Genomic DNA, 68311 nt, shown 5'->3' on the forward strand with positions numbered 1-68311 from the left:
AGGCAGGTACCTCGCAGGAGGGATGCATCCCACAAAGATGGACAGCCAGGACATCGTGTCACTGGCTTCCCCAGTCCCACACTTATCCTTTCTCTCTCCACCTGCCTCTGAGCAAGGATCAGAGAGCAGCCTTGAAGACGCTCAAAGCGTCAGAAGGCAAGGGCCTTTTCATCTCGAAAGATCAAGGGGTGGGAGGGGAAGGGGAGGGGAGGGAAGATGGGGAAAGCCGGAGCCAGGTTTCCCAGAGGTCTGCCCCAGCAAAGTCCATCTCATCCACTTTGAGTAATCTTTTAATCTCTTGGGTTTTAATCTCTCACATCAAGAACAAGACACAACATTATGAGGAGCAGAAATCCCAGTGGGAAGGGAGATGGGGGTGATGAAGGAGACAAAAAGGTCGCTTGTTTCTAGGTCTTCTGCACTGTTCCATTTCTCCATTTCTCTCTCCCCCTCTTCCTATTTTTTTTTTTCCTCTCTGCTTACAGCAATAATCTAAATAGTGACCTGGCCAGCACAGAAAAATGCAGGGAGCCTGGAGAAAGGGCAGTGCCATGGGCTCATGCAGGGCAGGTCAAACCCTCCCGTGGTGACCGCCTGCAGGGCATGGAGGCACGAGGCTCAGCACCCCACAAAAAGCTCTTTTAGAGCCAGAGATGAACGCTACCAGCTAGATCTGTCCTTGACACAGCCGGGGTGCCCCAAAGAAACCAGCTCACCCCTCGCTGGGAGAGGAGGGATGGCTTACAGGAGGACCAGGGGGGAACCGGTGGCACCGATCGCCTCGTCCTTGTCTCAGCTTCCCCATCTGTCCAATCCTGTGGATAATAATCCCCACCTCGGAGGGTGATGGTGCGAGGTTAATGAATTAATGTTCGCCAAGGCTTCAGATAAAAGGCGAAGGATTATTCCTGTTGTTCTGCATGGAAACTGCTCCTAACGAGCACTTCCCACCTCCTCCCTCCCGCGAGCCTGGGGGATCGTCTGACACAGATCCAGCCACACAGGAGTTCCCCCAGAGATGGGATTACAGGGAGAGGAGCAGAGAGGGCTGCCAGAGAGACAGTAAGAAGGGGAGGACAAATCGGGGGCACTCCAGCAGCCAGCAGCCCACGCCGGGCTGCGGGGCCGAGAGCACTCGCTCTCTGACCACCAGTGACAGCTCCATCCCACTCCCACCAAAATTCATCAGGAAACGGTCTGCTGACTTCTGACCACAGCAAGCCAGCCCCTCCTCTTGACTTTCCACGGCTATTGACTGACCCGAGATACTTGCACAAGATACATTTGCTTTAAGGGAAGCTCAGTCCCGAAAGGAGATTTCTGTGCTGCTGGCTTGAGGCAAGGGGAGAAAAAGCAACCCAGAAACACACTCCCTCCACAAGCAGGGGAAGAGGCTGGCTGGGAGAAGATTTCGGTGTCTTAAATCTTGTGCATGATGTTTTCCAGGCTGAAGACGGGAACTAAGTCCACGCAGGAGTCTTAACTTTATTGTGTATCTCTGCCTTATACACAAGCATAACCTCAAGAGAGCAAAGCCCTCCCTAACTCGCCTGCTATAAATACACTGAACCACTTAAAATGGCTACATTAAAAGAGAGCTGGTAATTTGATAGTGGTCTCCACTTAATTAGATTAGGCTCTTCTTGAACTCGAGGGCTGCAGGCTGCTGATCCGGCTTTCTTTTCCAGTATTACCCTGTCGTCTGCCATGCTGATGTGACCATCGATCCTCCCTCCGTGCTTGGTCCTCAAGGGATGCTGAAAGGGAAAGCCTGGGGGACCAAGAGCTGTTGTCAGGCAAGGACCAAGCAGAGCACTTAAATTTGTGTCCCTACCCCTGCATGAAGTGCCACCTTGATGGAGCAGGGCAAAGCTTTGGGGCAGCTGGGATCGGGAAATGCCACTGGGATGAGCTTTCCGCGGAGCCAACAGCTCCTGTTCACTGGTCAAGCAATGTTCTTGGCCTTCCTTGCCACGTTCAAACTCTTTCACCTTCACTTTCCACAATTTGTGTGTCTATAGCTCGAGGAAAAGCTGTGCTATCACGTCTGGGGTAATATACAGCCCCTTCACGCTGCAACGTGTGGGCATTTGTGCCTGAGCTAGGCAAATAGCCAACAACACAGTGAGTCTCCCTAGCAAGGAAGAGCGAGGGACCAGAAGACAGCACTACCTTGGTTTGTCCTCAGGAGACTAGAGCAGATGTTAACAAGACACAAACACAGCCAGAAGCTTTTTCAAGTTACCTTGTTTTCATGATTCCTCCCTTGGAGAGAAGTGACCTGTTTGTAGGTTATTGGGACTAGCTGTCAGAGGCTGTAGCTTGAGCATCGCTGGTAAGAAGTCACCTGGAAGGGAGAGGTGAGCTTGTTGTGGTCCTGGGGCAGGGGATGGACCTGGCGAGCTCTTGAGGGACATGTCAAGCCTCCCCAGAAACGCAGGGAGCCAGCCAGTACCTTTAGCAGGAGTCCCATGCTGCTCTCCCTGGAGCCTGATCCAGTTCTCACTCAAATCCAGGCTAATTGTGGCACTGCTCTCAACCTGCCCAGTTGGGTTGACACCTTTCCCACACAGCTCCTTCGGTCCCTGCTCAGTGACCTTTATTCTGACCCTGTTCTGCACGAGATGCCCCCTCCACCCAGTCTGGAGAACTACAACCCCCAGACCTTTTCCTCTCCACCAACAATGGAGGAAGTTGGCTTTAATGACAGACAATTTGCCATTCAATATGTTTTTAATTAATATTAAAATCTATGTCAGGTTGTTTTGTTGTTGTTTTTGGTTTACAAAAAAAAAAAATCCTCTCTCTCTTTGTTATTTATTCGTTTCGATTTTTTATTTTACCTCGTTAATGTAGTGGTGATTTAGATGCAGTTTCCTCTCTCTGCTGCACTTAATGAGTCGTCAGCTTTATTCACTCTCACCCGCATCCTCATGGGAGCATGCTTTGATTTTCTAGTGGGTGCATGAAAACACAGATTAAAGCAATTAGACAGAAATAATCTTAGGGAAAGGGGAGAGAGATCCAGAGCGCCTAATTATACCATTTTAATCAAGACACAATTATGCAGAGACTTTTATAGATTATAAATTAACCAAACTCCAAAGGCAGAAAAAATATCATTTTAAATATGGTTCATTATGCTTGTTGTTTCTGCCTTGTGATCTCTCCCAAACTGGACTTCAGGGTTCATTTAGAAAAAGTTCTGGACGGAGTTTGGCAGAAATGGAAGAGAAACAGGCACGGGAGACCCTACCTGCTAGGACCGGGATCTGGCAGTGGCGTCTGGGAGAGAGCAGGGAGCCACGTCTGAGTTTCACACTCACTGATCTCACCTGTCTTTTTCCAAAAAAAGCACATCTGCCCGTGGCAGGCTTGGCAGATCTCCAGCTGCCTGCGTGGCCAGGTAAGGGGACCCCATGGAGGCATCTGGGTTTCGCTTTGCCCTAATGGACTGTGCCAAACTGGCGGTGAAGGACTGTGGGTACTGTAGTCTGAGAAGCAATTTCCCGAGCTGCAAACATCCCAATTAAAAACACAGTGAGTGGGCAAACAGAGCACATCAGGCTGGATGTGTTTTCTTCTGAACCCTGGAGGAACTTCAGCCAGCTGCTCCCGATTTATCGCTGCTCCAGATTTATTGCAGCACAGCAGCAAGGCGCTCAGGCTCTCCGAGCACGTAGGAAGGTGCTCAGCTCCTGTCGCCTCTGCAGAGGAGCCAGGAGACCACCCCCCACCCTCACCATCCCCCAAAATCTCCAGGGAATCCCGGGTTCCCAAGTAGCTTCTGCCAGGCACCTCACCTCCCTCGCAAGGAGGCTTGGGCTTCACCAGACCCCTCTCTTCAGTGCTGTGGCTGCCCCACACCACGAGCAAAAGTGCCGAAATGGCAGTGATGCTCTCCAGTAAGGGGGTTCCTCACAGCTGCCCAGGGATCAGCCTCGACCATCTTCCACCTGAAAGTCTGTCCTGGCAGGCAAGGTGGGGATGGCTGGGATGTGCCCAGAGCCAGTCCTGCTGAGGAAACCACCAGGACAGCAGGGGAAGGAGGGGCAGTGTCAGCATGAGCCCCTGGGGACTGGTGTGTACGCATTTGTTATTAAACCTGAGGCTCAGCAGTCCTTCCAAGGGTGCTGCCTCCCCTCAGCTGCCCTGTACCAGAGTCACATCGCACCCATGGTCTCCGAGGGAGTGGAAAACCCATGGGGCAGATAATGGGAGCAGGAGAGTCCCTGGGACATGTCCCCTTTGCAGCCTCCTCACCCATTTCCCCTTCCCCTTCCAGTAATGATGGACACAGGGCTGCAGGCTTGCACCTTGATCCCATTTGCTTCTTACATCCAGAGCAAAGCCGAGGTGGGCTACAGGGCTTTGGGGCTGGCCCCACTCCCCAGCCCAAGGGCTGTGTCCAGTGGGCGAGCGGCAGTATCGGAGTGCCCTCTGCTGGTCCCATTTCTGGACTGGCTGGACTGTCCAAGCCTTCCACATCCCCAACCTCACTTATGTACATCCTCGCTGCTTCAGATGACTCTCCCCAGTGCTGGAGCAAAGCATCCCGGCCATTCGCCCGCTGCAACGTGCACGCCTTCATTCTTCACCCTGAATTCTCCTCCAGAGCTCCCCTGGAGATCTCCCCGTGTTTTGATGACCCCAATCTGCCGCACGAAACGGGCAGGGGAGGCTGGGCTCATCCCACAGGATGGCCACACGCAGACCTGCCTGTGGGGTCCCAGGTTGTGCTAAAAAACCTCCTAGGACTACGCAGGCAGAGCAGGGGTCTGAAGTGCCTGTGGGTCTGTGCTGATTTACACCAGCAGAAAACCTGGCACGCTCTCTCTCTGGTCTCCAGAGCTACAGAGGTGACCTTCTATTGCTATCAGCATAGAGGAGAAGGAGGGAGAGATTACAATCCGAGGAGTTCAGGGCCCTCTGTGGAGCTGGTCACTTTGTGCCTTGGTATCTAAGCCATTCAAGCAGGATAACACTGACCTGACAGACGAGACGGGAGCTAATTAGCAGTTCTCTCTCCAAATTCCTTCCCAGCTCCAGTGCTGCAGAAATGCTGAGTACCGGGTCTGGTTACCCCCTAGAGAGATGGGTAGCTGGGAACGGGTGGTGGAAACTGGGTTACCCAGGGAGGTGGCGTGGGTTTGAGGCTGGGGTGCCGTGCTGAGGTTTAGGGGAACAAAAGAGGGAGAGGTGCAGCGGGGTCGCAGGCGTAGAGAGTGCCAGGGGGTCTGGAGGAGCTGAGGGGATCTCCAGGTAAGTCCTGGAGGAGGGTCCCTGAGAAGAAAATTATTCTCATGTGTCACGGGTAGGCAGCTGAGCCTGGTGAGGCTAGTTGTAAATATTATGAAATAGCAATAACAGCAACAAAAACACACACACAAAACAAACAAGCAAAAAGAAAAGGGAAAGAAAAAGTCACACACACACACACATAGGCAGGGGAAGGAATTTGTTTTTAAAAGAGCAAACAAAGGTGTTCTGCAGCCTCAGCAAGCGGAACCATGCTGTGAACTGCCCTGGAAGAAGATACTGAAATTGCTTAGGCATGCAGTCCAACAAAAAAAGCTTCCACATGGGCCTAGCACATGGTGTAGCCACCCTCACTGGGGCTGCTTCTGGTCCTGAAATTCAGCTGTCTGCCAGGGAAGAAGCTAGGAAATAGCATTCTTCCCTGGCCTTGCTGAGAGTAACGCATGAAAGTAAACTGATGGCATCAAAGGTGGAGCGAGAAGTGGGCTTTCCATCCCCTCAGCTTTTCCCCAGATCCTGCTGAAACCACTGCTCTCTCTCCCCTTCCCCCAGCCATCTAAATGTTGAACCCCAGACAGTGTTGAGCCATCCTCTGCTCTTATTAACCCAAAACGTTGGAAGAATCACAGGCCAGAAAAGGCTTTGTCTGGTTAAAAACGAAATGTCACTTTACAGAGGACAACTCCAGCCTGACAGAAAGCCCCTTGCCCCTTCCAAACAGTCTGTGAACTCTTCTGGATGATGTAGTACAGCTTGGAGAGGGACCAAGGTGGAACACAGCTGCTGTTCTTCCAGACCCTTCTACAAAATCCCAACTTGCTGTAGTCCTTTTACCCTGTCCAGTTTTAAAAGGCAACAAAACAAGTGAAAGATGATCAAAAACTCCTTCCTTTCTCCTCCCTACTGGAATCCAGATGCTTACAGTGCTGGCTTGGATCCCATCCTCCATGCTACCCTGGCTAAATCCCAAGCAAAGCGGTGTCAGGCTGGGAGTTCCCTGAGATCCTGTAAATTAAAATGGCTTTCTGCAGTTGAAATTGATATCCCTTTATCCCAGATTGGATCACTTCCAAGTATCACAGAAGTCCTCGGCAGGTTTCTTCCCCTTTAGATACCAGCTCCTACCAAAAAACATCAGTGCACGTTATCGGTGTCCTGCAGCAAAGTGTTGGGGACCTTCACTGGGGAGATCTCAGGGTCACACCAGCCTGCAAAGCTGCCAGGGAGAAGACACCCGGACTAGACTCTTAGGACAAGAGCAGAGAGATGGAAATCTGCCCTGGGTTAGTGGACTACATCTCTCTGCAAGCTCCCTCTTCCCTCCAGGCCTTCTGCCCCGTTCCCATGTTGGTGGGCACAGACCGTGATGGAAATGAAGACCAGAGTTCTTCTGAGACATGGGAACTGCTTTTATGAGAGCCCTACACCATCCAACCACCCACCAGCCAGTGATTCCAGCTGCCTGTGTATTTAATTCCTTCACTGCGATGGTTGTTTGCCTCCACCACCCTAAAAGTTCCTCCTTACATCAGCTGGAAGGCAAGGGGAAGGCTGTGAAACAGTTACGTGCCCTGCAGAGGATCCCAAGTTTTCCCTCAGCTGTAACAGGGTTCCCCAAAAATAAGCACCTCGCAGGTATTCTGAGCTTAATCTCAACATGCAGAACTCCATGGCACAGCCAGCTCTCTGATACACTCACAGCGTTGTGGAAATGAGCACAGAGAAACCAACAGGAGAGGGAGTGGAAAAATAATCACAGCAAAAGAGAGGAAATCAGTTGAATACATACATTCGAGGGCAGCGGAGACATGAAGAGTACTGTGGAGATGCAGAGCAGGGAAAAAGAGAGCAGATGAAATGGTATTCACTGAAAGCTGGCTATGGGAAAGGAAAGGGAAGGGAGAAATACAGAGGGAAGGGCACAGATGCAAGGAAAGAGAACACAGGGCAGAAAGAGAAGGGGGAAGTCAGAGAGGGAGAAGGGGAGGGATCTGGAGGGATTGCTTGATGTCAAATCTGATAGAAAAGAGGATTTATCTGCAAAAAATAACCCAGATCTAAGCTACAGTTTCAGAGCAGCTGCACACAGAGCTGTAGCACTGTGCGCTTGTTCTGAAGCGAGGAGCAAAAAAAAATAAAACCAAGGGGGCTGGTGCAGGTTGCGAGCCAAGGCAGAGCCGTGCCACACCAGGAGGCTGCCCGCCAGCCTGGGCCAAAATCAGAAGAAGGAGAGGGAAGGGAAGGCAGGGGAAGGGAAGATGAGGTGAGGTAGGGGAAGACAAGGCAAGGCAGGACCAGGCAAGGTGGATCAGACCCGACCCTGTCCATGGTGCTGAGCTGGGGGCTGGCTCCATCCCAGGGGCCACGGAATCCCAGGGAATGAGCCGAGCAGAGAGGAAAGAAACACACCATCACAAAAAATGTAAAAAGTATTTTTCCTCTTCCTCGCTCTGGCCAATAATTTTGGGGCTGGGCTCGCTAAGGGCAGGGCTGGGTGAGTGGGGGTGAGGCGTAAGGACCAGACATCCTATTGTCCATTTGGTGAGGAGGTTTCTCTCCATGGCCTTGAGGCTTACAAAAGGTTTAGCCTGAAAAGTGATCATGAAACCTGTTTATTCCAAAATCAACCCGGTAACAACATGGTTTTCCAATGCGACACCAATAGTCTGTACCAGAACAGCATGTTTTTGGTTGGAAGAGCATCTGTCAGAAGGGTTGTAAGGTAGATGGCCCTGCTGCAGCCCCTTGTGTCACCAGACTAATAACAACAAAACCATTTCTTTTCTCGTGGTTTTGGCCGGATAGAGTTAATTTTCTTCGTAGAGGCTCACACAATGCCGTGTTTTGGATTTTTAATGAAAACAGTGCTGATAACACACCAATATTTTTAGTTATTGTGGAGCAGTGATTGCACAGAGACAAGAGCTTTGCTGCTGCTTCCACTGCCCTGCAAGTGAGGAGGCTGGGGGTGCACGAAGAGCTGGGAGGGGACACGACCAGGAGAGCTGACCCAGCCTGGCCAAAGGGTTATTCCGGACCGTATGGCATCGTGCTCAGCAATAAAAGCTGGGGCAAAGAAGGAAGAATGGGAGGGATGTTGGGAATGATGGTGTTTGTCTTCCCAAGAAACCATTACATGTGCTGAGTCCTGCTTTCCTGGAAGTGGCTGAGCACTGCCCAACACTTGCCTTGTAGTGGGAGGATGTGTTTCTTCCTGCCACAACTATATGACAGCAAGCACAGTGCCATAATCCCCCTTCTCCTGCACCGTGGAAGGCAAAATGCCCTTCAGGGGTGCAGATGCAGGGCACCAGCTGGGTCCAACTCCTGTCATCAAAGGCCCACATTTCACAGGGATGTGCAAGCTATCCCCATTCAGGGAGATGCTTAAAGCAAGGGAAACGCACCAGGAGGAGTCAGATAATCTCAGCAAGGTCCCAGGCCAGCCAGGATGAGCCACCAGCCTCGTGGCATCCCCCCAGGCTCAGGTCTGCTTGGCTGTGCAGTGCCCAGCAGCTGGCTGGCTGAGCAGCCGCCCCTCTCCTGTGGGCCAGCACCGCGGATCTAAGTCGGAACATTATTTTCCAGTTCTAGGAAATTGGATTAAGGGTCAGAGAATCCCGACTGTTATTTACCTTTGATTAAAACCAGCCCTCCTCCTCCCTCCTGGGCTGGAGAGGCCAGCGTTGCTGTTATTTACTCTGCTGCCAAACCTGGAGTTCAATCCCTGCCCTGCGGCACTCAATAAAAGCCAAGGCGGAGGCAGGGGGGTGTGCAGCAGGCGGGCAGGGGGGGCTGTGTGGGTGGAAGGGGAGCGATTATCCAGGCCACTAAGTTCAGGTTGTTTCTTTGGCAGTCAGCCTCTGCCTCAGCATCACCCAGGGCCAGGGGTGCTGGCGGTGCCTGCCCTTCTTGCCCCCGTGCATCTCTCCTGGTCCTCTCCCCTCACCGCCCTCCTGCTCTCACTCAGCTCCTCATTTTCCTTTACCTCCTTCTCTCCCTCATCCTCCACCTTCATTTTCCTCTCCCCACTCCCCAGAGCTCTGCCTCACCTCCCTGCCTCCGTTTTCCTCTCCCCCTTCCCACCCTCTCCCCCCCACCCCCAATTTTCATTCCCCTCCTTTCCCTCTCCCCCCCCCACCCTCCGAGCCCGCTATTCCAGGACAATAGAGCAGATGGCAGGCTGTTTGTTTTAGATGTCCCTTTGGAAAAGCAGCTCAGCTGTTGAATCTGCCACTTTTGCTAAAAACAGACACCGGCCAACATTAGCTGGATGCTGGGGGAAAAAAAGAAAAAAAAAAAAAAAAAAAAGGAGGGGGGTGTATGAAGGGGCCCTGCTCCCCCTACCAACTGCTCCGAGACCTTGTCTGCCTGCACTCCACTGCAGGTATTTGGGACGCTGGTCTCTGAGAGCTCGGGGAGGAGTTTTCTCTGCCCAGCACACAAAGAAAAACCACCACAAATGGAGAGAGTTTGGCCAGCCTCCGCAGTCAGCCTCGCTGCAGCCAAAGCTCGTTGCAATGTGGGAGAGGTGGGGTGGTGACTAAGGGCCAGGGTCTTTTTTTGCCTTTTTCTTTCCAGTTTTCCCCATTTTTCATTGAACCCCTAGCTCTCAAGGGACCAATCCTCAGGCCAGCATTCAACACTTGCCATGGAGAGGACATAGATTTCCTCCCCATGTGCTTATCTTCAGCTCCTTCATGGCATTTTTGGATGGAGAGGGACCTTTGTTCACATTCCCTGCTCCTCCCTATCCCAAACACCATTTCGTCACCCCTGCTCTGCTGTGGCAATACTGTCCCATCGGTCCCCTAAGCCTTCCCCACCACATCTCTGCTTGTACGGGCTTAGGGCATCCCTGTTTCTCTCTCTGTCCACCACCAAGAACAAGCTGGCCTTGGCTCATGACCAGGGCTGTTGGATTCTCTGCAAAACAACAGAGATTTTGTGGCATTTTTTCCACGGGATGCACTGCGGCCAAAGGCACCAGCTGCAGGTTCTCCCTTTGCCCCGCTCCTGGGGGTGGCATGGGGAAAGCAAGGTTTCAGCACAACAGCATCCTCTCCCCATCCAATTTCCCTCTGCAGTTCCACTTCTTTTTCTTGTGTTGGAGAAAATCAACACTGTCTTCTCTTCAAGCAGCGGCGGAAGGGTCAGGGCCATCAAATCCACACACAAAGCGCTCTTTTTAATTTGTTCTCCAAGTTCACCGTGAATCAGATGCAGCTACCAGCAAAAAACCAAGGGAGGCTTGACCGAGGAGCAGTCAGACACAACATCTGAAGAGGCTCCTTAGCCTTGCAAAATCCTGGCAGGCAATTTGAACACGAGAGATAGGCAAGCAGCCCGTTCTCGGGGTCTGTAATTAATCGCATGCAGTTCAAACCAGGAGACAGATGAGTTCTCGGCTTTTTGGAGTCCAAGCTGGATCAAAGAAGAGCGACAAAAAGCCCAGGCTGTCAAGGAACAGCCTCCAGGAGGCAACGCCAGCTGAGCGACAGCGGCTCGGCCCTCCTTGTGCAAGCAGCACCCTAGGAAACAGAGATTGTCCCCGCCGTGCTCCCTTCTGGAGACTTCAATCTCTGACTCACAGGTACTTTTGGGCAGAGGGATTTTACCAGCTCAGACAGAGCCTACCTCTCCTCACCATGAGTCTCGGTGCCTCTAAGCAATGCAAAGCAGTTACTGACACCTCGCCCTGCAGCAGCGAGTCCCGGGGTTGAGTTGCACGTGGAGCCCACTGTTCATGGAGGACAATAAAGGAAAGAGTGAGCCGTAGAGCACAGACATGGGAGTTTTGTCACTATGGATACAGAAACGGGAGATTAAAGCATTTTTTTTCAGGTTCAGCTGAGAAACGGGACCCAATCACCTTGCTGTAAACACGAAATTAAGGCCCAGGAGTCAAAAACAGGTGTGCAGAGCCCTGGTGGCCAGCGGTGCGACAGGACAAGGCAGCTGTCTTGTGGGGTTGTTTGGGGAAAACAAAAGACATAAATGAGTGAAAAATGCTGTTGATCCCACCCCGGGACTGCCTGAAGAGCCTTCATTGTAAGTACGGGCACAGGGAGACTCAAAATTAAAAGGCCAAATCCTCTGCGAGGAATTGAGTATAAATGGCAGATGAAAGCACGTCAGCTTCTCATAAATAAACAAAGAAAAAGAAGAAAGAGAAGAGGTTTGGGGCCAACTAAACCAACTGGGGGGCCAGGTCTCCCTTTTCCCACTCTTGCTGGGCAGCCCCCAGATCAGCACTCTCAACGCACAGCTTTCATTCCCATGTCCACCTCCAAGGCTCCTCTTGGTGGCTCCATCCCTTCCAGTCTTTCCCCATGCCCATTTCTCACCTTTTGGCTTCTGTTTAATGAACTGTTAGTCTTTTGGAGGCTGCATCTTCAGCAAAAGAGGCCTGGGGAGAGAGCTGCGGCTGCAGCCTGGGTACAAGCCTGGTACATCTCGGAGAGGCACAGAAATGTGTTTTCCTTCGGAAGCAGAGCTGTTAAGAGGAGTTGGCACCAGCGAGAGAAGCATTGTCTAGCATTGCTATTCTTCTCTCTCTCCCCTTCAAGCCTTTAACAACAACTGCAGTTTCCCACCTATTTCAACTAACTTCTCTTTTTCCCCTGAAGAAAGGAGAGTCATTAGCATTTTTTACACTGTCAAATAGGGGTTCCCTTATAAAAATTATTCACAGCTAAGGGGAAAGCATTAGAAAAAAAAAGGGCATTGTTAACATGAAAGCCTCACTTAATACTTTACATTTCAAATACTGTAACTAGCTTTTTTTTCCCCTCCTTCCCCTTTCTCTGAATCTTCCGTACACAGCTTAAACATCATTAATAGCATTCGTTGCTATGGTGTTGGGCAGGCTGAGGTCTCTCCACTTGAAATCCTGAACTACACTTAATGCTGTACAACAGCTGGGTCAAGCCAACACCTTTGACTTTGACCCCCTTTTTTTTTTCCCCAGTAAAATCAAAAGACCACTTCTCCATCCCTGTTGGTTCTTGGGATATATATATATATTGTACTGCAACGAGAAATGGGAATGTGAGAGAGGGAAAGAAAAAAAAAAGGAAAGACAAAAAGAAAAACACAACATTTTAATTGGCTCAATGGAGCCTTTCCAAAAACTTTGACTGTTACATCAGAAAATCATGAAGGAGAATAAAAAAAGACCGTCCCCTGAAAAGTTTCACAGAAGATTGTTTCTCATTTTCCCAAGCAGCTAAACATTTTAATAAACTAGGAAAATGAGACTGTAAAACCACAACATCTGACAGCAAGCCCCAGGGGCAGGAACCATTCCTGAAACTAATTTTAACTCAGGTTTTAACGTTGATCAGATTTCAAGAGGAGAATGTCCCCTTAAGCTGTCTCTCTGTTCTTAGAGAAACCCTGGGTGGGTTGTGTTTTTTTTTCGCCAACTCTGAGAAACAATTTTCTTTGCAGCATGTTGTCGTCACAGGCATAGCAGGACTTTTCTGTCAGTTGTTACTCTACAGCCCAAGAGATGCCCTGCCCCAGACAGATTCTCGTCTCTTCTCAGTTTCGTTCTGAGACCTTTCCCATAGAAGTGGCACGGCTCCAGCAGCAAAGCCTGGTCTTAAACCCATCCCCATGTGGCTGCTCAAGGACCCAACACGTTTAACATCTGATCTTCAGCCATGAAGAAGGCACCAGGCCAATTCAGACCAGCTGAGGCCGGGATCCAATGCAAGCTTCCAGTTTCTGGAGAAGCGAGTGTACTGGACCAGCTTTTTCTTCCCCAGGCACCCGAATCTCATTGTGTTTTAACCACCATCAGGGCATCTACAGATAGGGCTGGCATTTTAACGCCACAACTCAGTTAACAACACAGCTGTGAACTTGAATGGGCAAAAAACATAACATCCAAGTAGTGTAGGTTTCTCTTGAAGACTCCCATTTCTTCTCATGGAAACATTTTTTGTCTTCTGGATAAGCTCAAACAAAATCATTCGCCCTTTGGGCGGGACTTCTTTATGCTGCAGCTACCTTCTAAAACCCGGCTTGTCTCTATTTTGAGCTCCATTTCACGTAGCTGTGTGAGCCCAGTGCTTTGCAGTTTTCCAGGAATGGTCAATGGCATCAAGTAGCCCCTGCCCCTGCTCAGCATGATTCTCCAGTTCAAAGGCACGTTGTGCAGGAGCAGAAAGCAGAGCTCTCTGCTGCTTCACAAGCTGCCTAATGCCCACAAGAATGACCGGGCTGGAAAACAGCTCCGCAAACGCCTGCTTTCTTCTTTGCCAGTAATTAAAGTGCTCATTTATTTCTAGGTCCCTCCTTGCTGAGGTAGAAGGTATTTCTGATGCCTTACCTTTAAGCTTTGTGCATGCTGTGTAGGGGATGCTGTTGTTTGGGGGGTGAGGGTGGGACGGGGTGACAGGGTGACCTGTTTTTTACATGGTAGAGGCACAGCGAGAATCCCCCTTGGCTCCTCCAGCCCACCAGCAGGCTTAGTCAGATCAGCAGCATCAAAGCCAAGCAGCTCTTTGGAGAAAGGGCATTTGTTCTTTCATCCAGAGATTACAGGAATCTCTCACAGATCCCAGCAGCCTGTTTTGAAACACTCTTTAAAGAGAAATACCTGTTTGTGGTGCCACCTGCCATCTAAAGCAGTCTCTTTGCCTTCCAGCTTTCCTTGCAACACTCTCCCCCAGACATTTATCCGTATGTCCAAGGACAAAATGGTGCCAAAGTTCATTCCCCATCGAGCAGAATTGCCCAGCTTTTGTGGCAGAGACGAGGGCTCCCCGTAAATGTGCCAGAGAGCTTGTAACCTATTTGGGCCGGCTCCTTCTCCCTGTTGCGCTCAGCAGGGACAGCAGGAAGGCAAAAAGCAGCTCTTAGCATCTGGAGGAAAGAAATGCAGAGATAAAAAGCTCTTTGCCCTGCTGTTTCCATTCCTTCATGACTTAATTTTTTTCGGTCGGGGCACAGAGAAGATTATAAAGCTGTAACCTCTAATCCGCTCCTGAGCACTCCTTCTCCATCTCTTCCTTTCTCCTCTCTTTCAGCCAGTTCTAATCCTCTGTGTCTCCTCTCTCACAGGTAGGAATTGGAGTCTAATCTCAGACGACAGGTTGGTAATTAGAGCAAAAGATTATCCTGACCCCATATCAGGAAGGTAAAAAGAGAGGAATAATGCAGGGCCATCCAAGATCAAGCCTTCAATGTTCAGTAAAGAAACCATCCTCATCTCTGTCTGTCCTACTGTCTTCCCCATTCTGCATCCTCTCCCTTGTCCTAGCCAAGGGGGATTCCTGATTTCTTGTATTTCCTGCCCGTCTCCCCTCAGCCAGACAGGAACTCTGTTTTTCCAGCACTCATTCAGCACAGAAATGGCCACATTTTCCATTTCTGAAGGGAGGGCAGAGTCAGAGTTTAACTAGGCAGAGACTCGGCCAAGGGGCTGTGGCTGGGAAAAGTGGGAAATGGGGAAAGCACAAGCAGGTACGGAGGAAGGAAGCCTGCTCAGAGAGGCTGGAGCCAACGTATGCTGTCAGCGAACCCCAGCCTGGCACTGGGTACCCTGACCCAGGGCTTTTATGGTCCAGCAAGATGAATCCACAGCAGCCGTGCCCATCTCCACCCAGTCTTTTTTCTGCTTTGGCACTGATCTCTCTTGTCCCATATCACCGGTACTCAGCAAGGACCCAAGACTGCCACAGCAAAGGGGAAGTTGGGAGCGCTGAGCTTCTTCCGTGTCTCACCCCCTACAAGCACAAGGTTGGCAGGACCCACTGTAGCTGGGGCTTGGGCATCACCAGCCAGCAGCCTGCAGGCACCAGGAGGTGTCGGGGTAGAGGTGGCAGTGGAGCGATCGAAACCTGCTGGGGAAAGAGTGAAGGAGGATCAGGAGGCAGTTTTTACTGCAGGGCAAAGCTAGAGAATGGAGGACTTCTCCCTCGTGCCATATCCCACCCACACCAGATGTTGTTCCTGCATTACAGTGCCCTAGGACTGGCTGTTCATCTTATGGTGTCTCGTCTTGGCACAGCGGGGCAGCCAAGCCTCCCTCCAACACCTCAATCCTGCCCTGGACCATGTATCCCAAGCCCATGGATCACCAGCCCCTACTACATGGTTCTTTGGATGGTCTTTTCATTGCCTGGTGGCTTCCTACCCCTGCTATCTCCAGCCACAAACTTCTTACCCATGCTCTGCAAATAGCAGCTTTAGGTTTATTCACTCAAACCAGAGAAAGTAAATCAAAGAACGCTTTTGTTTGCGGTCATCCTGAAGTAAACCTTTTTCTTTTCTCCCTTCAATTTCCTCAGCAAAGCAAAGTAAAATAAAGCACAATTTCCTCTCCTGAGTTTAGAAGAACATTTCAGTTCCTGTCCCAGAGGTAAAAGGTTAGCTTGTTCATTCTCAGTGTGAAATAAATGGTAAAACTTTTGGCTCGGTAACTGTCCAAATAAAATGTTACGATACTTCTTTTCTTTCTGTTCATCCGATAGGGTTTTCAAAGTTTGTAAGTGTTCACAAACATCTTAATGCTGGTGTGCTCCTCACCCGATAAGCCATGCGACTGCAAGGTTTCTGTCCCTCACTCTAGACCTCCCACACCCCATTTAGCTGCCTCCTCTTCCCAGCCTATTGTCCGACAGCTCAAACCACGGAGTGGCCCAGATCACTCATGCCCCGTACCTTGAGGGATCTTCCTGCAGTGAGAAGGGACCACTGAGTTCGATAACGTTGAGCTTGTTCTCAAAGACACCATAGCTGAGTGTGACCTGCAAAGAGGGGTGGGGAGAAAGGAGCAGGGAGGGTGAGGAGGTGAGCTCAGGAGCAAGGAGCTTGCTTTGGGTAACAAAAGCTCGTGTTCTTTTTCCTTCTCTGCTGGCTTGGCCTCTGCCTTCTACCTCTCCTCTCCTTCTGCCCATAATGGTCCATCACTTGAGTCCTTGGCCCTCTCCAAGCCCCCTACACCCCTTGTTATCTCCCCATGCAAGGAGGATGTGGTGTAAAGCCCCCTCCCCCCAAAATCAGCATTTCTCCATGTCCTTTTGCCATGTTCCCCCAGTCCTCCCATCACTCCCTGTACCCGTGTTCCCCACCACTGACCCTGGGCCACTGTGACTGTCACCTGTGCTGCAGGCAACCTCTGCTCCTTATTGCTTCTCCCCTTCCTCGCACACCTCTCTCTTGTTCCGTTTCCCCTGCTCACCTGCTGCGTGAGGCGGGAGGTGGGGATGAGCTGCAGGTTCTCCAGGTGGGAGTGGAAGAGCGCGTTGGGCAGCAGCTGCCCACCAACTTTGCACTCGATGATGTACCCCATGGTGCAGTCATCCGGCAGGCGGATGAGCTCTGAAGTGATCAGGAAGTTCCTGCCGCTGGAAGAGAGCAGAGCTGGGTGGGTTAGGAGAAGGAGGTGGGGAGATACAGGCAACCACTTCACTGAAAACCAGAATAAACCTTGGAACAAGGCAAGAAATCCCCCAGTCCCACCTGTAGATGTAGGAGTGTGTTTGCTCTTCAACCACACCCAGCCATGCAGTCCCACCAAGTATTTGATGCTGTCCCTGATATATATCCTCAGCGAGCTGATTCAGAGAGCTTGCAGAGGCTGTGCCGAGTTAGTTCTCCAGCTGTTTGGTGAGCTGCACTGAGTCATTCAGGGGTCAGACAAGCCAGCACAAGAGAAATGGCAGGACTGCATGGACAGGACCAGGAGGAAGAGGGAACGGGACAATCTTTCAGCTGAAATGAGCCGCTCATTGGCTTCACCCTATTGCAGCACCACAGACTTGCTTTGATGACAGGGTAAACCTCGCTTCAGGGCTCTTGTAACTGGAAGCAGCCACATGACACAAAGCGCCGTCTACTCTAACACACCCCTCAGCTAGTTCAAATGGGTTTAAAGCCTTTTAACACAGTAGTGGCAGCCTTTATGACAGATTAGGTGTTTTCTGTCCATGCCACTTTAATTTTACCCTGGATCACAGACCATTTTCCTGTCTGGGTCTAGCACAGCACATGTATCATGGCCTTCAGCTAAACCAGCAAAAACAGGACCACCTGGTGTACATCAGATCTGTCTTTCTGGCTATGCAAAGATCTGGTTAAGGCTGGCACAGATGTTTCCTGTTGATATATGCACATATAGCCTGTTACACAACCTAGGGCATCCTGGAAAACATCTTCTTGTAGGCTGGGCTAACACAAGACCCCGGGACCTGTTCTCTGTGCATCAAGATGAGGAAATGACAGTGGCCACTGTAAGAGGGTTTGGGGTGTGGAAACGGAAAATTAGTTCAGGAGGGAGGCAGAGGAGATTGGAAAGAGGAAGAGCGAGGGGAGATACACAGACAGGGAAAACACTTAGGAAAAGAATCAGAAGAAACTGAAATAAAAGGGAAGGAGGGTGGGGGAATAACCAAGAGCTGAAAGGAGTTGGGGAGGAGGGAGTGCGTCATCCTATGATCACGTCTGCTGACGTGCCTGCTGTTGTCTCTTTTTAATCAGGTGGGAGACCCACCCACTACATCCTTCCTCCAGTCCCACATGCTTACAGATTTGAAGCGTGTGGCACTCTGCACCCTTGCAAACATCCTTGCAAGCATCACAGACACAAATCCAGATTTGACGCTGCCAGGAATCACTGTGTGTCTGTGTTCCTAATCCCCAAAGGCTCATATACCCACCGGCTACACGGCTCACCTGGCCCAAGGCATCATCTTCCTTGCCAGCTTGTGGCTGATGCAGAACCCGGCCCCTCCTGTGGCAAACCAGAAGTGCACGGATTTCTGGAGAGAAACGGCAGAACAAATCAATGGCAGAGGCTCAGAGGAACATCATGCTCCTGGAGATGGGAATGCTGGAAACCCAGCTTTGACACAGAGATAAACAGAGCCCTATTGTCACCCCAAAACTGCTGCCCAGAGGGACGTGGTAGTAGTACAGCACCAATTTTGATCTCACATGGCTGGGAAGCCAGGATGAGCAAGGCTGCTCTCATGGCACTCTGAGCTCAAAGAGAAAAATGAGCAAGCAGAGGCGGAGAGACCACTGGCCAAATCACATCGTGCATGCTAAGGAAGGCTAGCTGGAAATCCAGGCTGAGTTCTGCCAGCCTGATAGAGCAGGGCTGATCCATCCCAAGGCAGGCTGATCTCCTTGCAGGTGGGCACCCAACGCAGCAGCAGCACCATGAGACATCACTTTCCCTTCCTCTAGGTAGACTGGAGTGAGTCAATGCATGTTACTGCGTTCAGACAGGACCGGCGTGCTCTCAGCTGATGTCTCTTGCTCTTGGGACCTTTCTCTCATCAGGGTCCAGCTGATGAGCCACAGTATTAAATAAAACATACCGTCTGGTTGTTGGGCAGCGTTTCGGAGGCCCGGATGGGTCGGTTCAGGCTGGGTTTCCCCAGGTAGACTTCCCGCGTCGGGGAGTAGGAGGACAGCAGCTGCAGGAGGGCCTGAGGGTTCAGATAGTTGTCGTCATCCAAATGGCAGAACCAGCTGGAGGGAGACGGGAGCGAAGACACAAGAGGATGGCAGTAAGGAGGTGCCGGCAGCCCCGTGGGGTTTCCCTCAGGCAGCAGCCCCAGCTCACCTCCGGCCACTGGCCAGGAACGCGTCAAACTCTGCGGCCATCTTGCAGGAGAGGGCCGGGTGGCTGTGCTCGGTGGAGCAGTTGGTGAACACCACATGGTCACCTGCGGGGAAAAAAAAAAAGGCTGGGGCTCAGGGCTGGCCCACATGGCCACGGAGAGGACCTCTGGGCAGGAGGGAAGAGGTTTGCTCACGCCCAGCTTCCTCTTACCCCCCCTGATCCAAGCCTGCCATGATGTGGGCATCTCCCACCTGCTTGCCTCTTCCCCCATCAACCCCAAGCAGTTCACTACACACAACCCTTCTCTGAGCTCTAACCCAAACCATTTTGTGATTCTTATAGCTAGACTCCACCCCACAAATGGTACAATAAGACAAGAGCTTAGTCATCAGCTCAGCACTCTACTTTCCCCTTGCCACCACTGCACCTCGCAGAGAGCAGCTCCCTTATCACCACCTCACTGTGTCCCACAGCCACAGAAGTCCCATCCTTCCCCCGACCTAGGAAAAGAAGCCAGAAGAAAGCAAAGCATCTTGCCCAAGGCTAGGTCCCCTGCTAGCTGCACTTCCACCCTGCCCATGGCCAGACAAGGTACAGGGTGAGGTTTTCTCCCTGGGTGCTTGTGCTGCATGCCTGGAGCCAGCCGTCTGGCCAGCCAAAGGCCACGCAAGCTTAGAAACTGAAGGCAAGAAGAGTGAGGTGGTGATGTGGGAAAGGTGGTTACCCATTCTCCTCTTCAGGGCATCGTCTTCTTCATCGGTGAAGACGTACGTCTGGGGAGATGAGAAAACGAGGTTACTGCCAGGCCTGGAGCTGGTGCTGCTCCTGGCCACCCACCCCAAGGCAGGCCTTGCTGCCATGCTCCCATGCCAGGCACCAGGCAGCAGAGGAACAGAGGGACAGGAGCTGCCTCACTGCTCCCCCTTCCCAATTAAACCTCTCCAAACCCTCAAAGGAGATGCACACAGACCCCAACACTGCATGTCTTGCCCTGCTGTTGCTTTGTGCTGCTTCCTCCCCATGCACAGGATGGGCTTTGCAGGGGCTGCTCATTGCCCTGAGCAGGATCAGCGCTTCCTTTGCCACCCAACATCCCCCCGCCAGCACCTTCCCTGCTCGTGTTGCTTTATTTTTCCCCCTGAAGCCTTGGGAAGAGGGACAAGAGGACCTGCAACACCAAGCAAGGGGTTGAGGGAGGCCTGGCTTTGGTGTCAGTTGCAGAAAAAATGCATGCATTGTGGTTGAACGATGCTCGAGTTGAAAGGAGAACATCTGTTTGTGTGATAAGTGTGCACAGCCCCCTGCTGCTTGCCTGCCTCCTCCTCCTCTTCCTCCACCCCCAGGCTCTCTAATCCCCCTCTCTGCCATTATGTGGCATGTCACCCCCTCCTCAGGGCCAGCCAGGGATCAGGGCTCAGGGAGAAAAGCTTTCCTCAGGCAGAAAATGAGCTTTCATGAAATTAAAAAGGAGGCACACGCCTTAAACAGTCTCTCCACCAGCTGCCTGCAGGCTGGTTAAACAGCACCTGGGCAGGGACAAAAGGCACAAGGCAGATGGACACCAGCTCGTAGGAGCTGTCATTGCTCTGATGAGCTGAGTTTCTTTCCCTCTACATCTCCCTGCATCCCATGCATTTGGGTTGGGTGATGTGCCCCCACCAGCGAGGTGTGGGAAGAGAAATGATCTAAACATGCAAGGAAGGCAGTGAAGGACCCTCGGAGATCACCCAGCCGAGCAGAGATGGCAGGATGGGCTCACAGTCTCAAATGTCTGAGCTGCAGTGACTCGGTGAATTCCCCTCCCACAGCTGATTGCAATAACTGACCGTGCACACAGTCCTACCTGACCCCAGTGACAGACCCGCTTGGTTTAAGAAATTTCCAAGGTAATCAGAGGACAGGAAGCAATTAGCAAAGTCTCAAGTGAAGGAGTTGCACTAGGTCAGGCAACTGTACCCTAAGGTTCAGGCACAGCAGGCATTCACAGTGACACGGGATTTCCCTTGCCAGCACATTTAAAGGCAGAAATTTCCACCATGACAAATAATTCATCTTAAGAAAACAGTTCCGAAACCCTTGAAACTTCCTGATGTTTTCAAAAAACAGAAATATTGTTGCTAGAAATGACTTGCTTACAGGTATAAAACCATCCAGAAATCATGTGCCTAACCAACGTCATGTCTGACTGACTTAAAATGGGGATGTGTACCTTCTTCTAGGTTTTCTATTTGTGAAAACACCCCAAGGCTCCCACTTTCCTCTTGATGCGAGGTGGAGAATGCTGTTTTACAGACACCTGATATGCTCCTGCAGGAACCCAAGGCTGAAGGAGCATCATCACCATGGGAAACATCAAACCCTCCAACAGAACTGGAAGAAAGAGGCTACAAGTGTGGATGCTGGGTTGGAGAGAAGCAGCCCCTCTACCATATCCACCCTCCTGTGCTCCACCAGACCATCTATGGGGCCGTGCAGGAGCAGAGAAGGTGGCTGGGTGGGAAAGGGTGTCTGATGGACAGAGGTGTTAGCAGTGATACAGAGGTGCTGGTGCCAAGGGGCTTGGACTGGCAGCTCTCCATGAATGTAGGTGCCCACGTCATGGATAAACGCTAGATTTTGAGGTTTCCTCAGCCCAAAATTTAGAAACAAAGAAATAAAAACTAGAAAAAGGGAATACACATGTGGAACCTGACAGTCCAGGGTCACATTAATCTCCGAGGCTATCCCTTTTCCAGGAAGAAACGGCCTCCAAAATGCAAATGCATCAACAGGGTTAATGGTGTGTCTGGGCAGAGAAGAGATTCAAAATCTACACTGCGTTCACAACACTGAAAATGTGAAAAACTTTTGAGGATGGGTCACTCAAAGTTTTCATTTCTATCAGCTGGATGTTTGGCTTGCTGTAAGGAGGGGAGGTTGCTAGAATTCATTTGTGTTACTGAACGAAATGCCATTTCAGACCTGAAATCGAGACTTATTTTCATCCAAACCACGGGGGCTAAGAGTTCCAGCCACTTCAAGATGCTGTCCAGCCTTAACAGCCATCAAAACTGACACTTCTGCTTAGATGAAGCCTTTTCTCAGTAATGGGCTTGAAATGATTTCTACAGCAAGTTCCAGCGAAAAGTTTGCACTGGATTAGTTCTCAAGAGAGAGATCGTGATCTGGCTCCTGGAAGAGCACCCACCCTGTACTTCCCTTTCCCCACCTCCCACCAGCTGAACATCTTCTGCTTAAACAGTGCAATTTCAAGGGAAATCCTCTCTCTCTCATTATACCCGAACAGAGTCCAACACAGAAGACTTTTAATTTGGCTCCTGTGCAATCTCTCCTAATCATAAAAGGCCACAGCTGGTCCTGCCTCCTGGCGCAGTCACCTAAGCCTGGCCTTTGAGGTCTGGGTTACTTCCTTCGGGAGGACACCGTGCAGGTAACCAGCTCTGAAGCCAGGCTTGGCATCAGGAGCACAGCCAGCTGCCAAAATTTCCCCACTGGCTACCTGCAGAGAGGGACGCGCTGAATCAGTCTCCAGCGATGAGTTAGAGCCAGCGAGAGAGCAAGGTGGCAGGTCAGCCCTAGAAGACAGTTCCTGCACATCGGTGCTTCTAAGACCTGGGTTTTAAAGCCTATAAAAATTCATTAGTAGGAGCTCTAGCAACCTGTCCATGGCCACATGACAATTAAATAACCTGTGCAAACTGAGAGCTCTCTCTCTCTCTTTTTTTCTTCCTGCTAAGCAAGGGTTTCTATGTTGTCAATTTTTCAGAACTAACCCTTTCCCCTACCTCCAGGTACAACCCAATAGTTTTTTTATTTGTTTGTTTGCTTGCTTGCTTTTTAAATAAAGGGAAAAAAAAAAAAAAACTTTTAGCTTTCATGTATTTCTCTTTGCCTCGCTCCCCCTCTCCTGCCCTTAAGCCCAGTTAGTAAAAAAACAGAAGAAACAAACGGAAAATTTGGGGTGAGGCGGGGAGGGGAAGCAGACAGGAGGGAAGGAAAGCCCTGAGCTTCCAACAGCATCTGATAGCAATGGAAAAGCACTTTAAAAATGACTGACCCTCCCATTCAACCCCTCGCTTCCCATTCTCCTGTTCAGTTCGTGGAGCATTTCCTACTGGGCTGGCAGCAGCACAGAAAATTCACCACCTCATCCCAGGCTGGGACTTCATTTGTCTGTCAAAAAGAGACGGCCAGGTGAACATGGGGGAGCTGCCGTCTGATTCCTGCCATCTGCAGGACGGCCAGACGTCTGTCTGTTGATCACACGAGGAGGGCAAGGTCAGGGGCTCCTTGCAAACCTGCTCCAAAAGCCTTTTTGGTGGTCTTTGATGCCGGCGTGGGCACATGGCGTGGTTTGGCTTCTCCAAAGAGCTGTTGGGCTGAGGGCAGGAATGGGTGGGTGGGGAGGAGAAGTGCGTCTGGAGGAGGAAGCAGGGTATTTCAGATGCTAAGATGGACGCGCAGACAGGAGAGGAAGTGTGCCCGAAATAGGACACGGCTTCCTGTGACAACCGCAGCAGACCAGACGGTTGCAGCACCAGAAAGTGGAAAACCACCCTTACCCAGAAAACCCTGCCTTGCTTCGAGCGCTCTCCTACCCAAAAACCTCCACCCCCGTCTGCCTTCTTTGCTGAGGCCTGAATTCACCTTGTTAAACCAGGGGGAGCCTCAGCGCCAAGCCTCGCAAACCCATGGCACGAGGAGGCAGAAGGCCACCATTTCAGACGGCTCCTGGAAGACCTGCGCTCCCCCTCTGGTGCGGCTGGGGCCGTCTGCGGTGTCAGTGGTTAAAGAAAATGAAAGCAAATCCCCGACACCTCAAGCCAAAAGAGTCAGGATTAGGTTAGGGGATGGCGACGCTTGCTGAGAGCGCTCGTCCTCACAGCCTGCATGTGAAGAGCCCACTCTTCAACCTCTCTGACCACCACAATCTGGCCACCAGTGGAAGCTCTTCAGCTTCTCTGGCCACCCTCCCCATCAACCAGGTACCAAAGCAACATTTTGCTGGGTAGCACCCACCATTCGGTATGAACACAGGGGAGAGTTAGGGAAAACGAGGCAAAGGGTGGGACCACAGTGCCCGATTTCCCCTTCCATTGGCTTTGTCCCTCCCTACGGACACCCCGTCCCCAATCACACCGCCACGCACCCCCTCTGCAGCCCAAATCCACACGCTCACCTGCTCTCTTGCCCGGGTTATCCACGTGTCCAGGAGCAGCTCCATCCTGCTCTGGTGAAATCTCTTGGTGGTCTTCACCGCTATGAAGACGTCTCCAAGGGTCAGGCTTCCTTGGGTCCTGTATTCCTCCGGAGGCTGGATCTGCAGGTTCTGCCCCCTGCCTCCACCTCTCACGGCATCTTCTGAACTTTTTTGTGTCCATCGCTCCGGGTTCTCCAGCATCCCGTCTCTGAGCCCCGGGGATGTTTCTCCAGATGTTTCCTGAGCCCCACGGTGCCGTACGGAGAGGAGGGCCACGCTGACCAGGAAAACTGCTGCTCCAGACAGACCACGGAGGAGCCGGCGGCCCATGGCTGACGTACCTCCACCAGAACCTGCCCACGCTTCTCTAAACCTTCTGCAGGGCAGGATGAGCCGAGAGCGAGGAACAAATAGGCTGAGGCCAAGGACTGGGGTGGGTGAAGATCCGAAATCCAAAGCGACAGCAGTCCCCGAGGAGAGAGATGAAGCGAGGGGAATTTCCACAGACTGAGGGGGGCTTGATCACCCAGCGAGGCAGGGACGTGTGGCAGGAAAACACTCCGGGGCGACTGGCGGGTGGCTGGTACAGCTCGCCAGGAGGAAAGCGAGCATCCCTGCTCCTGGTGGAGAAGACGAGGGTCCTGGGCTGGGGGTGGAGAGGGTGCCAGAGGAGATCAGAGCCATCGAGGGGGAGCCCGGACCGAAGACATCAGTTCCCCAGAAGACCCCAGCCTGCGCACCCAAGCCAGGGGCTCCGTGGCGGACGCATGGGGCCGGAGCAGGGCTGTGGGAAGGAGCTGGGTGCCATGCGAGCAGCTGGTCTGTCTGTCCGTCCACCTGCTCCCTCAGTGCAGCTCAGTCTTGCTCCCTGCCAGCCCCGGTCCCGCCTCCGGGCATGGGGCGGAGCACCAGCCCCGGGGGAGGAAGAGGATGGAGGGTGGAGGATGAAGGGGGGCAGCCCCCAGCCTGATAGCGAGGTTTGCTTCGCCTCACCCGCTGTGCCAAGACCCCAGGCTGGGCCCTCTTGCAGGTGGCGAGCAGCTGATGTGGGGGAACAAACCTGTTGCTGTGAAAGCCCAGCTCCCCGAGGGGCTCCCAGTCCTATTTGGGGGGCCCCAAGCCCTGTTTAATGTTACGGGAAGAGGGAAGGGGGAACAGGTGCAGGTTTAGGTGAGCTGTTGTTGGGAAGAAACATGTTTTTGCACAAAGTCCTCCTGCTCCAGAGTTTTCACCACTCTGAATCGCTGCCTTTTTACCCCACACTGCCTCCCAAAACAGGACTCTGGGTCTCCTGCTACCCCCATACACCCTCTAAAAAGAACCCCGGACAAGTCCTGTAGGAAACTGGCACATCCAGCTCCTTCCCCATCTGTCCCATGGGGGTATGGAGAGGCAACCAGGATGGGGGGGCTGGTGCCTGCACCCCCACCCCAGCTTCGGAGGCGTGGGGACAGCAGGAGGACAGTGCTCTACATAAGCTGCTGAAATCAGGGCGCCTCCTGAGGGAGCTGCAAGCTGTGGGCATAGCCAAAAAATAAAAATAAAAGGGAATAAGATGAGGGGGGCACGGCTCGCAGGGTGTGCTGTGTGACAAAGCCTCCCCCCAGCCATGCACATGCCAGATCATGGGATCCTATAATATAGGGACAGGGCGGGGATCAGGGTTCCTCTGTTCCACACTCCCACCATGTGGCGGGGACACAGGGAAGACCTCCCCACCTTACCAAAACCCAGTTTCCCCAGGCCTTGTACATACACTTCGATCCCAGCCCTGTCCCTGGTTCCAGCCTTTTCTTTTGTAAGGCAGAAATCACCGAATCTGCTTCTATCCCCTCTTCTCATGTGTTTCTCCTATTCTATAAGCCCCCTGGACTTCTCCTGGAGCAAGAACATCTTCAGAGCATCTCCCATACCCCTTCAGAGGGTCCCTGCAGGCTTTATTTTTAGACACATTTGACTGCTGAGGCTTTCTTACACCTATTTGGGGCAGGGGGTTGTCATTCACCTTCAGGCTTCAATTTACCACAGGGACATGAAGCTGGCACGACCGAACCGCTGCCACCCCACCAAATACTGGGGTTGCTCCCGTGGCTAGCCATTGCTCCAGAGCCAGAAATGACCCTCTCTGAGGATTTTGGCCACCCAGATGAAGCTCCAGGCAGCTTCCATGGCTCCTAAACATCCTGCAGCACCTCCCATCCCTGCCCCAGGTCTTCTGCAAGAGAAAGGGGGACACAGGTAGAAGAACCCCAAAAGAGCCTTTTGGGGGCTGCAAGGCTGACCCCAAATCAACCTTGGTGGTTTTGGGCAGCAGAGCAGGTCAGACCTGACCACATACAAACCAAAACACTCCTAAAACTAGAGGTGACCCCATGCTGCTGCAGCTCCCTGGGGACAGCGTGGAGAGGGCTGGTGACCTCCCTCGGGGACACACCTGCCACTAGGCCTCTGCCCTCCCCAGAGGGAGAAAATTTGCTCTCGGTGACTTTACAAGGGGGTTGTACAAGGCTCTTACAGCTGGTAATTGATGCCCGGGGCTGCTAATTGCATTCTGCCCGTTTACCTAACCCGTGACTCATTCCTCAGAGCATGCAGCTGCCCCCCCCCCCCGGGGACAAAAATGAGGTGGGCTGGGGTGTGCAGGGCAGGGGGGCGTAATGTTTGCCTTGGAGCCCTCTGCCCTGTTTCTCACCCGTGTCCAGGACTAGTTGGAGCTGGATTTTGAAAGCCTCGGGGGAGACGAGCCGGATAAAAAGAGGACCTGAAGAAGGCTGGGAGCAGGCAAGGCAGTGCCGCCTAGCGCTCGGAGAGCCAGACAGTGCCAACCTGCCTCCCAACACCACCTTTCTGTGCCTCAGTTTCCCTCCTGGCACCAACACCGATGGCCCAGCAAGGTGTGTGGAAAGGTCTGGTTTATTTTTTGGGGGGTAGCAGCTACCCAAAGTGGGGGGGCTTGCTCTTAATCCCCTCCCAACCCTTTATGGCCAGGGTCATAAGGCTGGTGGTGGCTCCAGTGCCAGCAGGGGTAGGAGAAGCTGTCAAGCTCTGAATCAGTGTCTCCCGGGGAGTGTTTCCCCTGGGTACTCGAGCACTACTTTTTCCATGCTAAGATGCAGGCTCCAGCCTCCTTCCCCTGCAATCCCATTGCCTGGGTGGAGGGGGGGCTCGCTTTGGGACCTGCCTTCTCATCAGCTCAACAAGAGCACCGCTTTGTTTGCCTGCAGGGCACCCACCCTCCCCAGGCAGCTGTGCTGGGATGCTTCCACTCAGGAGCTCTCAGCTGGAGGGAGCTCTGTTACACCCGTCCCCTCCATCGCTGCATTGCTCCAGGGCAGATCTGGGACTTTGCTCTACATTTCAGTGACTGCAGGTTAAAGTCTTTTCTTTTTCCTTTCCTTCCCCCCCCCCACCTTCCCTCTCGTCCTCGTAAAAGACACAGGCAACTGGTTTAGAGCCTGAAATAACACCTCACAGGGGACCCCTGAAGTTAATCTTTGCTTGGAGCTTCAGAAGTGCATGGCAGTAGCAGTCCCCTAATTGCAGGGGTGAGGAGGACGCAGGAGACCTCAGCCTTTGGATACTGGTGGCCCATCTTCTCCCATTGACCTACCCCATTGAGTCCTCCACTGCCACAGCCCCCATTTTCCTTTGCATCTTCCAGGAAAGATCATCTACCCCCCCGAACACTTGTCCCCCAGGAGGACAAGTAGCTGCCTTGTTGCTTCATGATAACTGGGGTATGGAGGGATATGAAGCTCGAGGAACCTTGGCCAGGTCATCAAGGGAGCTTTTCCCCAGCTTTCCCAGCATGACCTGCCTACCATCAGCACTGCAGAGAAGGAAGGGGCTGAAAAACAGAGGGCAAGTAGAAACGGGAGGGAATTTGATCTGTGGCATGCTCAGCCTGTCCTCTCCCAACACACCTCTTGCTGCCCTGCAGATGGCCCCCAGCTAAAGGAGGAGAGAAACACCCCCGTGCATCACCCGACCGTCCCCATTAACACACGAGTCCACAGCCTGCCACCCGTCACCGTTATGAATGGCATTTAATTCTCCTTTACACGCGGGTTGCCAGTGAAACGGCCCATTAATAATTTACAAGCCATAAAAAGTACAGCTCCCATAAAACGAGGGTTGGTTGCGTCTTAGTGTCAGTGCGGCCGTGCCTCCTGCTCCGCGGGGCAGGAGGTGAGGTAGAGGAGGACCCGGAGCACACGGTGCCACGGGGCAGGGAAGGCGGAGGTGATGGGCAAAGGGTTTCAATGCATACGTGTGAGAGAGATGCTCCTGCACGGCCTGATCTCACACGGTTCCCCCATGCTCCCCATCTGACCACGTACCAGAGCCCAGGGGCCAAGGTGATGGGGAACAGCCCAGGAGGCATCCAGAGGAAAGGTGGAAGGAAGACTTCTCTCCAGTAAAACATGGAAAGCTCAGGCTGGTGGGTCAACACGTGTTGTGCCCCCAACTCTTCATGTCCTCAAGGGGCCCCACAAGGCCACCTGGTGCCTTTGCTGCAGCGGAAGGTGGACACGCTACCTGGAGGAGCCCGAGGACAGCTCTTGGGGAAGGCTCTGCTACTCCGAGCTCAGCCATCGCCATCCTCAACCCAGAGCGGGCGCGTTTGCTCCTGGAAGATGCAGCCCCGCACCACCTTGGGCAGCTCCTCGGCGTGGCTCCAGGCGTGGGGCTCCACACGGGCCCAGGAGCAGGGGAGAGTGTGGAGAGCCTGCTCAGCACCGCGACACATCTTCAGCACCTCCGTGTCCCGCTGGCCCGGCTTCCCCAGCAAGCTCCTGGGAAGACACAGAGACGAATGTCACCTTCACACGGGGAGATGGGGTTGCAAAAACACCAACAAGAGCTCGCTCACACGTGCACAAAGCTGATTTTTTTTTGCCCTTTTTTTCCCCATCCTCAAACACAGCCACCTCCTCTCCCTCTGAACAAGGTGTTCTCCATCCTGCCGCGATGCCCTCCATCCGTACCACACGGTCTTGTCTTACCTGAGTCCCCTGACGTTCTTCTCAGTGACCTCAATGTGGATCACAATGGGGTATATCTCACGTTTAATTAGATCCCTCACACTCTGAACTCCCAGCTCGAGCAGGCAGTGTTTATTCTGGAAGGAAATTGAATAGATTTACTGATTTAAATGGAGAAGAAATAGCCCCAGCCCCTGACAGCCGCATTAAATCAAACTCCATACTGTGAAATATCATTGCTTTTCCGATAGTAATTCCATTAAATGTGGGATTTACAAGCAGGGCCAAGAGGGAAGGGGAGAATTAAGGAGCAGGGTCACCCACTCCATCACAGCCAGCCCGACCCAAGAGCAGCCCCGCTCAGCCATCCCATCCTTTCCTCCCACCCGAACAGGGTGCCCCGTTCCCGGCCCTCTTTCCCCAAATCGTTCAGCACCTTCTCCATCGCCTCCCGGATCATGCGGATTTGGCCACTCTCCTTCCACTCCTGGGGGCCACTTTTGGACACAGGGGGCTCCTGAGCATGGGCAGCGCTGGGATGCTCTTCTGCCAGCTTCTCTGCAAGCCAAGAGGACCAGGAGGGATGAAGAGGGAGGCATCATCCCTTCATCCCTCTTACACCTACTTCCCAGCTCAGCTCTAGCACGCTTGCTGCGGTGCTGATACTTGAGTCCAGTGCTTATGGATTCTGGAGAGCGAGTCTAATTACACAACATTACACGTTGGCATGGGCCTCCTGCCACTTTCTGCTCGCAGAAAAAGCAAGATATCGCAGCTGAAGACCTTGCAGGGCAAGAGCAGCTCTTGTGTTGTGTTACAGCAGCAGCCAAAGCCAGCTCCCAGCCCTGATTCCCCCCATTCCCCGCTGCTCCAGCCCCTCCTTGATGAAGCACGGCAGAAAACGAATCATTTTATTTCACCAGGTTAAGTTTCACAAGTTTCTTTTAAGGGCATCAAGATCCTGTGGAAGATTATCTGGCTTGCGAGAGAAGAGCAAGAGAAAATACAGGCAATAAAGAAAAAGAGAAACATCTCAGGGCTCTCAGATCACCTTCTTTCCTCACAACAGCCAAAACTAGCGGGAGAGAATTGAGTTGTTTTTGGTTTTACGTCCCCTGCTGCAGTAAATGACTTCAAAGCATGTTCCCGTGCAATGTGAGGGGGACCCTGCAGAGGGCTCAGTAGGATAGGATATATGGCCAAGTCACTCAGCTAAGAAGCCCGGAGGCCAGAATTGGCAGAGCCATCCTTTTTCTGCAAAACAGATTTTTTCACCACCTCCATCCCCACCCCCAAAAAGCGTACCGACTCATTTTTCAGTCCCGCAGCTGGCAAAGACTGAACTGTAAACACGGGCGAGGAGAGAGATGGAAAAAGGAGAAGAGGGAGAGGGATTTGTCCTCTGTGAAAATCCCCTCTGGGAAAAAAAAGCCCCATTCCCCAGCTGCCTACGCAGCGGTGTGTCAGCCTCGCGTTGGTGGTGGAAGGAAGGGGACGGCTGGATGCTGCCATTCCCAGGGAGAAAAGGCAGGTAGGGAGTCAAGCTGCAGATCCCACCTCAGGCAAGGGCTTCACCCCTGGGAAAAGCCACCCAGAGCTGCAAGACAACGCCACATCACTCGAGGAAAGAATGAGGATCCTCATGTCCCAGAAGACCAGAAGGGAGGGCTGGCTTCCCTCATAGCCAAAGGGACAGGGTACAGTTAAGAACAGGAGGGAACACCTTGCAATTTGCCCAAAAAACGTTGACCCCTACCTGCTGGGCACACGTGGAAGTCCAGGCGGGAGGTGGGCAGGTCCAGCAGGTTCCTGATGAGGCGCGGGGCGATGCAGTTGGGTGACAGCACCACGGGGCGCGGTGTCTGCACCACCACCGGGCGCACCAGGCTGTAAGGCTTCAGGCTCCTGTCCGGGTCTGGAAGGTGGAAATGGAGAAGAGAAAGCCAAAAAGGTGAAAATATGGCAAGGTCCCCAAGGGTGACGGGGCAGGTGTGGAGGGAACAGCTCACCTGAGCAAGGGTCCAGCCATAGCTGCTGAGGGGGCTGGCCTGAGCTCTTCTGTGGTTTGGATTTCACCAGGCGCAGTTGGTCCAAGGCCCGTTTCTTTAGCTGAAGAGGAAGGGAAGGCAACAGAGCTGAGAGCACAGCCCAACAAAAATGTGTTAAAAAAAGAAAAAAAAGCTCTCCCTGCTGGCTTCTCCGGCTTACGTTATTTCTGTGGCTCTTCTGCTGCCCGGGCAGGTTGCTCTTCTCCTGGATCTTCAACAGCTGGTGGGCCCTGAAAAGACAAAGAGGTGGCCCTCAAGCAACTCTGGAGACCTCAGCGACCACAGCCAGCTGTAACCCTCTTCCCCAAAGCCCACAGAGCCCCTCCTGAAGCACAGGCATATCAAAGCCTTCACTCAACCTCCCAGTCTCTCAAGGACACCAAAACCCTACAGCTCTGGTTCCCAACACCAGGCTTGGGCATCTTACGCTATCAAGAGGCCAATCCACGTACCCCAAGGACTCCTTGGGGATGCTCACCACAGAGAAAAGGGACAGAAAAGTAGCCCTCTGCTCTCCTCCTCCCCCCCGTTACCTGCTGTAGTTGGGCACCGTCCCCTTGTCCAGGTCCCGCATGGTCAGGGGGTCGACGCGGGAGCAGTACCACTCCAGCCGCCCTTTGTGCATGGTGTCCGTGACGTGCAGGATCTCCCGGCACTTGACGCAGAGGGCGTAGGGGTCTGACGACTCCAGAAGGGGCAGGTTGGTGCGGACGTAGAAAGAGTCTCCGGAAAACTTCTTCCCTTCCTCCAGGGCTTCCCGCAGAGGCTGGTATCCTGGAGGAAGAGATGCAGGTCACCGCGGGTGGGGGCACGGTAGACCAGCGTCAGCAACGCGATCGCCAAGTTCCCAGCACAGCTTTTGAGGTGATGGGGTGGGGTGGGGGGTGCAGAGGAGGCAGCCAGACAGAAGGTCTGTACCTCCATCCCGTAACTCAGAGGATGTCACACCGGACAGGGCAAGTAACCGGAGCTACGGCCAACCCCGGTGTCACACCTCGTGGCCTAGGACCAAACGGGAGAAGAGAGAGAGAAGAGCTGAGAGGTCAGGAAGGGAAGCAGAGAGCTGAGGCTGGAAGGAGAGCCCGGCTGCCGGGGCCTCACCCTGCAGGTCCAGCTGAAAGACCAGGCTCGAGGGCTCATCCCAGTGCAGCAGGCTCAGGTAGGCGACCTCCCGCGTGCAGTTCTCCAGCGACAGCACCTCCTCCTTCAGCGACGGGACCCTCAGCTGGCAAGGAGCAGAGGCCATTAGACCCAGGGGCTGGAAGAGGAGGCTCACCCCCAGCTCCTCACCCACTGGGGCTCACCAAGAGATGGCACAGCCCCAGGGCAAGCCCTGCAGCATCCTCGTCAGCCTCCGATTCCCTCCTCTGCCTCTGATTTAGCTGCTGCCAGCCACCACCCCCCCCTCTCTGGTTTGGATGCTGGGCTGCCTTGAAAGCAAACGCGTGTGCACAAACATGTGCGGGAGCGGAGGCAGGGAGGCTGGTTTCTTTCCAGTTACAGGTGGGCTATCAATGCGAGTGCCGTGGCAGTATTTCAAGAGGTGTCGTTCCTGCCAAAACAAATGCCCTTCCCTCCTTCCAGGAGCTTTCTTCAGAGCAATTATTCTCTGAGAGGGTCACGGAGGCCTGCGAGATCTCGCTCCAGAATTGATTGTTTTGCAACAGGCATGCGCGGGGTGCGAGAAGCGAGCTGCTCTGCAATACTACAAGGTGACAGGCAGCTCCGGGGACACGCAGCCATATTGCTGGCTTAATCCTCGTGACTCCTTTTTGTTTTTTCTCCTCCCGTAGCTGAAGGAAGCCTTTCAGAGAGTCTTGGCACCGTTGCATGCACAGGTAGGTCTGAGTGCAGAGACCTGCGTGCCTGTTATTGCTGCACAGAGCTCAAGGCAAGGAGCAGGATTGGGAAACGAGAGAGATGGAGGTGGACTTGAAGCTGGCCAGAAGCCAGTTTGTACCGGGGCTCGCTCCACACTCCTTGCGTCCCACCTGCACTGCAAATCCCCAGCGTGAGCCCGTTCCCAGACCCACCTCAATGAGCCGGCAGCCTTCCTTGAGCCCTGCTTTCTCAACCTGTGAGCCTGGCTTGACCCACTGGACGAAAATCCCTGTCCTGTTCCCTCCGAGGATGGAGATGTCCGCTCCCAGACTCTTCTCCTGGGCCGACAGGTTGCTGGTGGGACCCATGCTGGTGAGCTGCACCACCAGGGACCTGGCAAGGAGAAACACCTCCAAGTGAAGCTTGCTGCTTTTTCTAAGGATCACGTCCCCATGCCTTGTGCCCAGCTCCAGCATTTTTATTGTATTGAACTTTATGTCATGCAGGGCTCGTGGTCCATCCCCAGGGCACCTGCATGGAGCTTGTGAACCCCTCCATCCCACTCCACCCCGCCAGCCCCACAGAAGCTAAGCTGGGCTCCACCAGTCCAGTCCCAGAGTACAGAGATTCGTGCCCAGCTCAGAGAGCAGCAGTCACCTCCTGGTGACCTCCTGGCGGCTGGGGAGTGTGGACAAGCAGATCTCCGACTTCACCCTGGCGTAGGTGCTGCTGGAAGAGGAGGAGAAGGCCCCAAGCGAGATGCTAGCGAAACCACTGCCTAGGAGAGAGAGCAGGAGAGAGAGGGGGCACATCGCCTCTTGGAGCACTGCGGGGAGACCGTGTCCACAGGATGGCGTGGGGATCAGCCACCAGCATCCACCACAGGCCACGCCAGCACCAGGAGGTCTGCAGCCCATCACCCAGAACTGATAAAACCCCAGGGCAAAGGCATTGCTCTCTTCCATTTCCTACTCCCCAGCTCCAAAAGGAGTTGTCTACCAGCAAAGCTCTCCGTAAATCAAACAGAGCAGATAGAAGCTCTGCGGGGCGACAAGCTGCACCAAGTGAAGGTGTGAGGGAGGGTCAGCTCTCCCACCCCTCTCCCTCCAGACACCACTTCATCCTAGATAAGCCCTTTGGGGAAAATCCCCACCCTGGTACCTGTTGCATCTTCCATGCTGCTGAAGGAGCCACAGGACAAGCTGCAGAGGAGACACAAAGGCGAGATGAGAGGAAGCAGCTTCTCCACAGCCTGTTTTCATCCCATTTTCACCCCCATCCCCTCAGCTTTCCCACACAGAAGTTCCCACCCTCAGCCCCACTCCAGGCTCCCAGAGCCATCCTGCTTGGCCCCCCCAGAGGAGACCCAGGCTCCAGCAGCCCCCAGCAGTCACCTTTTGTAGGGCATGCACCTCTCCTCCCGCTGCCGCCGGAGGATGGAGCCGATGCAGGGAGGGAAGGGGAAGGTGGAGAGGCGGTTGATGTCCTTCTCGCTGTCGGGGGTCACCTCCTTGGGCAGAGAGAGAGAAACTCCTTGAGAGAGAAACTCCTGATTACACCAGCACCCTTGTCCTTAAATCTCACTCTTAGCATGTCCAGGGGCACAAGCAGCCTGTGGGACTTCCTGCTTTAGGGGGCTCAGGGGATGAGGGTTTGAAGATTTGAAGGATCAGAGGGAAATGGGCAAGAACCTGACCCCATTAAAAACAGTAGGATATTTGCTATGGGGTATGAAATAGGATTGCTTCCCCGGGGTATGATTACAGAGCTTACTGGAGAGAATAACACCTTACACGGGGCTGCTGATTTTTAGGGCACCCCACGGTGACCCTGCTCCAACACCTCTGTGCCCTTGCAGGGCTGTGGGTTCCCATTACTCCCAGTGGGAACAGCTTCCCACTGCTCCCAACGGGAGCAGCTTCTCAAGGCCAAGCTCTCACCATGCTCTGAATGGCAGAGTCCCCCAGCGCGTCCACGAGCCCGCTCGCGAAGCCAGCGGGGTTGTCGGCGAGGCTCCAGGTGCTGCTGAGGTTGGAGCAGAGGGAGTAGGAAGAGCTGCACATCTGGGAGAGAAGCGAGCCGTCATCCCCTTGCGTCCCCTCAAAAAATTTAGCCCTGCCCTCCTCGCTGTGCTTTCCCATCCCACCGCCCTCACCTTGCCCAGGCTGCGGTTGCCCCTGCAGCGCTGCAGCTGCGCCTCCAGCGTGCTGTTCAGCCCCTCCGCCTGGCTCAGCTTGCTCAGGAGCTCGTCCCTCTCCTCCTCCAGGGTTCGCACGCGCTTGCGGTACTGGTCCTTCTCGATCAGGCTCTGGGAGTACTGCAGCTGCACCCCGTCCCGGCTCTGGATCGCCTGCAAGGAGCCAGGCTGAGAGTGAGACGAGGAGGCGTGCGACAAACCCCCCTCTCCCACCCTGGCACTGCTGGAGAAGACCCACGGGGGAAGGAGAGGGTGCCCCGAGCAGACACGAGAGCCCTGCTCCTGCCGGCGGGTGGAGAGCACTTCACCTGGTCGCGCTCCTTCTCGATCTCCTCCAGCTGCAGCAGCACGGTGTTCATGCGATGCTTGTAGAGGTCGCAGTCCTTCTGCAGGGTCCGGTACTTCAGCTGCAGGTCTTCCACCTCCTGCAGGTACTGGCAGCAGCAAGCAGCGAGCGTTAAACACTCTCAGAAGCGACTGCACAGCGGGGAAGGGGTTGGTGATGGATGCTTTACCTTATCCCTCAGCTCCTCGGCCCACTGCAGCTCGCTCTGCAGGGAGTTGAGCTTCTGGCAGAGGTCCTGCCGGTCGTCTTGGGCTTCCTTCCAGTCGTGCTCCAGGATGTCCAGCAGGATCTGCTCAGAGCCCGGCACTGGGACCTCGCCTGGAGCCTGGGAGGGGAGGAGGCAGCGTCACCACACTGCAGGCACCAAGGGACCTCTGGACAAGTGCCCATCTTGGTGGCTCGGTGGTGGCAGCACGATTCCCCTCATCATTTCTCTGTGAACCTTCTGTGCCTTCAAAGGCACGGAGCGATGCTTGTGAGCACACCCAAGGGTCACAGAGCTGGGAAGAGCGACCCATCGCTGCCCAGACCTTCCCAGAGAGCCCTGCCAGCCTCGAGCTGTCTGTGACTCCGAGGCAGCTCTGCCCTGGGGGGTACCTGCAAGGTGCCCTGCAGCTCCTGCAGCGATGCCATCAGCCGCTGGTTCTCAGCCCACAGCTCGGACACGGTGTCGGGGTGGCCCCGCTCCTCCGCCTCCCGCTGGGGCACCACGGCTGCCTGCTTCCTCAGCAGGCTGCACTCCTCCTCCAGGCTGGTGACTTTACATTTCAGCTGGTCCACCTGAGGAACACAGGGGAACAAACATAGGCTGGCACACGTGCCCGCACCACCGGCACCTCTGCCTCAGCGGGAGAGTGGAAACTGGGCAGAAAAACGCCCTGGAGGCCAGGAAAACAAGGGCTGGCAACCACGTGAAGGAGCATCCTTGAGCAGGGGCAAGGTTTGCACAGCTGTGCCCAAAAGCATTTCCCTGCAGGACGGAGGAGGAGGATGCACGTGAATCGAATTTTTGCATAAACACTTTCAGTCTCCAGCTCCTCTCTTTGCACGACTACTTTCTGGCTGCCTCGGGGCATCCACAGTGCAGCTGGCCTTAACCCTGGGGGCCTCTTGCGTGGTGCCAGGGCCAGCAGCTGAGAGTCCCCTCAAAGGCTTCCCAGCTCCTGGAGCAGCTGAGAAACTAATTCATGGCAGAAAAACCCACTGAAGGCAATGTAGGGCAGGAGGGTGAGCTCAAGGGAAAGTGGGCTGGCACCTCGTGGTCCACCCAGCTCCTAGAGGGGTTTCTCCACCCCACAGTCACCCGCAAGCAATTAATTCACCTCTCTGCTCTGAGAGGGTCTGGGAGAGCTGGCACAGGCAGGCACGCCAGACAGAAAGCAGGGGAGGATCCTGGCACGGGCAGAGCGGGATGAGGATCGAGAGGCACCCACGGGGCTGCACGAGGAGCGCAGAGCAGCAGGGAAATGCCAGGAGGCACCTAAGTAGCTGGGTTATTAATAGGTTCGAGGCATTTTGGTCCTTGCCCAGACAGGAAACAGGCGCGTGTTTGCTGGAGGTGAGAGCTTGGCAGCCGGAGTGCAGCGTCACGAATCCCTTCAGGTATGCAGCGTGAGTCTCAGGAACGTCAGCGGAGGATGAGGAGGCGGCAGGGAGTGTCGGAGGGGGGGGAAAAATGGGCTGACTCTCGGCCAAAGTGCCAAGGCATGCCGAGCAGCTCCACGCCGTACGTGCCCAGGGCAGAAACCACGTGCAAGGGCATCTCAAGGTGCCAACAGCCAAGCTGAGCAAGGCACCACCCCACGCACGGACATCCACGTGCGCCCCTCTGAGCCGTGCCACCCCGCTCAGCCCCCCAGAGGCTGTAGGAACCGTCACCCACCCCACTAAAAAGTCACCTCCTGGCCCCCTACCGCCAGCTGCAGGTCCCGGCTGCGCAGCACGGCCATGTTCTTCTCCTCGCAGAGCTGGGCGTAGCGCATGGCCATCATGTAGTTCTCGTCCTTCAGCCTCAGCAGCTCCACGCTGTTGGAGTCCCACTCCTCCCGCAGCCGCTGGCACCGCTCCTGCACCTTCAGCAGCTCCTGCAGCCGCTGCTCCAGCCGGGCTTGCTCCTGCTCCATGGCTTGGTTTTTCGCCTGGAGCTGGTGCTCCTTCAGCAGGTGCTCTTTCCTCTGAGCCCTCATCTTCTTCACCTCCACCAGCAGGAACTGAGTGAGCCCCTCGGGGCCTTCTTCGTCTGGAGGAGACAAAGAGGAATTAAGTCCCGATTTCCAAGACACGGGTAACCCCCAAAAAAGCAGCCTGAAAATTTGTAGTGCACCAAGGCCCATCACACGCTTTTCGGTCCCCTCAGCCTGTTACACACCCATTTGGTTCCCTTCCTGCCGGATCTTTAGCAGGGCCGTCAGGGTTCACTGCTCGCAGGTAGCGTGAACCTGGGTTTTACGCATGCACGCACCCATGCCCACACTGCTGGCCCTTCCCATGCCGCCAAAGGGAGGACGGAGAGCCTGCCCCTACCCAGGATCATGGAGCAGCGCTGGGCTGGCTCCCTCCCCGTGAGCCGGGTGTAGTGCTCGGGGTAGTAAAACTCCAAGGACTCCAGGAAGGCTTCGTAGCCTCGCTTCCCGCGCCGCCGAAGGATGTCCATCAGGTAACCTGGGTAAGGGATAAGGAGTTAGCATGTGACAGAGAAAAAAAAAAAGGCATAGCCCAGCTCCATGACACAAAATAGCCTCTCCAATTCTACTTCCACCACAGAGGAGGAGAGGGAAATCTGGCTGCAGAGCATCTCGTGGACCAAAAAAAAGCCAGGGCAGCGCTGCCGTGTGAGGGACCAGGAGGTCAGAACACCCCAAGCCTGTGAGCATCCGCTGTGTGTCACGTACAGGTGTCCCCCCACAAACCAGACCCGTCTGTGTTTTCTCCCACCTGTCTGGTTGCTCTTGCAAGGGAACCGGCACGAATTCAGCACCTCCTCTTCATCCTGCTCGTCTATCACGCGGCACTGGCGCAGGTAGGGGGTGAGCTTGGCCGGGTTCAGGGAGCGGGTCAGCTGGTGCCGTGCGCTCTCGATCTTCTCCCAGATGGCATCTTCTTCCTCCTCCTGCTCCGAGAGGCTGCAGGCTTGGAGAGAGGCATTCTCCAGGGCTGGCGGGATAAAAGAAGGGAAAGTCTGAGTGATGGAGGAGCACGGGGTGAAAGGTACAGGGGAATGAGTCAAGGTATGATCCTGCAAATGATTCAGTCTTGCGCCCAGACTCAGGTACTTCAGAAGTCAGCTTATAGACAAATGGGTCCAGCAGGGCATTGATGTGCTCCCCTGCCACCTTAGACACGTAGGAGGCAGAAGGAAGCGGTGCATGGGGTAATTAAGAGTGCATTTTAGTGGGAAGCCTAGGGAGGATGTCACCTTCAGCCCCGCAGCACGGAGCAGCTTGGCTGCAGGTAGCGGAGCCAAACGGGAATGTCAAAAATGTGTTTTCCACGAGTCTCCCACACATGGGTGTGGAAGCGGAAACATTCGGCAACACGGGAAGCTTGCTCTCAGCCAAAGCAAGATGCATCCCCTCCACTTAACGGCCCCGAAGCCCTTACAGCAGCAGTGAGCCTGCCCCATTAAGCCCTGCAGGCTGTGATGGAGCAGCAACCCGCAAGGAGCTCTCTTCCCACCTGGGCATCAGCTCAACCAGCCCATCCATCTTAATTTGACAAAGAAAGCCCGTTTCCCCAGCCAGCACAGATCCCTTCAGCTGGCAAGACAAAGCCAACTCCTCGCCAGCGTGCGCCATCACCTCCCCTCCAGTGCTGGCACCACGTCCAGCTTCCTACCCCAGCCACACAAACCAAACGTCCCCAGCGGCGGTGCAAAGGTTCACGCTGCGTGAAAGCAGAGGGAAGAATATCTCCCGCTCTTTTTTTTTTTTTTCTTTTTTTTTTTTTTTCCCCTGTGGCGAGGCTGATATCACGCTATTTCAGCCGGCCAACTCGCACAGCGAGGAGGACGGCCCGGAGAGCCGCGCTGAAGTCAATCCTCCCAGCAGAATTACGGGGGCTCGGGGTCTGCTGGGTGCAGGGTAACAGGGGGAGAGGACCGTCGGACACACTAAAGGCACTCAAGTGTCTGATTTCAGGCACCAAAGGGCTTAGGAGCCTAAATACCGACACAGATCTGGATCGCTCCAGTTCCATTCAAAGGGAGCTGAATAGGGAAAACGATCCGCGTTTCTTACAGGGTCAAGAGACGAGTAGGTGGGGAGACCGAGAGCAGGTAACAGCAGCCGTGCTGTTTCGAGCCCTGCCGCCTCTCAGACCTTCAGACCAAAGCAGGGGGCTCCGGGGGGGGGGGTCCCGAGAGCTGGGGGCGCACGGGGGGGTCCCCTTACCTTCCATCCCGGCTCCGCGCCGCTCCTGCAGGTGTGCCTGGAGCGCTCTCCCCACCCCGCTGCACCTTTCCTCCTCCTCCTCCTCTTCCTCCTCCTTCCCTCCCTCCCTCTCTCCGTTCTCCGCCCGGCTGGGAGGGCAGGCAGCCGGCTCCCCTCCCCTTTTCCCTTTCCCCAAGCAGCCTCCCCCCCGGCTCCGAGCCCCTGGGGCTGCTCCTCACCTGGGCGAGGCGGGGACGGGTCCTCCTGTGCCTGCGCTCCCGTCTCCTCTCCGCCGACAGCCCCGGGGCTGGAGCCGCTCTCCGGAAGGATGTGGCTCGCCAGCAACTTCTCTTCCGAAACGCAGCCGGCTTCAGCTCCCCGCAGCCTGCCGGGGAAAGGAAAGGAAAAGGGGTGCCCGGCTCGGCGTCCCCCGGCCGGGGAGGAGAGCTCCAGATCAGCGCCGGGGCGCTCCCGTGGTTGGGGCGCTCCCAGGAATTACAGCCCGGCCACCCCTTGTGCTGGGTGGAGAGGGTTAGGAGCAAGGGGAGAAAATAGGAGCGGCTGGAAAAAAGCTCGATCCAGGCCGAGGAGAGGTGCCCCAGCCGAAATTTTGGCCCCCGAGCAGCGGCTGTGGGTGGAGCTGGGCGTGGAGGCACCCCCGGGGCAGGGTGACTGAGCCCTACCCACGGCATGTGGGGGCCTGCACTGCCAGCCTGACCCTGCACGGGGCTGCCCGGATGGGGGAAGATGCCAGGAGCCTTCCTCATTCCCTCTCCGAGCTGCCACAGCCGTCCAGGAGCGGGGCTGGAGCATCCCAGCAGGCACACGAGGCTTAGCCCCTGCCACCAACCCCGCTGCCCAAACCCGTGCCGTGCCACTGGGACCAGGAGGGGTCTGGCAGAGGTGGAAACCACAGAAGCCAAAGTGTGAAACAAGCTTCAATGAGGAGCCAGACCACCCATCCTAAAGGAGCTGTGGGGTTCCCACTGGACCCCAAATGAATATCTCGCATCGTTGCCCCTCCAGGGGCTGATGCGTCCCCTCCGGACCCCATGGGGATCCTGCAAAGCGGTCACTGGGGGAGGGAGGCTGTCGCAAGCCCACTTCCCCATGCTGCCGTGCTCTTCGCAAGCACAACCACTGCCTGAGACCAGCTTTTGAGATTTGCTCCCCAAATTTTCCTCCGCGCACTGCACGGCTTCGCGGCCCTCGTGTGCAAACACCGTGCGCTCGCAGTCGGTTTTGGCAAACACCCCCTCTGCTTGCACGGCCCCCGTCCCACCCGCTGCCACCCCGAGCGTATGAATTCGCTGCTGACTCATCCTCCCTGCCAGGCATCCCAGCAGCTGCCTTCCTCCCCCATTTTGCCCAGCTCTCCCCCAAAAAATGAGACGCAAAGACCACCACGGGCTCTCCGGGCAGGACGCGGCTCCGTCTCCAGCCCTTACCTCCAGCTGTCAGTGGGCTGAAAACGAGCAGGAGCGAGGCTGCCCGCAGGGAACGACTTCTGACTCAAGCCATGTCAGTGTCTTCCTGCTAGTTATTCTCTTGCAAACAGCCCGGGTCTAGAGAAAAAGATTTCCTGAGCAGGATACCACACGGTGATGGGAGGCGAGATCTTCGCCGTCGCGATAAAAGCCCCAAATGGGCTTGGTTTCTCTCATTCACCCAGACAGGGACAGACTCAAGGCTGGTGTCAAGGAAACCTCTTCCTCCACCCTCCCTGACCTCACGGGCAGTAGCTCTGCTGCTTCGTGACTCAGAGCAAGCCCAAAGCAGACACAGCACTTCCCACATCAAGCTTTAGCTGCCGCTTTTGCTCCTGGAGGGGCTCGGAGCTGGGCAGATGCCCCAGGACCACAAAACCACCCCTGAAAGCCAGCAGATCAGGCAGACAGCTCCTGAAAGGAAGATGTCCTATCCCATTTTATTTATTTTTTTGCCCAGGAAACGTGGGCACAGCAGTGAAGAGCTCTCCTTTTGGGGGAGAACCGTCGTGGTACCAGACACCCCCAGTTTGTCACAGTGCCACCACAGCCAGGTCTCACGTTTCCGAATTACCCCAACTTCTGTGCTGCCACAGCCGAGCTCCCACCAGGAATGTCATCGTGGCGTGCTCGGGTGGGTAGGTGGTTTTTCGTTGTTGGCTTTTTTTGTCGTGTTTTTGTTTTTTTTTTTTCAACTCCTGACCAAAATAGTCGCACTGGTAAGACTTTCCAAACACCGCTGGCTCACACAGGAAGCCTATGACAGGCCAGCGAGCGGTGAGCCATGCGATGTTTCCACCGAGGGAGGAAGGGCTTAGCACATGGAGCCCACAAAGCCATGGGTTTTCAGCAGTGGCTTGTGGTGTGGGGCTGACTGGTGGGCACCCTTGGAGGTAGGCGAGCTCCTGAAACCGCCTTAGAGAGGCCTGAGGTGGTGAAGGGATTAAATTCCTGATCGTGTGGATGAAATGCCGTCGGTGTAAAGCTCAGCAGACGGTGAGCTCAGATGCGTTGTAAAATGCTGCCTATGTTCTGCCTGCGTTACAAACCTGCCCTGAAACACCTTACCTACACGGTAACATGAGGTGGTCACAATGTTTTCAAAAAAATACCTCTTTTTGTGCTTTTTGCCCCATCAAACTATGCCATTTTCCTCACAGCCAAGTGATTTGCCAAGACTTGTATCTTCTGATGAAGTTTTCAGGGGGAGGTTCGCCAAGGTCCCTGGTGCTCTCTCTGGTCAAGCCTAGAAAGAAAGCCCAAAACACCTCCCCTTGAACTTTCCCTCTCTTCATTAGCTGTCCCAACGCATAGCTCTGTGTCACAAAACCTCTCCACAGCTTGGTTCCCACGTGGAACAAAAACACACGCAGAAAGCTCGGAGGATGTGAAACAGATTTCTCAACCCCAGCCTGCTCTGAGCAGCTCGCGCACTCGCACCAGGTTAGATGGCACACACAAAAAGACACTTTTATTTTTCCTCTCACCTATTTTTTTTCCTCTCTTCCTATTTTTGACTCTCACCAAGCTCAGGGTTTATATGAACAGCCTTTGCAAGGGCTCTGAGCGCCTGCTCGTCCCCCTGCTGCCTTTCAGAGCCACGGCAGGCCAACAGCTTCACGGTGGTGTAGGTGACTGCAGAAGGGGAGGAATGAGCCCCCCGGAAAGGATGAGCGGCCCTCCTGGCAGGAAGGAAATGCACATAAATGCCTGTGGAGATAGGAAAACGAGTGAATGTTTCCTTCAGTATTCCTCCCCCTCACGCACACGCCCATTGCCTGGAGCTAAAGGAGGCAGAAGCGTCGGGGAGCTTCTCGGGATGGTCTCGGCAGCGCATCTCCGTCCTCATCGGGGCATATCCAGCTGTGGGGGGTGGCAAGCGAGAGCTGGATTAGGGCAGGCTCATGGGATTCGAGTCCCTAAAATGGGCTTCCTCACTCTGAAGCTGCCCGACTGCCCATGGCCAAGGGCCTGAGCCTGCAAGTCTCCTCGCACGCCTCTCCCACCTCAGCCCTGCTCCCGGCGGCCTTAACTCCAGCAATAAGGGAAGGAACCCACAGAGGGAACGACCCCAGCTGCGTTTTAATCGCAGCAGGCAGCAGCTCGCCAAAGCCACCCGCTGCTTGCCTTGCATGCTGAGGCTGCGGCCACCAGAGGTCAATGTGGCCACATCAACCTCAACCCGTCGGGCGCCGCACGCAGCCCCTTTGGAGCAGAAGCGTGGAGCAGGTACAGCTTCCCACCTCGCCAGAAATGATTTTGGGATAGGTTTGCACGTGAGCCAACGTTCAAAGCATTCGTCGCAATGTGGCTTTGGCGTTATCCTGGGAAACAGGGCTGGAGAACGACAACGTCCCCAACGAGCGTCCTGCAAGCGCGCTGCATGTAGGCAGGAGGATGGCAGAACAGAAATTTCTGTGCAGAACAGAAATTCCCCCTGTGCCCCCTTCAGCAGAGCTCCAGCTGGAGGTACGTAGGTGCCCGATGTAGGGGGAGCTCCCCAAAGCTCTCTGCTGCTACAATATTTGGGGCTTTGAGTGCGTGGGCTGCCGGTGGAGATGGGCAGGCGTGTTGGCTTTTCTCCTTGCAACCCATCCGAGCTCCAGCGGCGTGCCACCACCGCTTGTAGCACTGCTCCAGAGCCATGGGGTGTCACCACGCCACCATCCAACCCCCTGGGGGAGGAGGTGGCTGGGGCAGTGCCAGGGCAAAGCCCCAAAGCTTTGGGTCAGCGTGGCCTCGTTGCTGGAGCCCATGCACAGGACGCAGGGAGCCAAGGGCTGCGCCCATTCCTGGCAGGCACCAGGGCTCCTTGCTGCTGAGGCCTTTCCCAAACCTTTTCATGCTGAAGATGCTGTATCCATGCCAACTCCACCCCTAAAGGGGCCGTGATTCCCCTTTTATCCCATTAATGTTACCTGGCGGGATCTGCTCTCCCCGGGCACCTGCTGGAGGTGAAGTTGCACAACCCACCCCTCAACCCACATCCAGTACAGCCAGGGGCTACCAAGCTGAGACCTGACAAATTTGGTGCAAATTATGGTGCCCAAAGTAAAGGCGCAGCACCTGGGACCTTATTTCCTCCTCCACGTACCACCAGGGCTGCGGGGATGCCCTGCAGGATGCGGCCCTGGATGCTGCGGGACACCCTGCAGCCCTTCTGCCCGCTGTGTGCTGGAGCCATCGTGGGTAAATGTGCCATTTGAACGCCTCCCCTACGCATTCCTCCCCGTCTGGTGTTCCCATAGCCAACATACATATGTATAATGCATACATACATGCACCCAGCTGCCTCCCTGACTCACCCCCAGCACCACTTGGCCCTCCAGACCATCCCACGGAGACCAGCATTAGCCGAGACCGGGGACGAGCCCTTTGTCGGCTCCGACAGCCACAGGAGGAATCAGAGGCTGGGATGCAGAGGGAGCCGTGCTTCTCTTCCCAGCCCCAGCCTTCCCCCTCGCCCCGACCTCCACAGCCCCAGCCCCAGCCCTGCGGGAGCTGGGTGCCCTGGGAGGGAGCCGAGCCTCGCCGCGGGGATGCAATCCCCGGCGCTCGCTGGAGCCCGCCCAAGAGCGAGGCGCTTTCCAAGCCCTTTCCCTTTCTCGGGGGTCTGTTAGTCACATAAACAGGAAAAGCCTGGCTCTCTCCTCCCCCCCAAATCCACTCCAGTGTGATGCAAGCCCCTGCGCCGGGCGGCTGGCCCCACGGGAGGAGCTGCCGCCGGCCCCTGACCTCCAGGCTCCGCGTTTCCTGCGGCAGCCAAGGAGGGAGACGAGGCCCCTTCTTCCAGATGCCGGGCATAAAGGGGCCTCTGCGGGCCGGCCCCAAGGAGGAGAGGTCGTAGCCAACCTTCCCCAGCAGCCTGGGGGACGCGGAGGTGCCAGATGCCCCAACAGAGGTCGGAGCATCCCTGGGACCCCAAGCACCCCAAGCGAGGGGAGCGCAGCCGAAATGAGAGGGCGAGCGCCGCTCGCCAGCCCCGTCCCTGCAAACCCTTCTTTATCTCCTGGAACTTATTTCTGGCAGCTCTGTGGTGTTCCCTCCTAAAACCAAAGGCATCCGTGCCGGGCTGGGAGGGCGTGCGTGCGCTCCTCCAGCTCACGCTCGCTGCTGACCCTCATCGGAGGCAGATCTCTGGAGGGGAGAGAAAACCCAGCCTCGGGGCAAGCAGTCGGGGTGAGAGGCAGATTCCCTTTCCCAGCTCCCCGTCTGTGCTTTCCCACCGGGCTCCGTGCCAGCCCGGGCTCGTAAAAGCCCCGGTGGGCAGCCAGAGGTGATGCCGTGGTGCCAGCTGCCGGAGGAGAGCGGGCAGGGCAGGATGGCATCCCGAACCCAGCCCTCTCGCATGCCTCGGCGCTGACTTCCACTCTGCCCTGGAATGCGCCCGGCAGCAGCATGTGGGAAAGTGGAGTCAGCAGAGACCTTGGATGTGTCAGCTCCCATCTGAGTAAACAAGAGGAGCCCTGGCAAGCGTTCAGCCCCGAGCATCCGAGACCTTGAGAAGGGGTCTGTGGAGACGGGGAGGTGCTTCTTTCCCCTCCCCGCAAAACAGCCCCTAACCTCTGCCCCACCTCGGGTGCTCGCACCCTCTCCTCGTACCCCAACCATGCCCGGAGAGGTAATGGGCAGGGGACCCGGCAGCTCCCAGCACCGAGGGCGGAAAGGAACACCTCCCTGGCTGCAGCTGGGGGCATTCCCAATGCAGGGTGCCAAAACCATCCCCGCACCATCCCCGCAGGTTTTATAGGGTCAAGGACAAGCGAGGGGTTGCCCCAGCGTGCACACACGCTCCCTGTGCGCACTGGGTGTCGGTGCCTCCATCGCCTCCTCCACCTACAGGAGACCACCCCACTCCCCTCTGCACGGGAGGCTGGTTTGGGGTTAGGGACACAGCAGGAAGGCTGGGGGAAGGCACCCCGCGTCCCAGCAGCTCTCCTGGCATCGCCCCTCACCGTCTCCTCGGGGCGGCCGAGGCCGTGCCTCCTCCTGGCCGGGGGCCCGCGTCCCCTATCGCTGCTGGCCAGGCGCTGACGCCGAGAGAATGAGCCATTGTTTCCCGGCCCCGCGGCCTCTTCCTGTCCCCGTAGGGCCCAGAGACAAACAAAAGCGGAGCCAGACGCTTTGGGGAGGAGGCCCGGGCCTGCTCCCCTCCTCCAGATCCCGCAGCAGCCCCTTAGGCAGGCAGGCAGGCAGACAGACGGATGCCCGCCTTGGGGGAATGGGCAGGGACACCCCTATTTTTAGCCGCCTCTGCACCCCACCCCCTTCCTTCCGTGGCCAAAAATACGCGGGCTGGATGGACAGGCAAAATCATTAAGATTAAAGAGGCGTCCAGGCCCTGCTTCCACCCGCTCCCCTCGTCCCTTGGACCAGGACATGGCAATGCCCTCACCCCGGGGATGATTTCTCTCCTCGTCCCCATCCCGCCTTCCCTGTACCCACGTTCCTATAGGGAGGGAGAACGATGTCTGAACACCCCTCCTCGAGTCCCTCCTCCACCTCCGCAGGGTTCGTGAGGAGGAACTGGAGAATCAAGTGGTGGGAGACACCGTACCCATATTTACATCGAGATTTGCATCTCCCTTCCCCGCGCCCGGAATCACCGGGGTGTTTCCAGGCCACGAGCAGCCGTTCCGGGGTTGCTCCTGATTTACGCAGCATGCCCCCAGCCATCCCAAAGCACCCTTTCCCTCCTGTCCGTGCCAAAAGGAGCACAGATTTGGGGTCTGCATCTCCCTCCACCATCCCAAACCCCTACACCTGCGGCACTGCGGGCAGGACAAGCACACAAGGAGAAAGCCGTGGGGGAGAGGAGGAAGGAGGACGAAAACATTTGGGATAGGAGGAGATGGGCTTGCCAGCAAGCCTGGGAATTCATCCCTACCTCCTCCTGGGCTTTGGCAAACCCCAAGGCTTCGCATTCCCAGCCCGGGTCCCCTGGGAGAAGCATCCCCTCCTTTGCGAAGCCCACAGGCAGGACGTGGTCGCTCCCATTCCCTCGGCCCCCCGCTGCTCCAGAGCAGAGGGAAATCAGAAATAGGCTCCCAAAACGTCCCACCCCTCTTCCCAGCCCCAGCACCGCGTGCAGGGGATATGGGGACGGTGCGGGGCCCTGTGGGGTGCCACCAGAGGGGAAATCACCCCCAAAGCTGCCAAGAGAGCGACGGGCAGGGGCTGAAAGGCACCAGGCAGGACTCATCCATCACCCACAGCGGGGTGAGGGAACCCGGACCCACAGCGGGACGTGCAGTGGGGCAGGGACACCCCCCCCCCCGGCCCCTCTGTGGCAGCGGGGGGCTGCCGGCAGCGCCTCCCATCCCGCGCGGTATGCGGCCGCCGCGAGGAGAATGGAAACATCTGGAAGTGGCCCGCAAACGAGCGGCGCTCCCAGTTAATGAGGAAATATGAGCTGGGGAGCCTGGGCAGCAACAGGATATCTGCCGCTCGTGCGCCGAGCGGGCGCCCCTGCCCGCCTGCCCTCCCCGCCGCCCGCCGTCCCCGGGGAAGTTTCCAGGGATGGGGGGGGTCCCGGCCCTAAGCTGGGGTGTCCCCGGGCACCGGAGAAAGGAAGAAAAGGGATTTTTCATCCCCAAAAGGAAGTCCTGCAGACCTGCAAAGCAAAATGGGGGGGGCAATTTGCTCAGCCCCATCTTTGAGATGCTGCAGGAATCAAAGCCGGCAGCCTGCGGGGAGCTGCGGGGCCACCCAGCTGCTCGGATGATAAGCCCGATGCCCAGACTGGTCCTGCTGCCCCTGGGGGGGTGAGGCTGAAGAGGGATGAAAGGCTGGGGGTGACTCAGGGTAAATGAGGCAGCCGGGCGTCTGGGGAGATGGGGCTGGGAGGGATCCGGGCATTAGCTCTTGCCCAGGGCACCCACGGGTGCTGCGGTGGCTCTGCAAGACCGTCCAGACCCACAGCATCGCTCGCAGGGAGGAGGACAAGACGAGGAGGGGCTGGGGTGTAGGGTTTGATGGGTTTGGTGTCAGGCAGGGGTCTAGGAACTGCACTGCCCAGGTGCAGCCGGTGAGGCTGATCCACCAGGATGGATGGCGAGCCCCAGAGCTGGCGTTCACGCACCCTGCAGGGCTCCAACCCACTCCAACACCGTCCCCGAAGGGGTAAAACCCGACAGCCTGGCTCGGGGAGGGTGCAGAAGAAGGGGGGTTTCCAGAAGCTTTCCTGGAAATGGAGCAAGGCCTGGCCCCAGGATGCAAAGATGCTCCGAGCACGGGCAAGGAGGAGGAGGAGAAGGAGGAGGAGGAGGAGAAAGAGAAGGAGGGGAAAGAGGAGGAGGAGCGGGCGACCCGCGAGGAGCAGATCGTGGCCCCTGCCCCATCTGGAAGAGATTTGTTCTGCATTCCCCGGCAGAGGCGGCTGCCTTCGCTCCCCGCCGCAGCCCCCACTGCAGGGCACCGGGACGGGGATGGGGATAGAGGTACCCCAGCGGATGGAGAAGGAAGAACGGGTCTGCCCCAGCCTCTCCCACCACCCCGCTGGCTTTTTTGGGGGCAGGACACGTGAGAAAAAGGTGCCTACTACGGCTCTGGCAGGCTGGGAGGATGTAGGTCGTGGGTTCTCCTTTTCCCACCGGTGGCACAGCTCCGTCCACTTCAGACCTGAGTTCCTGTCTCCCCCCGAGATGCTAAAAGGAGGCCTGGACCGAAACGCACAAGGCTTGTGCTCGTCTTCCCCGTCATATCTGGCTTCCACGAAAGGCAGAAAATGCAACCCTCCCACTTCACAGGGGAGCAGCCCGAGGCCGAGAGGCTGATGCTGTGCCAAAACCCTACTGCAAGCCTCCGAGCGAAGAGGGAAGCACCGAGCTGGTCTGCTGGGAAGCGGCACGGAGCCTGCCTCCAGCAAACAGCTTCCCCTCCTTCTCTCAGACAGCACAGACACCGAAGTCCAGCTTGGGGTCACTCCCTGGGAAGGATAATCCTCAGGAAGCAAGGGTCCCAGGGGAGGTGCAAGCAAAATAAGACCTTCTGCCAGCAGCGGTGGTCCATGACCAAGGGCATGGTGCCCATCCTGAACAGGGCAGCTCGGTGGGGTCACCAGATCCGAGCAAGAGGCTCCATTTTGACATCTCCTCCGCAGACATCTTGTCATCCCTCCAGCCAGGCCCTGCTCAACCCCAACAAGTCTCATCTCGCCTCCACCAGCGGAGACACCTCCCTTCTCCTCCACGGGGCCACGAGCAGCGCTTGTGCCTGGCCAAGCACCCCTCCAGCAGGGCCTCCGAGCCTCATCTCTGGGCCATGGGGTCACCAGGGACATTGGCAAGGCTGTGCCCACTGCCAGGCTGCCCCTTGGTGGCACCGAGAGGGGACAAACAAGGAACAAGGCGTGATGCCAGCAGGATGTGGTGTCCCATGGGTGGGCAGAAACTCATAGCATGAAGGAGGAGAGCACTTCCTTGAACCTACCACAGTGCCTCTGACATAACACTTGTCCTGACCCCGTAACGCTTCTCCTGACCCCATAACGCTTGTCCTGAACCCCTAATGCTTGTCCTGATCCTGTAATGCTTGTCCTGACCCCGTAATGCTTGTCCTGACCTCATATTTCTTGTCATGAGCCTGTGGCACCTACCTGGCCCACGCTGCCTTCAGAGAGGCTGCTACCCCACCAACGCTCACCCTACACCACCCACGGGTCCTGGCGTGACCGCGCACCCCCAGGATTGGGGTCAGGGGGCTTCCCATCCGACACAGGGTGGGATGACCCCATGTTATTACCAAGACTTTCACACACATCACGCAAAGCCCTTTCCTTCTGCCCGGCGTCCCCAACAAGCTTAGCAGAGAACCAGCTTTTCCCCTTCCCCCAAAAAATTCACCAAAGAAAGGGAGCGGGGCAAGCAGGAGGCAGCCCAAGGCCGGAGGAAGGGAAATGGCACTGGGGAAGTGGGGCGGGGAGCCGGAGGGGGGGAAGGCAGAGAAGTTCCTGAAGTTTTCTGTCCTGGATAGTTGGAATAAATCTCATTTTCTCCGGTCTCCGTGCCGGGGCGAGGATTGGCTCGGCGGTGCCGCAGCCCGCCCCCTCCTTCCCACGTCCCCTCCCCACCAGCTTCGCTCCCTCGCTCCCGTGGCACCGGGGCGTCAGGCACCCAACGAGCAGCCTTGGGGAGCCAGCTTTTTGGGGGTAAAAGGGGTGAAAAAGGGGTAGGGGACACGCACCCCCTTCCCTTTCCCCGCCGGGACGCATCGCCGCTCACCCTCCCAACCAGCCGGAGGGGCGCACGGGGAGCGTCTCCCAACTTTTCGGCCAGAGGACGGGACAAAAAAACCCCAAACCACAAAAAAAGTCGCCTGGGTTCGTGAGAGGTAAAGCCTGAAAGTTTTGATTTCGACGTGCGGAGAGCCGGAGGGGAAGGGAAGAAGGGAATGGAAGGGAGGGGGGGAGAGGGCGGTAAGAGGGGGAACGGGGAGGTGGGAGAAGCGGGAGGGGTGGCGAGGCGATGGAGACGGGGAGGATGTGGCAGAAGAAAGGCAGAAGGAGGCAGGAATGCGAGGGGAAACGGGGAGGAAATAAGGGAAAGCGGGAGCGAGGACAGGGGAGTGAGGAGAGGAACGGGGCAAGGAGGGGGCCCCGAGGATGGGGGCAAGGGCCAGGGTGCCCTCCCGCTGCTACCGCCCTCACCCCGCTCTGAACGCCCCAGGGAGCCACAATTTTGGGGGGTGTCGGAGCAGGAGAGGGAGCAGGGAGGGGATGGCTTTAAACTGCGAGGAGCGCCAGCCTCCCTCCACGTCCCAGGCTGCCTGCTTGGAAAAATACCCCGCTTATAGGCAGAGATATAAATATATATATATATAGCAGCAGGCAGCGCGGGAGCTGGACTCGGGCTTGTCCGCCCACTGCCCGGCACCGCTCCAGGACTGCCGAGGGAGCCCCATCCCATCCCGTCGCCCCCTTCCCACCCCAAACCCCGCTCCTGCCGGCTTCCCCCCTGCCCCGTCCCAGAACAAAGTGAGAAGCCGGCGGAGCCTCTGCCTCTCCTCCTGCAGGGAGAGGGAGATTTGGGGCACTCGGAGGTTTTTGGGAAGGTTTGGAAAGGCTTCCCGGCCGCCCACAGCTCTTTCCAACCCTTGTCGAGACCACCCCAAACATCTCCTCTCCCTCTTCGGAGAGTGTCCCCGTGGGGTGTGTGCGAGAAGGAGGGGTTGGGGAGGGGGGGGGGAAGAGAGAGAAGAGGCTGCTTTCGGCAGCTCCAGCCAACGAGACATCTGGATTATTTCCCCCCCATCCTCCCTCCCTCACTGGTTTCCGTTCTTCCCAGCGAGCGGAGCAGCCCCGGCCATTGCTGGCGAGTGGAAAACCAGTGGAAACCAGCTCGGCTTCGGGGCGGGGGGGACACGGGGGAGGGAGGAGGAAGAGAGAAGGGAAGGTGGGCAGACGGACGGACGGACGGACGGACAGACAGGGGTCCTCTTGCCTAGAGGAGGAAAGGAGAGCGCGGGTCAGCCTTTGCCCCCTAATCACGAGCTCGGAGCAGCACGCTTGGGCAGAGGGAGGGCAGAGACACAGCGGGGGCAAAGGAGAGGAGGAAAAAGGGCTGGCACCATCCGCCCCCTTCCCCGGGAGCAGTGAGGAAGAGCTGAGAGTCCCCATGGGGGTCCGCAGGGCAGCCCAGGTCTATGGGGCGGGGGGATTCCCCCCCTTCCAGCCCTATGCCTTGTGCCAAGGGGGGATCCTGCCCCCACGCCGTCCTCCCACCCCAAATCTGCCACGTGCCCGGCGTGTCCCAGCCTCGAGGCTTTGCACAGAGACGGGCAGAGAGAGGCAGGGGCTGGGGGGTGGCAGGAAAGGAGGCTGCCAGCGTCCTGCGGCCCGGCCACTGCCACCAAGGGGAGGCAGCCAATGCTGGCGGCCTCCCGAGGGGAGGTTTGTTTTCCCTTCCCAGGCATTAACCCCCGGCAGATAAGAGGGGCCCTGGGTGAGCAAACAAGGCCAGGGCAAGGCAAAAAAAAAAAAAAAAAAAAAAAAAAAAAAAAAAAAAAAACACACAAAAAACATGTGTGTGTTCTGCCAGGAGAGCAGCCCAATGCCCAGGCCTCTCCCTCGGCCTCCTGGGCACCCGCTCCAAGGTGACCCAGGGACACAGCAGGGGGACACTGGTGGAGGCACGCAGCAATGGGGGTCCAGACACTTAAAAACTGAGGGATGGGGGGGCTTGTGCGTCCTTTTGGCCTCCTGTCCCCTCCTGCTGGCAGGACCCAGCTCTATCCTCATCCCACAGCCCTGATCCCAAGGAGGCCACGTAGCCCTGCGGTCATTGCCCTGCCACCGCCTCCCTGCCTGTCCCCCAGCACCGGGCGCTCCGTGCCACATTCACGCCCCGGCAAAGCAACCCAATACACGAATATTACATTTTTCCCTTCCCCTCCTCCCCGAGAACCACGCCGTCCGCCGGCCTCACCCTCTCCTGAAGGGTTCCTCTGAATAGCGAGGAGCAGGGAGAGGTTGCTCACCCCAGGAGGGCGGCGTGGGGCAGGGCACGGGGAGGAAAGCTTCAGCCAGGATTGCAGAGGGAAGGGCACGTGCTTGGGGACGCTGTTCCTTCCACCCCAAAAGGAGCACCGGGCAAGGGACACAGCTGGGGACAGTCCCCACAGCACTGCTCATGCTCCCATTTTAACCTCGCCGCCCCCAGGACCACCCAGCTCCGCCGTTCCTGGGGTTACAGCTGGCAGGATTGGGAAAATCCTCGCTGAGGGCTTCACCTTCCCGCTTGTTTTCTTTAGGGGACCGAGGCGCTTGCCCTTCCACCCATCTGTGCACCAGCTCCTGCAGCAGAAGACCTCAGCTCAGCCCCAGGGGCAGCTTCCAGCAGCACCCAGGGTGACCGCAGACCCCGGTGGCCACCCCCGTCCCTCCCCTTTTGGGTGAGGGAGCAGCACCCACCGCTCCTCAGGAGGACCCGTCCCCACCAAGGCCACCGACTGCTGGGAAGTCCCCACACTGGGTGACTCCATGAGCGTTACGTAGACCCGCCACTGCCACCAGATCAAAGCCGAGGCGAGCTGCTCCCCACGGCGATGGGGATGCCAGGGATGTGACAAGCCACTCCAGCACCGGAGGTTGTTTTTTTTTGGGGTTTCGGCAGGCAAAAGGACGAGGAGGTGCAAGATGAGCCTGGGGAAGCTGCCGGTGCTCAGCTGGGTGTCAGGCTCCCACGGCAAGCGGCGGCTGAAGTCGGAGCTGACGCCCGACATGATCAGCCCGCCGCTGGGGGACTTTCGGCACACCATGCACGTGGGGCGCGGCGGGGACGTCTTCGGGGACACCTCCTTCCTCAGCAACCACGGCGGGGCCGAGACAGCCAAAGCCAACAACTTCTTCACCCGGACACTGCGGCACGTCCGACGGACGCCGCTGAGGAGCCGGGGCAGCGGGAGCCAGGTGGTGGCGTCGCCCGAGCCGCCCGCCATCTCGCCCATCATCAAGAACGCCGTCTCGCTGCCGCAGCTCAACGAGGCGACGTACGACGGCGGCGGCGGAGGTTTGACCAGCAAGTTCTCCTTCAAAAGCGCCTCCAACAGCTTCTCCAAAACGCACCAGGCCTATGGTGAGTGGAGCACCACACAGGGGGTGGTGCTCTGGCACCCCTGTGTCCCCTCAGCCCCATGATGGGCAGCCCCCCGGGTCAGACGGGTGGCACGGGTGGGTGGCTCTTTGGTCTCAGCATGAGGCTGTCGCTCTGCTCTTCACCAGGGGCTGTGGCAGAAGGTCTCAGGAGGGTCTGGGGGAGCCAGAGGGGCTGTGGCTGGGCTCAGAGGGAAAGGCAAGCCGAGGCAATGCTGCCATCTCCTGGTCCTGCTTGCCCGGCTCCGTCCCCACTGGCGTCTCCCCACGCCTGGTGCCCATCTGGAGGCCTCTGCTCGGCTCTGGGTTGGAGACATCCACCCCCGAGCTGCAGCAGTGTCTCACTGGGCCTCACCAGTCCAGCAACAGTGTGCCCAGTAAAGGGGTGAAACCTGGCCTTTAGGCACCAATTCAGTGGCAGCGTCCCTTGTCCCATGGACTTGTAGGACCACAGCGCCTTAGCTGTGCTCACCAGCCGTCGCTTTTGCCTTGCAGGGCTGGAGTCTGGCTTTTGCACCATCCCTCGCGTCCCTCGCCTGGAAAAGGCCCAGGAGAACACCTTCCCCGGGGATGCAGAGCTCGCCCGCTCGGACTCCCTGCTGTCCTTCCGCCTGGACCTGGGGCCCTCCCTCATGAGCGAGCTCCTCCAGGTGATGAGCTTCTCCGAAACCAACGGCAACGAGGCAGCGGAGGACAACCGAGACCTGCCCGGCAGCCACACAGTCCCGCAGGGCGAGGGGACCGAGGATGGAGTCCCTCCAGGACCTGATGCATCCCACGGAGAGGTGAAGGCAACGTCCAGCTTCTGGGACCGCTCTGGGCAGGCCAGCTCGCTGCTGGGGCTGTCCGTCCGTGCCAACGGGGAGGCTCACGCCATCGAGCGTGCCGGAGAGGACCCGGGCTGGGCTTCGGGGCCGGGGGCAGCACCCGGAGGGACCCTGTGGCAGGGGCACTGGAACGACTGCTCCATCGAGGCGGGAGAGTTCGAGCGGGCAGCCCAGGTCCTGGCTCGCCATTACGGGGGGACGAGCACCCCACGCAGCTCGGAGAAGGGCGAGGGTGCCCGGCAAGGCCGGACACAAGCCGCGTGGGAGAGCCCCAGCAGCAGCCTGTGGCGGTCGCAAGTGACAGCGGCGAGACGGTCCCCAGAGACCCCTTGGAACCAAGGAGATGAGGATGAAGAGGAGGAGGAGGAGGAGGCCGAGCTCCCCAGCCTGCAGGAGGGGTACAGTGGCAGCCGGGGGGTGCGCAGCAACTCCTTCGAGTATGCCGACGAGGAGGAGGAGGAGGACGATGAAGTCAAGGTGTGAAGGGCCATCCCTCCCAGCACGGCTCCCCCCTCCAAGGACCTTGGTGCTGTGGTCTTCGCCCTCCTCCCCGTGCCCCACCGCCGGGTGGAGGTCAGGCCTTACAGGAGACCTCCTGGCCTCTGGCTGGGGGCAGTGGGGTGCAGGGGGGGCAGGAGGAGACCCCAAATGCCGCCGAACCCCCCCAAGGGTTGGCAGGGTGCTGCAGGGACAGGTGAGGGCTGTGCAGCACAGTGCCCCGTGTTGCAGCCCTTCCCCGTCCTCGTTAGGTGCCAAAGGGACATCCCCACGTGCCAAAGAACCCCCCCCGAGCCCCTTTCCACCCCATCCCGCATCCCCCCCAGCAAGCAAACGATGTGCTCAGGAAAGGGAATGGCGACAGACAGGGAGCAGAGCAAGGGACAGCCCGCGGACACTGATCCCTTTGCAGCAGGGAGAGGGAGAAACTTCGTGACCTGCTGGAGGTGAGGCCATCCGGGCACCAAATTCTGGAAAAAACCCTTCCCTTCACCCCCCTGGAACAAGGAGACTCCCTCTCTGCAGCCATTCTTCCCCATCCTCGCCCCCTCTCCCTGTCCCCAGCGTGCTCACCCCCCCTTCCCACAGCTCCCGGTGCCAGGGGCACGCGTGGAGGATGCTCGATGCCCCTCGCCGAGCATCCCCGGGTGACCATGGCCACCCTGGGACGAGCGGCCCCCACGCTGCCCCACGTGCAAAGCGGCACGCACAGAAGCTTCTTTGTGCCGCCGCGTGGAGCCGAGATGCTCGGGGGCTGAGGTCACCGCGGGGACCCTCACAGCACCCTCCTTGTTCTCCGGGACGGACGGGGGTGTGCGTAGTGGGGGGAGATGACGCCACGTCACGCTCCCACACGGCTCGCCCGCCGCCCGGTCCTTCAGCAGAATAAGGCAGTGCCCCGGGCAGTGCCAACACGTCCCCAGCTCTGGCCACCAGCACCCGGCAGGGCCACGCAGGATCAGCCCGTGCCACCGCTGTGCCGGGGGGGCCTGGCTCTCAGGGCGAGCTCCCCCTGCCCTCTGCTTCCCAAAGCGTAACACGAGCTCCAGACCAAAGCCCCAGGTCCGTGGACCAGCCTCTCTGCCTCCACTCTGTACCCCGTGCACTTATTATTGTCCTTATTAAAGCAGTTTTGATACTAACTTCTCCGGTGCCTCCCTCCCTCCCTCCTTCTCGTCCTCCCTCACCACGTCTGCCGCTCCGGGCCCAGCCACAAAACGCGCTGCCCCTGCTCCTTGGAGGATTTCGCAGCACCTCTGGGGTTCCTGGATCCACCGGCCCCACGCTGTGACTAACACACCAAGCCAGCCCCTATCCACCTGGCACCGCGTGGCACAAAGGGCTCCCGGGGAGGAGCAAAGCTTCCTCCCCACCCCAGCACCCCGAAACAGATCAGGGTGCCCTTCCCAAAGCTGGCGAGGGCAGCAGGGAAGTGGAGAAGGCTCTGTAAGATGCCCTTCTACTCTACTCTCATCCCACCCAGTCTAGTTTGCTGTTGCACACCGGCATCACTTAGGGCTTTGCCTGTGAGGGCAAGGAGGTGACATTGACTTTTTCTCGCACGCAGACCTCCCGGGTCCTCCCTCCCAGCGCTGTTGGAGGCGGCGAACTCCCCATTTCCTCATTTTCTGCATATTTCACTCTCCTTCCCCAGGGACTTTGAGAACAGGATTGACCCGGCGCTCTTCAGGCCCGCCTTCCCTCCCCGCGACTTGGCAAGACTCTTCTTAATTAGAGCCGCAGCAGCAGATAATCAGCAGTAATTGCCTGCAGTCCCGTGCGAGGGACCCAGGCGGGAGGTGGCGAGCCACCCAACCCAGCCCAAACCCTCTCCTTCGCCCTCCCCTGCCTCACTTTCCCTCCGAGCAGGATTTGGTGTGGCAGTGCCGGAGTAATGGCTAACCTGGCTGGAATGCACGGGCAGATAAGTGAGGGGAGATAAAAGGGGAAAGCCGGAGGAGACGACTCCTTATCGCCGCCAGGAATGCCAACGCGGGGGCACACCTGTGCTCCCGTCCCCGCTTCGCCTGGTACCGTGCTGGCAGGAAGGCACGGCAGCCCTTCCTCCTGCCTGCCAGGGCGAGCAAGCCAAAAGGAAGCAGCGAACCCGTGCCCTGAGGTTCCCAAACCGAAGGTTTAATTACGCGCTTTTGTGGCGCGGAGTGCCATATTGCTCGCGTCAGTGCTTTTGTTCCCTTCCCTCCTCCCAAAAATGCGGGCGCGGGAAGAAATGGTGCATTGTGAAGAGGTTACACCAGCATCTCCCAAGCAATCAGCTCCTACCTTCCTCCTCCTCCTCCTGCACCCCACCTACAGCCTGCTTTGCCCTGTGCGCTATCTGCTCGACCCCACATCCTGGTCTGACCCAGGAAAGTACCTGGCCTTATCTGGAAGCTATTTCCTTTGCTGTTGGGGAAAAAAAATGGGTTCTGTTAGCATCTCACACACATCCACACAGCCAGAGACCTCACAGAAAGCAGAGCAGCTGGAGCAAGGAGTTCCAGCTGGGATTTTATTGGATGTAGGAAGCGGCGCCCATCAATCCAGCTTGAAGGAGGTGACCCTGAAGCCTCCCTTGATGCTCATGTACTTGAGCTTGTCAAAGCCGTGCCGATTGGGGAACTCCACGTGGTGATCATCCGGCAGCGTCACCTTGAACTTGTCGTGCAGGAATTCAATGACGAGCTGGGGGAAAAAAGGGGAGAAAGGTCAGCAACTGGGGACGAGGAGGAGAATAGGAGGTGACCAGCCACTCCTGGGGGCTGCAGGAAATGAGCAGTTGGCATTGAGGGTGCGAGCTGGTACCCACGCTATGACCTGGGGATAGAATCTCTCCCGGTGCTGTTTCAGCTACTCAGGTTGTAAACCCAGAGTAGTTAAATTTAACTGCTGCCTCCACTGAGTCCTTCTATGCCACATGGCTCAGATCTCCTCTGAACAGGGCAGAACAAACGTGCTGCATCATTGCCCTCACCGGGACCCGGAAAAAGGAGTGTCAGCCATAAACATGAACAAAGGGACAGAGCAAGAACTTACCACTGACCTCTGCAAATAAAAGGGATCGTTCCTCAGAACTGTCAGCTCTCCACCCCCTCCCCAACATCTAGCCAGGGACGAGGAAATAAGGCTCCTCTCCACGGCAGCAGGAAGGGGACTGCTCCTAAATGCAGCCCTGGCCACATCTTGGGACATCCAACGGGGTCAAAGAGCAGCGGGGACAGCATCCCCAGCAGGAGGAGAGGGAGGACGGATTGTCAGCGTGGATCTAGGAGCGGTGAGGGCACAAGAGCTGAGGGAGAGGTTCAGGAACTGGAGAGGAAGTGGAAATAACAACCAGGACCCAAAACCCAGAGGATGTAGATGAGAAAGAGGGAGGCGCAGAGGGTACAAGAGCCTGCTAACCTGGGTCTTCCCCCCAACAAAGACACCCCACAACCCTTACAGAGCCCTCACCTTGACAGTGCTGTCCCTGGAGAAACAGAAGTGGTGGTCGCGGTGCTCAGCCTCCCAGGCATTGCCACAGCGGGAGTTGCAGACGACGACCGTCTCGGTGAAGCGGGGGTTGAAGTGAAGAGCCAGGTCCGAGGAGCTGCTGCCGAGGTTGATGGAGAAGCTGTGGGCGAGCAGGAGGGAGGTCAGCCACGGACAGGGACATGGAAGAGCCAAGAGCCAACGCGTGGTTCTGGCACACGCAGCTGCCAGAAGTGATTCGAAGCGGTTTCATCACACTTACCCTTCAGCATCGTCGGAGATCTTGCCCTTCACCTTCAAGGTGTCCCCGATCTTCATATCCAGGTTGAAGATCTCGAATTTTTCCTGTCAGGAGGGAGAGGCGTGCTGTTGGAGAAGGCGCCCCAGCCAGGAGAACATCTACTGCTCTCAGTAGATGGTCTTGTGTGGGTTTCTCAGTGAGGGGAGGATTGGGCTGAGCGAAGCCATCAAGTGAAACAAGACATGAGAGAAAGAAGAAGAAAAAGGCTCGTCCTCAGCATGGGGAAAGGCAGGATATGAGAGCAGAGGGTTCAAGCAGAGCAGCCTAACCCAAAAGAAACGCAAATGGTGAGGGTAGAGCGAGCCGTGGCTTTGCCCATCCTGGGCTCAGCCTCGCTGACCACCCGGCAGCACGAGGAGGAGACCATGGGGGACAGCAGACAGGAGCAGCAGCCCTTACAGACATCTTCCTCGGCGGGCAGAGTCACCAGGTAGGAAGCCACCAGCAATATAGCTCAGAAGTGCCTCGAATGGAAGACCTTATAAACCCTACACTTCCTCGTGGCTTACACATTAACAGTGGTCCTGCCTCCAGGAGCTGCTAAGGCAGGAGACTTTGATCCAGGGAACAGCTTCCCTGTTTACAGGCATTTTACTAGGGACTAAGGGCGACTTCAGCAGCTCCCAGCCTTCTCCGTGGATTCCCCGTGGAGGCACCAGCACACGGGGCCCTTCGTGGTGCTACTCCAGCCCCCACAGAGGACATGCATCTTCCGTGGAGGTGTGACCACCATGTTCATTTCTTTTCTTTGTGTAACAGCTCAGCCTAAAAAAAAAAAAAAAAGCAATCATCTCCTTCCCTTCTTGTGGCTCTTGATTCAACCCCAGACTCCAGGAAAGCAAGAAGGAGAAGGAGGTTAAGGCTCAGGAGAGCAGCAGTCCCTCTCCCAAGCCCCATCCCTGCTCTTGTCCCACTGCTGCACAGCTGGGAGACAGCTCCTGCCCTTCCCCAAAGGCTCCTGACGTGAGAAGAGATGAATGCTGATAAGCACTCCTCTCCTGGAGGGATTTCCTATTTGCAGAGGCTCATAAAACCCAGCAGGCCATGGGAATTTATTTTTTGATGGGGTCACTGAAGCTGTGGGTGAAACTCCACGGGGTCGAGCTTTGGGCTGGCAGGAGCAGGTGCCATGGATGGTGGTTCACAGGCTGGGAGGGGATGGCAGTGGGTTTGCTGCTGCGTGGCACCCAGACACACGTTCACATCGCCCTGATCGTGCCCACTGATGCCCCTGGCAGAGGGTGAAGCTGCCTGGGAGGGGCAGCAGGAGATGCCCGAGGGCTGGGGATCACCACTGGTGCAGAGAGCTGCGTGTGGAGCCGCGAGTAGCGCGGATGTCAGAATATACACAAGGAGGGAGACGGGCAGGAAAGAGGCAGGGGCTGGTCAGAGAGGGGCTGCGTGATTTTGTTGAGATAACGTTACCCCCCTTCCTGCAAACGCTCGGCAGGGGCGTTCACCCCCTTTTTTTTTTTTTTATTTATTTGCCACTGGGAACAATAGTGGGAAACTAGGCAGCAAGCCTGCCAGCGCGGGCGACTTCCTTCGTTTGCAGAGCTGAGCCTCCTCATGGTCAGGAGCCAGCTCTGTGCAGATGGCCCGACTCGTACAGGGGGTGTCCTTCCCACATAGGAAAGTCAGAGAGAATTTAGGGACCCCAAAAGGGCCGAAACCTTCCAGCGCAATAGGATGTGTCGACTGGGATAACGGGGGTGGGGGGGAAGGAGGCAGGTTGATATTTCCCCCAAAGCACTGCAAAGGAGAAAGCCTGGGGAAGCGGTGAAATGATGGGAAAGTAAATCTCCAAAAGAGAGGAAATCCGGCTGCAGGGCATCTGCAAAGGAGGTGGAGGATCTGTGCAGCAAGGAAAATATAAACAGTGGCTGTGGGAGCTGGTGGTCACCAGTGCAAGGGACTCAAGAGTCCTTCACCCCAAAGAGATGGGCCCAAGATATCTGCTTGGGAGTCCACCCCATGCTCATGCTGGCCAGAGGGCAACTGGCCTTACTGGTGTGGGACCCCCATGTTGGCATCGCTGGAGGTAGAGGAGGCCCTGCCATGTCGTAAAAATGGCATTTTAAGGGGGGAAGAGACCGGCACAACCCCCCGGGCCTTCAGCCAGCAGGGTGGCAGGGCAGAGCAGGTCCTTTCCTCAGGTCCTGGGGAGGTCCCAGGCCAGCGGGAGCACCCCTGGGTGCTCGGGGTGGCTGCAGGCCGCATCCACGAGCACATGGCAGCCATAAGGCAGAACGAATGCTGCCCTGCCAGGCCCGCTGCCAGGATCCCTGTCAGCAGCAGCCGTGGCAGCGGTATTTATTTTCTTTTATTACTCGGGCAAGGGATAAGCCAGCTCGGTCTGAAGCCCTGAGGAAAATCCAAGGCTTCCCAATAGGCCAGCGAAGGCGGCACAACCGCCCCAGCTATGTGAGGCTTCACAGGGCCGCTCGTGGAGGGGGGGACACCCCAAAATCCACTCCCTTCCTATGGATGATATGAGCCAAAAAGGGTCCCTCAGAAAAGCGGTGTCCACACCAGATGTGGTGCGAGGCGTGCCACTGGCCTTGCACCACACCAAGCTCCACAAGCAGAGGCGAGGGAGCCCATCAGCGCTGCAGCAGTAGCTTAGCGCTAATTAGACCCCAAAAAATCAGCGCTGGATGAAGAGGCTGGGGCGTAAAAGGTTTCCATCCCACTGCGCACCCCAGGCACCAGGGAGTCTGTGCTGCGGCCCAGGCATCGGCACCCGTTCAAGGCAAAGAGGAGCTGGAGGGAGCACACATTCCTTCTCGGAGCAGCAGCTGCTCACTCTGCTATTATTTCCTACTGCTTCGTATAATTTGTACTCCACAGCGAGCTATTGTCCCTTTCCACTGGCTATTTATTTCCTTGAATAGCCTCTGGGGAAGGATTTCAGGGAGAGAGTGAGGAAAAAAAGAAAAACCCTACACAATAAATATCAAGCGGTGACCTGATTTAAACCATGTTCTCCGGCCTCCTCCAGGCCCCAGCAACGATTCCTCCCTGCAGCCCTGATGGAGGCTGGCTCCTGCCTCAGTTTCCCCCTTTTACGAAGCCACGCTGCCTTAGAAGGCTGTGGATTTCAAGAAGCTGAGCCCTGGATTTTCAGAGGTGCCGATGCATGCAGCTTTTCCAAAAACAAGTGGTAAAAAAAACAGGTCCTGCCCATCCACCCAGACCCTCATGCAAACCCCACCAGTTGCAGGACAGCACCGAGAAGAGGTTGTCCATCAATCACCTCCCCATGGCGATGCCCAGTCTCAAAAATACCTCAAAAATAGGAATTTTTGAGGAATCAAAAACTCTCAAAAATAGGCTTGACAACGCCAGCTTCCCCTTCAGTAGAGGGGTGTTGGTTTGATTATCTTTCATCAGATAATGCCACAACCTTAACCCAGCCTATCCCTAAGCCCTGACAGCCCGCCAGCTTCCTAACGGAGGAGGACAGAGAGAACAAAAAGTACTTAGCTCAGCCCAGCGCTGAGGTAAGCAGAAGACTGGATAAGCAGGTTGAGGATCTGGAGGGTGTGTACAAGAGAGGATTGTCCAGGAGATGCAGGAGAAGCCAAGGCAATGGTGAGCACTAGGAAACCAGTGCCTGTGAGCCCCAGTCTGCTGTCTGAAAGGTCAACCAGAGCAGGATGGCTCCTCTAGGAGCATTGAATTCTCCTCTTTCAGATCCACAAAAATGGGAAGGAACAGACTGGCAGACAAAGGTGTAATCCCCTGGCACCCTTCACGTCCCAGCTCCCTGAACGTGCACCATCCTGAACCCCTCTGGGCAGCACAGAAGCAGCATCCACTCTCTGGACCTTGGGAGCAAGGGATGAGAGGCCACCAGCCTCTGGTAGGCTTGCTGCCAGCATCACCCCAGCTTTTCTCTGGCAACGTTTTTGTGTAGCCCAAATTGTGCCAGGGGAGAGGAGGAAAGGGATTTGTATGCCTGGAAGCTGGCTCGTAAGGCACCAGGGCCATTTCGTCGACCCAAGCAGACAGATGGGTCACGTCCTATGGGTCCTCGGCTTGCACAAGGGGTAAAACTGGCAGAGCGTGGGGAAGCGAGGGCAGAGGACTCATTACATGCCACCCAGTTCCCTTTCCAGCCTTCATTTCTCTAATTCTTTCCCTCATGGGGCATGCCAGGAATGCTGGTTGTGGGAAAGGCTTTGAAAAACATGCCCGGAGATAAAAGTGTGCTTGTGTTGAAAGCTTCCCTACTGGCAAGGGAGAAGATGCCTAGAAGGCTCGTGCCTTCCCCATCTCTCACACTTTCGGGATCTCCCCGCTTTACCCACACTTGCTGGTTGAGATACGATGAGCTAAGCTGGAAAAGTATCTTCCACAATGGATCAGCTTCATGAGGTCTTGTGCTCCATGTGCAAAAGATTGAGATCTCCAGCAGCTTTCTCTCACCTTTGAGAAAGGAAGATGGCACAGGGAAACTGATGCACAGGCAAATGTGTTTAAAAAACTAAACTAAAATAAAAAGAACAGCTTTGCAAATGTGTTTTAGAAGCTAAAGGAAGCTGGGCTCTCCTGGGTAATGCGGCTCAGGTATCAGAGATGCTGATCTCTCACCGTGCCATCTACTGTCTGTAGGAGTTACCGAGGTTCTGAGTGCCTCAGAAAAAAATAAATAAATAAAAAATTAGCCCTTGGGTGGGTCCAATTAAACCCAAAAACCAGAGGCATTCAAAGCGAACAGTCGCCTTCCAACAAAGGAAGCCAGGGGACTTCCGAGATGCCCCAAGCCCAAGTCCCCGGCCTTCAAGGGGGCCATTTCCCACAGCAGAGCCAGCGTGAGGCCAGCTGGCTGGAACTCGAACAAGCAGAAGAGAAGCACGGGGTTGCGCCATACACAAAACATCCATTGGGACCTCCCTCGGTCGAGCTCTGAGCAGCCAGCCCGGGAGCCAGCCCCACACCACGGCAGGGGGATGCAGGGAGAGCGGCCACCGGGTCCCTGTGGCCAGCGGTCCGCCTCTGATGGGGAGAAAAAGGCTGCGGGTGCTGCACAGCTCGCCCCGAGCGCATTTCTCACGGGCTCCAGGGCTGCGCCGAGGCGGGTTGGACAGCTCTGAGGATTTGCAGGAATCCTTCAGACAAGCAGAATCCGTCTGAGTCACACGCACGAGGAGCCATGCCAAGGGTGGCTCATCCACTGGAAAAAAAAAAAAAATAAATAAAGAGAGAGAGAGAGAGAAAAAAAAATGCTAAGGGAGAAATAGCAAGTTTGGAAAAGCCACAAGAATTAACAGCTCATGGGCTGGAATGAAGGAAAGAAAAAAAAAGGCTGTTCTCCTATGTTCACATCACTAAACTCTCGTACCCCTCATGCCTGCCAACAAGCAGCGAGCCACCTTAACCGCCCCCCCCCAGCTCTGAGAGGGTCTGAAGGGGTTTTGGAGCCAAGGCTGTGGCTGAGGGCTGCCGAGGAAGGGGCTGTCAAGTCCAACCGATCTGCTGCCGCTGCTCTGAAATTAGCCTGAACACATTCCCTTTGATGGCCCTGCAAAATGAAGCAGTAAAAACCAAACCAGATGGAAAGGGAAAAGAAAAGCTGCTAAAAAAAGGGAAGCAAAATCCCAAAATGGGTGACTCAGTGCGGGAAATGGGCTTCTAAAGAGGGAACTGCAGGCATCTAAAGGAGACCTAAGGGAAAAAAAAAAAAAACAGGCTCACGTAGCTGACCCTCTGTGCTCCTGTCCTCCTCCATTCTGGAGTGAAGGCACCAGGAATACCTGAACCGAAGGACCTTCGGAGCAAGCTGTAGGGAAAAGAGCTGAGTCTGAGCTGTAGCCACCATGAAAGCTCCAGGGAACGACCCCATAATTAGCCAAAATCACTTTTTCCCTGCTCCCTGGTGAAGAACTCCACCAACAGCCCTGCTTGGAGCTTCCACAGGCAGGAAAGGAGCTCTGGGAGCCTGCGGGGTCACACCACTGTGGGGAGATGTTTCAGCTCAGTGTTTGTCACGGGGAGGTGGGCAGCAGCAGCTGAGCACAGCTGGGACACCCCGCCTGCCTTTCCAGGGCCACACCGAGCACTGAAGGACACCCCGTGCCCTTGAGGACATGCTGCTGGCTGGCCGGCCCCATTTGGGCTGCTGTGCCTTCTCTTTACTCCTGTGACCCTTCCCTCACAGCCATAAAGCCGCTCGGCAGTACAGAAGCCCTCACTTGACCACAGCGGGTGTTTATTTTGTTTATTCTCCGTGGTCTTGCCACGGCGTTTGCTTCTCTAGCTCTTTTTTCCCTCCCTCCAGCTCGTCTCCCTCTCTCCTGCTGCTATTTCTCCTCTGCTGGCTGCCCCCAGATTTCACGGTGCTGCTCCCCTCCAGAGCTCCCCCACCACAGTCTGATTCCTGGATGGAGAACACTTGCTCCCGAAACCGGGGTGGGAAAGAGAATTGCCAGCTCAATGCCTTGCACACGACTCGCGCCAGACACATCTTATCGCCTCCCAGGCGGAGGAGACCCGAGCACGTTGCCGCTCAGCGTGCAAGGAAGAGGCTCGGCAAGCCAGGAGATCTGATAAGAACAATGCGAGGAACAGCAGGGGCTGCAGAAGTTCCCAGCAGCCGGCAGATAGCTTATCTCTGCTGTCAAGATGGGACACGCATCCATGTCGGCTGCGCACCGGCTAGTGGAGACCTGCTCCTTGGTCCCGAACACGCACGTAGTGCTGCTTACAACACCATCCCCGAGGAGCATCTCTATTACTCACTGGGTTTCATCAGGAAAGGGGTGTGAATCTTTCCTGAGCGGCTCTGACGGAGGCACAGCTCCCCGGGGAGCCCGCTCGGCGAGGGGAGGGGGATGAAGTGATGCCGAGTGCTTGCTCCGGCCACCAGCACACGTCTGGCTGCAGGGGCAGCTAGGTGAGGCAGGCAGGAGACACAGAGGGGAAATTCAAGGTGTTTGTGAGCCCCCACAAGCAGGAGCTGGCCCCCACAGCCCTGTCACCTCATGCTAGCACCCAGCCTTGTCTCACAGCTCCTCTCCCACCCCAAAATCCAGGTCGAACGCAGGCAGCGACCCACAGCACGGGGCTCGGGAGGGTGAGTCAGGGCTGCGCGTCCAGCCCTGCCCAGCAGACAGAGCCTTTCCCAGTTTCAGCCTGGCACGAACTCACGCCCTCCCCGCTCACCCACAACCTGTTGTGTGGCGTTTTCCCTCGGCAGAGAGGAAAAGTGAAAATGGGAGAAGGATTAGCAGGTAAACACAGGCTCCAGCTGCCTCCAGCAGCTGCCGCAGGGGACTGCACTTCAAAAGCCTGCCTGGGGAGGGATCGGGGCACACAGGACAGGGCTGTTTTGCTCCTGGCGATGAGAGGAGCAGGGCACAGCTCTCAGCCGCAGGGTTAAATGCTCGGTGACACGATGGCTGTGTTGGGAACAGTCCCCAGCCCACGCCGTCCCCCAGCCGTGCCTGGGTGCGGTGGCGGTGCCCAAAACCATGCCGGGGGCCCCGCTCTTCTTGCATTTATTAACACAGACGAAGCCACAGGACCACCCTTGGGAAATCTGCACGTGACTCTGCATCTCCATCCTCCTCCTGGGTTGCAGTTCTGCCCTTTTCATCCCAGCACGGGGGCCGTGCCGGGCAGAAAAGGCCGAGCAGCCAGGCTGGAGGCAGGGAGACGAGGCTGCCTCCTCCTGCCGCTTCGCAGCCCGGATTTGAGCCAGCGCTGAAGTTTCCAAGGGAACCCGAGGCAGCTGCAGCCAAACCAGGCCCGCTGGCAACACGAGATTCTCAAACCTGGGCCAAAAAGCACCTGTTGGAGCTCACCAGCAGCCAAACCAGGGCCAGCTGCAGAGCCGAGAGCACATGCGAGCGGCACCGGGGCACCCCGTAGCGGGACTGCCTCCTCCCCGCACCGCTCTGGGGGGAGAAGCTGCACAATGCTGCTTCTCCGAGCTCCTGCTCCACTACACAGCCCCTGCAGACACTTTGCTAAGCCACACTTTGTCGTCACCGCAATGCAGGGCCGTGTTTGTCAGCCAGGCTTGGGGATCTGCTGCATTCGGGCTCCCCGGTTCGCTCCGGGATTCCTGGCTTCGTGTCGCTGCTTCCTGCTCGCAGCACGCTCGGCTGCCCGTGAAAAATGCCTGAGCAATAGGATTTCTCTCCCTCTTCCTCCTGCTGTTCTTTAGAGCCAAAGTGTATCTCTGTTTTTTTCTTTTTTTCCCAGTACTTGTGCTTTCTAACTACACCCCTCCAATCTACTAGAGATAACGCAGCAAGTCGGGGCTAGAGCAGGAGCAGGTGAATCTGTTCACCTCCTCAAGTGCCTCTCTCAACACTCGAATCCCAAGTGCACTTTATCGGTGGTGTATCTGTTCCAGTCAGGAGCTGATCTCACCAACAGCGTAGCTAATGACTTCAGCCAGGCTCCCCCTTGCGGGCTTGGGGCCTCCGATGCTCGCTTTAGCCCCATAAATTCAAGCAGCTCGCTGTAACCTGGCAGATCTTCCTCTCTCTGGGCCACTTTTGGCTTACCCAGATGCATAACCCATCGGCCCCCAGGCCACAGCTAGGAGCAGGTTTTCTATCCTGTCAGGTTTCTTCCACCTTTGCCTGCTGCTGATATTGCTCTCAGAGCATCCTCTGCCTGTCCCAGACTCTTCTGCACAGACATTACCTGCAACAACAAACCCCGCTGAGCCTTCTCAGGGGGTCACTAGGCTCTGCCGCTTTTTACACAGCAAAAGTTTTCCCTTTTTGACAGGGAAACGCCGCTGGCTCAGCCAAGGGACCGAGACACCCCCTGGGTGCCGGGTCGGGAAGGAAGCAGCTCACCAGCAGCTCTGCTATTTGCTTCTCTCCCTCGCCCGTCTCGCTGAGCCAGTTGCTCCAGCTGTAATGACAGAACCAACATGGGAAGGACATTCAGCATGCAGAGGTCAATTCCCCAGAGGAATTTCCCCACACAAACAACAGGGGAATAAACAAGGTAGTGAACGTAGATGTGCGTTTCCTCCAGCCTCGCTCCAAGACATGCTTAATGGTGGAGACCTTGCAAGCAGGTTTTCTGATCCCTTACTGAGCATCCCATTTCCTCATTCTGCTCTTGCAGTTGTAGTAGGATGTCTTTGATCACTGGGGACAGGCCTTCCTGCAGCAAAAAAAAAAAAAAGGGAAATGCTGAAAGAAATGGAAGGGAGCAATCCTGGTGGGTAGCTGCATGCCACAAGAAAGCGCTGCATATGAAAGGGAAGAAGAAATTTCCTGTCAGATTAAAGGAGCGCAAACCTGCTCTCCCTCTGGAGCAGGCTGCAACTCTATACTTGCCTCTCTAATTGCAACACTC

At 56.4% G+C, this 68311-nt stretch overlaps 4 protein-coding genes across 4 annotated transcripts; 1 reads left to right on the forward strand and 3 right to left on the reverse strand.

Annotated features, from left to right (window-relative positions):
• Positions 1-15043: 15043 nt before the first annotated feature.
• On the reverse strand, positions 15044-24374 carry MFNG (MFNG O-fucosylpeptide 3-beta-N-acetylglucosaminyltransferase; the record flags this gene model as incomplete). Its single annotated transcript, XM_084306041.1, has 8 exons — positions 15044-15110; positions 15934-16019; positions 16454-16619; positions 17947-18032; positions 18597-18750; positions 18845-18947; positions 19569-19617; positions 24024-24374. The coding sequence occupies 8 exons, from the start codon at positions 24372-24374 to the stop codon at positions 15044-15046; spliced, it is 1062 nt and encodes a 353-aa protein (XP_084162167.1).
• A 4258-nt stretch (positions 24375-28632) lies between these two features.
• Positions 28633-44479, reverse strand: CARD10 (caspase recruitment domain family member 10; the record flags this gene model as incomplete). Its single annotated transcript, XM_084305224.1, has 24 exons — positions 28633-28840; positions 29051-29166; positions 29466-29587; positions 30786-30944; positions 31039-31138; positions 31238-31307; positions 31611-31851; positions 32179-32302; positions 33111-33291; positions 33556-33676; positions 34060-34100; positions 34293-34408; positions 34839-34961; positions 35054-35248; positions 35404-35529; positions 35611-35766; positions 36039-36221; positions 37355-37680; positions 37965-38102; positions 38376-38619; positions 40048-40193; positions 42820-42930; positions 43063-43158; positions 44362-44479. The coding sequence occupies 24 exons, from the start codon at positions 44477-44479 to the stop codon at positions 28633-28635; spliced, it is 3561 nt and encodes a 1186-aa protein (XP_084161350.1).
• Positions 44480-50458: 5979 nt separating this feature from the next.
• On the forward strand, positions 50459-56330 carry CDC42EP1 (CDC42 effector protein 1). Its single transcript, XM_084285727.1, has 3 exons — positions 50459-50625; positions 53044-53867; positions 54380-56330. The coding sequence occupies exons 2-3, from the start codon at positions 53429-53431 to the stop codon at positions 55192-55194; spliced, it is 1254 nt and encodes a 417-aa protein (XP_084141853.1). The 5' UTR covers positions 50459-50625; positions 53044-53428; the 3' UTR covers positions 55195-56330.
• Positions 56331-57747: 1417 nt separating this feature from the next.
• On the reverse strand, positions 57748-68064 carry LGALS2 (galectin 2; the record flags this gene model as incomplete). Its single annotated transcript, XM_084305365.1, has 5 exons — positions 57748-57894; positions 58663-58822; positions 58943-59025; positions 67801-67858; positions 68045-68064. 5 exons carry the CDS (start codon positions 68062-68064, stop codon positions 57748-57750), a joined length of 468 nt encoding a protein of 155 aa, XP_084161491.1.
• Positions 68065-68311: the final 247 nt, after the last annotated feature.

This window comes from Netta rufina (genome assembly GCF_964035555.1).
Source record: "Netta rufina genome assembly, chromosome: 1".
Taxonomy (NCBI): domain Eukaryota; kingdom Metazoa; phylum Chordata; class Aves; order Anseriformes; family Anatidae; genus Netta; species Netta rufina.

Excerpts from the sequence above, each read along its gene's own strand:
- CDC42EP1 (XM_084285727.1), top strand. The coding sequence starts at position 53,429 with ATGAGCCTGGGGAAGCTGCCGGTGCTCAGCTGGGTGTCAGGCTCCCAC. Across the intron at positions 53,868-54,379 it reads CAAAACGCACCAGGCCTATG|GGCTGGAGTCTGGCTTTTGC; the intron begins GTGAGTGGAGCA and ends TTTGCCTTGCAG.